General features: G+C 39.7%; 1 protein-coding gene and 1 long non-coding RNA gene across 2 annotated transcripts; one reads left to right on the top strand and one right to left on the bottom strand.

Annotated features, from left to right (window-relative positions):
• Positions 1-28,278: 28,278 nt before the first annotated feature.
• Positions 28,279-34,399, top strand: LOC122998691. Its single transcript, XR_006407482.1, has 3 exons — positions 28,279-29,152; positions 32,773-32,888; positions 34,344-34,399. It is a non-coding gene; the product is annotated as an uncharacterized LOC122998691 (long non-coding RNA).
• Positions 34,400-43,854: 9,455 nt separating this feature from the next.
• Positions 43,855-52,615, bottom strand: dio2 (iodothyronine deiodinase 2). Its single transcript, XM_044376048.1, has 2 exons — positions 52,081-52,615; positions 43,855-49,481 (listed from the first exon to the last, which is right to left on the bottom strand). Exons 1-2 carry the CDS (start codon positions 52,294-52,296, stop codon positions 48,885-48,887), a joined length of 813 nt encoding a protein of 270 aa, XP_044231983.1. The 5' UTR covers positions 52,297-52,615; the 3' UTR covers positions 43,855-48,884.
• Between the last annotated feature and the right edge of the window lie 19,474 nt (positions 52,616-72,089).

The raw sequence follows: 72,089 nt of genomic DNA, 5'->3' as shown, positions 1-72,089 counted from the left end.
CCAGGTTTTGCCTGCTTTCTGTTGAATGTTCAAAGTTGCATGTGTTACAAATATATACTCAACCATCCTTCAGGCACTGGAATAGTTACAGACTATTTAGTCTCATCACATTTGAAGAGGTAGTGTATACTTTATCTGTAGTCTTAATGTTTTTTCTGTAGAACCTAATGGTTTCTACCATTTGTAGTTTGCTACCCCATAAGCATTCCTCCCTCTCATTGATACTACCACCACAGGACTTGAAAACAGATGCAGTCATAAAGCCATTTATTAGTCCTTGCTTTAATGTGAAGGTTGCACCTGCTAGCCTGCTAGCCTAATGTGATCCCTCCCCTGCTTTGTGTGAGAGGGCTCCTGGCGTTTTAACACCTTCTGGGAGTCCCAGGTGCATACTTCAGCACTAGGCCTAATTTTTCCTATCCATGTGTGTTTTTTTTTCATTTCATTCAAAACAGCAGAGAACAACAAGAAAATTGTAGTGAAAGAAGAGTGAAAGAAGTAATGGACATACAGTACATGCAAGTTCCATGCTAGAAAATGTTCAATCACTTTTAGGACATGACTAAATGCTTCTCAGTTTTCTTTTTTGTGACTTTACTGCCACTTAATACAATGGAATAGTGTGTTGCTCAGTAAAGCTTTTATGTTTTCAGTACCATTCTAAAGACCTAGTATCATCTCATAAACACTCTAAAGCCCAGTCCCTGTTGCTGTGCTCGATGTAGTCCATAACATGAATGTTTTTACTATTTTTTTACTTTTACTATACTACTTTTTACTTTACTATTACTTCTTTTTACTAACCCTAACCCTAGCCCTAACCCATTAAACAATAAACTAATTATTTTTTCTCTTTTCTTTTTTTTTGCTTAGAGACAGAATTATGTCGGAGTTAAAAATGTAAAGTTTGTCTTGAGGGTGGCATGAGAGTAAAGCTCATGAGTGTCCAAACTGGAAAACGGCACCTTCTAGGACAGCGGTTCCCAAACTTTGTCTATGGCACCCCTTCAAAGGAAAATTTTTGTCACCCAGAGCCACCCAACTCCCAATGTAAAATGCATATATGTAAACAAATGCTCAGTTTTAACTATTTTATTTTATACTAGGACCTATTATATCAACAGTTAAATTATTATATCATAAGTTAAATAATATAGGCCCATTCTCAATCACTCAGAATAAAAGCCAACAGGTGCTGTGAACCTTTACATTTATATAATATTTAACTTGAAATAAACAATTAATGCAATTAAATCAAATGTGTTAAATATATTTCTTTCCTTTTTTTAGTTAAAATGAGCTTATATTTAAGATGTACAAGGACAAGCAAACAAAAAGAAAAAAATGTTGCAGGTATTTAATGGGACATGTGAGCTAGAGATATGCAGACAGTCCAGTATTGGTATTTGCATCTGTATTTGCTGAGGCAGCAAAATTATTTGTATTTGTATTTGTATTCGAGTAAAAGTGGAAAGGGGGTTAAAAATCCTGTAAAGTGTCACAATATGTGTTCATGAATAAATTACCTTACAAAGGAGGTTCCCACACCGGGTCTCAAACTGGAGTCTCTCAGATCATAGACGACTGCACCGACTACTGAGCTAAAACTTAACTCATCACCTCATTGCAGATACACCTCTACCTATTTATACACCCATAACACAGACACAGCACACTGTGTAATGTGTAGGGAAGAACTTCAAAGGCAATTCTTGCTTTGAACTTTTAATTTATTGCCTATTTTTTACAACCTAACTTTGTGGAAAGGAGAGAGGGAACAACAGGTTATGGAGAGCCCCTTGGGAGCACTTTGCATGTGTCAGTAGCTCAGCTTTATCTCTGGGAAACACCCTCAACTCCGGGAGTAATGTCCAAATTAGGAAATGTGCATCATGTAGCAGGTGGATGTGTCTCCCTCTCAGACCAGCTCATAGACGTAACAGCGGAGCAGAGGACAGAGACTGAGATAGCGATGTAACCGACCTGTGTGGTGGTATTTGACGTTTTTTTTTTCTTCCCGAAAAACATAATTTTTAAAATATTTGTATGAAACAAATATTCATAAAAAAACCACTATATAGAAAGAGATCAGCAGCCGCAGTTAACTGATGTTTGAATGGCTAACTCTTAAAAGTGACTTAGTCTCAGTTGGTGTCCCTATATATCATTTTACATATATCATTTTATATATCATCTTACATAAAAACTTGTCCAGCAAACTGTCTTCAAGTTAAGTTATACTGTATATTGCTCATCACTGCTAGCACAGGGCATTTGTAAAATCTGGGACCAATATATGCAATATGATTATTTGAATGACCACTACTACAGGCATTGCACTTGAAAAATGTAGGAGACATCAGCTTCTTGTGTCTTAACTCTGGGTATGTTTTATGTTGTATGCTAAACAGGTTGTGGTCTTATGTAGTCTTATGTTTGGCAGATGACAGGCACAGTGATGCAGAGGTTGACTAGACTGTTCCACTGTCAGTGTCACCAAAGCATAAAGATGTTGACACTCAGTGGGAGGTTCAGGCGCTGATGTATCACAGCTACACATGAGGAGAAAAGAAGAAACTTGAATGCGACAGGGAAACAGTGTGGTGGTGAAGAACTCATTGCCAATGCCATTGTGCAGAATGATGCTAGCTCTGTGTTGTACACAGGCCTTTCTCTCAATGTCTTCTTTAATTATGTTAAATATCTGCAGTAGTTCTACAAAGCAAACTCTAAGATGCACATAATGGATTGAATATTGATGACCATGATGAAGCTGAAGTTGAATCTACTCCAGTTTGATCTTGCAGAATGCTTTGCTGTGTACCGGGGGTAGTGAGCAGGATCCTCTCCTACTGGATAGACACAATGGGGGAGCACATGAGGATCTACATTCCATTGCTGCCATGGGAGACAATCCAGAGCAGGATGCCTCAGTGCTTCAGGGAGACGTTCCCCAAGACCACTGGCATTATCGACTGCACTGAGAACACGCTGCATTATTATTATTCCAGCAATACGTATTAATTAGGTATTTAGTTGCGATTGCCCTATTACTATTGTGGGCTTGTTATGTTCATTTCTCCTGCTGATGGAGGCAGATGTAGCAACAAGTTCATGACTCAAGAGTCTGGCTTCCTCAAGTACCTGCGTCCTAGTGATGAAGTGATGGCAGACAGAGGCTTTACTATCAGAGATTTGCTGTTTGAGAGAAGGGTTAATCTGGTTTTACCAGCGCTCACTCAGAAAGAAGGGCAGTTGTCTGACAAGGATGTTACTGGCACAAGGAGGATTACAAATGTGTGCATACATGTGGAAAGAGTTATCAGGAGGTTCAACGTGGGTTCAAAATAATCTCCCAGACTGTACCTATCAACCTGGTACACAAAATGGACAAAATCCTCCGAATCTGTGCAGTGCTTGTGAACATGCAGGGTGAGAACATCCATTAGGATGCTGATGGAGGATGGCAGTTCACATTTTCAGAAGATCCTGGATATTTGTAAATATTTACTAATTTGCCCTTCCGAGTGGACCTGCTTACACAGCCCACAGTGCCTTTTGTACTATCATTTGTACATATTTTGATTTTTAATTGTTTTGTGTTTTTCATTTCAATTGCTAATATTTGTTGTATTTACTAATACATTTGGGGAGTGGATTTGCTCATAAACTGAACCACATTTAAAATTATTTAAAATTAAAATTATTATATTATATTATATTATATTATATTATATTATATTATATTATATTATATTATATTATATTATATTATATTATATTATATTTATAATTATTATTGTACGTACATAAACTGGCGAGAAGATTTATTAAACTCATGGAATTTGTTTACCTGGAAGGTGATTACAATTATTTGCTATTAAAATGGCAAAACATCACTAAATTAAAACAAAATTTAATTTATATGGCATTTATTTAAACCATGGAAGTTATATGTAGAAGTTCACTACAATTACTATTAAATGTAAAACACCACTTAATGTATACAACTGAAGCACAAGCAATAAAAATAAAAAAATAAAAAACACCAAGGAACTAGCATTATGTGGGATCAATCAATCAATTATCAATCAATTTTTATTTATATAGCGCCAAATCACAACAAAAGTCATCTCAAGGCACTTTTCTCATAGAGCAGGTCAAGACCGTATCAATATCCCCATGAGCAAGCACTTGGAGACAGCGGTAAGGAAAAACTCCCCTTTAACGGGTAGAAACCTCAAGCAGAACCCGGCTCTTGGTGGGCGGCCATCTGCTTTAACCGGTTGGGTTGAGAGAGAGAAAGAGAGAGGGAAAGGGGGCAACAATCACAACAAGCACGAGCATCAATAGACAGGGAAGGATGCCAACAGGACTGTGAAGGACCGCGAAGGCTCGGCCCAGAACCCCAGGTTTCCTGTGAGATGAGAAAGCACAAAAAAACTCCAGAGAAGAAGCAAAGTTAGTGACATTGATGTTACATGAATGCATACAGATGGAGAGGAGGAGGAGGAGAGAGGAGCTCAGTGCATCATGGGAAGTCCCCCAGCAGTCTAGGCCTATAGCAGCATAACTAAGGGCTGATCCAAGGCGAGCCTGGTCGGCCCTAACTATAAGTTTTATCAAAAGGGAAGTTTTAAGCCTACTCTTAAACATAGAGAGGGTGTCTGCACCCCAGACCAAATCTGGAAGATGGTTCCACAGGAGAGGAGCCTGATAGCTGAAGGCTCTGCCTCTCATTCTACTTTTAAAGACTGTAGGAACCACCAGTAAGCCTGCATTCTGGGAGCGCAGTGTTCTAGTGGGATAATACGGTACTATGAGCTCTTCAAGATATGATGGTGCCTGACCATTAAGGGCTTTGTAAGTTAGGAGAAGGATTTTTTTTAAATTCAATTCTAGATTTTACTGGAAGCCAATGCAGCGAAGCTAAGATGGGAGAAATATGATCTTTTTTTCTGGTTTTTAGTACACGTGCAGCTGCATTCTGGACCAGCTGGAGAGTCTTTAGAGACTTGATAGGGCAGCCTGATAATAAGGAATTGCAATAATCCAGCCTGGAAGTAACAAATGCGTGGACTATTTTTTCTGCATCTTTTTGGCACAGGATGTGCCTGAGTTTTGCAATATTACGTAAGTGAAAAAAGACAGTCCTTGAGATTTTTTTATGTGGGAGTTAAAGGACATATTCTGATCAAAAATAACTCCCAGATTCCTTACAGTGGTGCTGGAGGCCAGGGTAATGCCATTTGGAGTCGCTATATCATTAGATAATGTGTTTCTAAGGTGTATAGGGCCAAGCACAATGACTCCAGTTTTGTCTGAGTTCAGTAGCAGAAAATTTCTTGTCTTTATGTCCTTAAGGCATGCTTGGAGTTTAGTTAACTGACTGGTATCACCTGGCTTCATAGATATATATATTTGGGTATCATCTGCATTGCAATGAAAACTAATGGAGTGTTTCTGAATAATTTTACCTAAAGGAAGCATATACCAGGTGAATAGTATCAGTCCAAGTACAGAACCTTGTGGAACTCCGTGTCTAACTTTTGCCTTCATGGAGGATTCATCGTTAACATATACAAACTGAAATCAATCTGATAAATAGGACTTAAACCAGCTTAATGCAGCTCTTTTAATGCCAATTAAATTTTCTGGTCTCTGTAATAGGATTTGATGATCAATTGTGTCGAATGCAGTGCTAAGATCTAACAAGACAAGCACACAGAGAAGTCCCTTGTCTGATGCAGCTAGGAGGTCATTTGTGACTTTCACCAGCGCTGTCTCTGTGCTATGATGCGCTCTAAATCCTGACTGACAGTCCTCAAAGAAACTATTGTTATGTAGAAAGTAACTGACTAACAACTGCTTTCTCGAGGATCTTAGAAAGAAATGGAAGATTAGATATAGGTCTATAGTTGGCTAAGACGCCTGGATCAAGAGTAGGCTTCTTAAGAAGAGGTTTAATTACAGCTACTTTAAAGGACTGTGGTACATAGCCTGTTACTAAAGACAGATTGATCATATCTAGTAAGGAAGTGCTAATTAAGGGAGACTTCCTATAGCAGCCTAGTTGGGATGGGGTCTAAGAGACAGGTTGCTGGTTTGGATGAAGAAATCATTGAAGTTAATTCAGAAAGGTCAATGGGAGAAAAGCAGTCTAAATATATATCAGCGTTAACAGCTGCTTCTAAGGTGCCTGTGCTTGAGGATAAATTGGTGCCTGTTGAGGGCAAAGGTGATGAATTTTGTCTCTAATAGTTAGAATTTTATCATTAAAGAAGGTCATGAAGTCATTATTACCGAGAGCCACTGGGATACATGGATCAGTAGAGTTATGACTCCTTGTCAGCCTGGCCAAAGTGCTGAGAAGAAACCTAGGGCTGTTTTTATTCTCCTCTATTAATGATGAATAATAGGCAGCTCTGGCATGACAGAGAGCTTTCCTATATGTTTTAAGACTATCCTGCCAGACTAAGCAAGATTCTTCTAGTTTGGTGGAATACCAGTTCCTTTCCGATTTTTGCAATATTTGCTTTAATTTGTGGGTTTGGGAGTTAAACAAACACACCTAAGCTGATCTTAAAGCACTGAACTTACCTTTAGAAGAGCTGAATGCATCTTGGAAGTGAATCTCCTCATAACTATCACCTTCCACTCATTTCGGCACTTTCGGCACAGTTTCAGTTTCAGTGCCATTATCACACTTGGCATGGCCTCCAAAATGTTGTGGTGCCTTAGAAGCAGTTTTAGAAGTGTCCACTTTTCCTCTGTTGCCTGGTCCATCTCAGTTTGAATGAACTGTTTCTCCACAACAAACTCAAATTCCACAACAGTCATATTTATTAAGTCCAGGAATGGTTTCATTACTTTTGTGTCCAGAAAAGTGCCATGCTCTGGATCGAGAGCAGCAAGCACCTTTGTAAACACTGTTATGCTTACTGAAACACATATTCATCTCCTGTAGCACATTCTATCACACTGAAGTATACTCTCCTCCGCTCTGTTTTGTTTTTGTCTTTGGAGTCTGTTGTTGGTTCAACAATATAACCGTCAAGCATCCTGATTTCTGTTTATCTCCTTTTTGGTGCAGGGATTACTGTGGCATTGGTGGCAGTATCCCATAACTGTCATAGCTCTTCTTCACAGTGCAGCTTGTGTACACATTCTGTTGCACTTGACACAAGTCTGCTCCCTGAAGTTGCTTATTAGGGGGATCTAGTAGCAAGAGAATATGGTGCACAAGATGTGAAATAAACATAAATCTTGGTTCACACAATTCTTTCAGTAGCCCAGCTGCCTCCATCATTATTTCAGGGCAAGAGAAATGATGTTGTTAAAGGATGTAATGACAACTGACAAAGTGGCCAAATGACCAGTCCATCTATGACTGAGCAAATGAAAAATCCTATAATTTGTTCTGTTGACAGTGCATGAACAACAACAAAGTGCAGCTGGTGATTAAGGCAATGTAGGTATGGTATTTCTCTTTTAAGTTTATCTTGCAAGATCTTCTGAACACCACCATGCTTGCCAGACATGACGGAGGTTCTGTCATAAGCTTGACTCAGTATCTTGGATGTGCTGAGTCCTGCTTTTGTGAGTTCAGTGATTATGGTGTTGGTCAACGTTTTGGCATCCCCTGCATCCACACAAGCCATGGAGAGCAGATGCTGACTTCTTTGGTTTCTTCAGAGACAAAAAGGAACAACTACAGATAGATTCTCCATGCCAAGACTATATATATATACTGGTACTCTATACCAAGACTCTCCTATTTTGTTGACTATTGCATCATTGACATCACTATTCATAATGCCGATCAACTCGTTCTGCACATCATGGCATGTGTACATCGCATTATGTGGGATAGTTCGCACTTTTTTGGCCAACTCACTGTCCTTTTTGATGGTGTAATCAAATAAAGACAAAAAGTCCACTTCCTTCATCTGCAAGCTCCTGAAATGCATCACATTTTCCTCTAAGAGTCAACTGATTAGATACTAGAAATTCAATTACATCAATAACAGACAAAATATAGTATTTATTATTTTTCAGCTGGTCTGAATTCACAAGCAATATTTCTTTCCCTGTTTCACATCTTGATTCCTGTTCCTTCCACAGAGACTGACAGATGAGATGGTCCTTGGAGGTGGTGTGCTTGGGGAAGCCTCTGTTGGACTCCATGGCATGATTCCAGTTACAGTAGCCCTTAAGGTGCTGCCACCCAAAATTTTTGGCACAGATATCAGAATGTGGTGTCAGCTTTGACTGAAAATATTCTAGCCAGTTTCTGCCATGAAACCACAAGTTCATGAATGAATGCTTTTTCCCCTGAAACACACAGCTTGGGTATTTTTCTAATTTAACCTGTCCAGGGCTGTCTGTGCCATGGCCATCTGGTGGTTCAGTTGGGACTGGAGTTCTCACCGAAGTGCTTTTTTTTTTTACATTCTGTGAAGTGGGGTCAAAGTGGTCTAGGTTTCTTTGTTTGATGCAAATCTTCAACTCAATTATACCACAGAAATAAAATTAAACAAAAAATTAATGTACAACCAAAACTGAAGTAAATTAGAAATTAGGAAGTGTTCCCCCATTTCTGTGATTTTTTGGGTGGGCCTTAAATGGTGGCTCAATGACATAGATGGAATATTAGTATGACCCCTCCCAACACTGGAGGAGGGAATACACATTTGGGTAGAGACTTAATAATCAAGTGATGTCCGGGAACAACCCCTTGATCAACAATATGCCAACTGTGTGTCTTTCCTGCCTTTTGACCCCTGCTGATTTGACCTTTTTGATCCTGTCTGAATGCAGCACGCCCTCCTGTTTCTGCCCTGGATTTCATCTGTCTGGGAGCCCCACCACCCCCTTACTAAGTTGACCCTTGATCTTATCTGTCACACTGTAAGGTCTGAATGCAAATGCTTCCTTCCTTCCTTCCGTCCTTTTGATCTGATCACAATTCCTTTACCCACAACTGTATTTACATAAGGTCTGATTGCCACCCCTTAGCCCACTGTATAACTGTCCCTCTGTCCTCTGCTCTGGGTCAGTCTACTGTCTCAGACATGCTCTGTGTCAATAAACTCATCATATTCTGGAATAGCTAATAAAACCACTATCACCACAGCCAACTCTGAACAAGGACTTGGGTGATTTTCAACAAATGGTGCCATGACCCGGATGGCAACATACTTCCACAGGAGACTCCTTTTCCAGACCAAAGACACACCAGTGACCTCATAATCCAAAATTACACTAGAGGTAAGGGTCCTTTTGAAAACCCAATTATTGGTATTGTGTGTTGTGGGAGGTCTGTGAAGCTGGAGTCCCAAAGAAGTTGATGCCATCCTCATTTTTAAGTAAGTTTGCTGTGTGGTTGTGAATGGGGGGGTTAATGAAAAGGTTACTCTGTGAGATGTTTAGGAATTCTTGTATTTCATATCCTAGGAATTTGACTTTGTTGTGAGGTTGCTTGCTTCTTCCCAGCCTTAGAATCCGACTCACTCTTCAAAAGGTTTAACATCTCAGGTAACATAGGAAAAGAGAAAATGGCCAATGAGAAATAGATGCTAGGTATGATCGGTCCACAGTGTATGGAACACTGAAAAAAAAGTCCGGTTGGGAACTAGTGAGAAATAGGCCTATGCAGGATTGGTAGGAAGAAGTAGAGAGATTCGTTCTCCCAGGGATGACTCACTCTCCCAATGCTTAGGGATATATTTCATTTTTGTAAGGATCTGATTTGCTCTCCTTACACAAACAGAAAGGACTTGTATCCTCTGAGTAGAATGTTAATTGGAAGGATCAGAAAGTGAATCGTGGACAAAAGCAAGTGTAAATGAAAGTTTTTGGAAGGGATTTTACAGAAAAACAATGGGAAGTTATTTTAGCAGAGGGTTGGAGAAAAAGTTGACTGGTCCTGTAAAATACATGTATGATAGTTGGTACCACAAGCCTAAAATTTGTTGCAACACAAAAAAAGGAAAATGTGGTAAACAAAAAAAAATTTGTACAGGAAAACAAATGTTGAGGTAACAACATTTACAACAAATACGAGAAAAATGTGGTAAAGAAACTAGAAAGAAATGAGCCACAAATGTAAAATCCTACACAACTGAAAGTCTGCTTAATTCCACAAATATGAAAGAAAAAAAAACACAACGCAGACTTAAACTAGTGCAACAACTAGAAAGAAATAACACAACGCAGAGTGAAACTAGAGCAACAACTAAAACAAAATAACATGACACAAAATCTAACACAAAACAACACTTCGCAGAAAAATTGGATAAGTGTTCCCGAAGCACCAAAACAAACAAGAATGATTAAATCGAAAGATTTAATCCCATATTACTGGGTTTTGTTGATGTTTGTCACTTCATCTGTGTCTTTGTCTGTAATTGTTGTGGAACATGCTTTATTTTTTTGTAACCCCCTAGGTTATTTTGTTCATAAACCCTAGGATGTTTCCCATGTGTCTATGAGTATGGTTTCATAACATGTAATGTAGTACTTCAGTGTTTAAGTATTTACATCGGAGGTAGGATGCTTTACTGATGACAGTGAATGCAGCATAAAAAGTTTGGTTGAATGTACAATGTTGACACATGTTTGACACGCATGAGGTATTAAGACCTAGCCTGCTTGTTTTTTGCACAGCCCATATCACCGTTTGTTGTAATCACTCTCAGTTTATTCAATCAAGGGGCAATGTCAAGTTCTGTAGCTAGTGATTGGCTGGGGACAGGACAACAACAACAGAGGGTGAGGCAAGTGTGTGTGCAAGTGCTTTGTTTTGTCTCGTTTTTGTATGCCGTCCATGGATGTATGATAAAAGCTAGATAGGGCACTGCTGCTCAGCCTTGCAGCCAATTTTTCCCAGTGGCCACTCGCGGTATTGCAGCGACAAATCCCTCTGCGGCCCACAAAGGATTTTCCCCATAGACCACCATTGTAAAAGAGACGTCTGTAAAACTGTTGACAGGACCCCTCAAACTGCAAACAACGTCAATTATGACTCTTTCTATTATGAACTTTTGATCTATGGAGGTTTTATGTTTGTAAAACTTTCCTCGAGGCGAGAAAAGCAATTTAAAAATCTGTGACGTCATCACAATGTAAAGTCTATGGGCCAAGCGGAAGCTCGCAAGTGGGGCCAACGGGGGAAACACTACTGCGCATATTAAGTGGGCCACACAACGCAGAAATAAACCCGGAAGCTAGAGACTTTTTTTGGCATATGCGCCAAGCGAGCAATTCCTATAGGACTGAATGGGCACCATTTTTGGTCCGGTATCCAGCTCTTATAATACATCCATGATGCTGTCCCGGTGAGAAGATGGAGAGGAGCTCCCGAAGTTCATCGTGCACTTTGGACTATTACTGCTGTCAATTTGTTTTGTTTTATCAAAGTTCAGTGTGAGCTCTTTGGCTAAGCTAACAGGTAAACTACAGCCGAGTTAATGCATATGGACTTTGGATTTAATTAGCTTTGGCACTAACCTCCAGCTAGCCGCTTAATGGACATCGTCAGCGCGACGACGGACGAGAGGAAACCAGACAGCGCACTGGGTGACCAGGCCAGTGCTCAGTTGCACCTCTGGTAATGCGGGAAGAGAGACTTTCATCATCCACGGTCGAGGACTGGGTGCAAGGAGCAACCATTTCAGTTCATCACGGACTGTGGTAAATGGGACTTCTGGATGGTGAGTAACCCATTGTCATAGATGGTAATGTTTGGTGGCCGTCATCTGAAATGTGGCCCAATGCACACTAGCCACAATCAGGCCTGCTCTCGGGGTTAAATTAGATGACTTTGCTGGCCGTATTTTGTTTTGAATAGAGGTGGGCCCACCGGTATTTTGTTTGCACTTCTATATTGTTGAATCCTTTGGAGTGAGATATGTGAGAGTACAAGTGTTTAATGTGTCCTTAACATTCAACTGCTGCATTTTATTAGCATTCAAGTGAAGCTGAGTAGGCTATTTCACTCCAGAAGGGAAACCAAAGTGAAACCCTCCACCGGTGCATTATATGCTAGTTCATGTGAGATTTGCCTATTTATAATATTTTATTTTATCGTTATTTAGGCCTAATGCTGGGTTAATAAATCTTTTACTTTTGAAGTTTGAAATGACAATGTGTTTTGTTTACTATGTGTAGCATTCAGTGGAGTTTAAAGGTGCACCATAAGTGAGACCATGCACACAGTTTGAGTCTTTCTTATTCACAAAGTAGACTGTCACCCACTCAGTACACATCAGAAGTGCACAGTACAGGTAGTATTACTATTGAGTGTGAGTAAACAAATCTAGGCACTGTTCATAAGGCCTATAGAGCAGAACCGTGTTAGATTTTCTTTCCCCTTTCCAAATCTTAGAGTGACTGTTGTAAGAATGATATGGTGATCTGATACTAAACAAAACTGTTTATAGATCAAATTATAATGGTTTTCTAAGTATCTCACTACATAGGCAGAGCAGAAAAAATGGCAGAGAATCCCTGTGGGATCCCTGTGGGACTTCACACTTAGAACAAAGCCACCCTCCTGGAACAGAGATGTTGAGAATTCCTTCCTTTGGGGTGAGAAATCACTCCTTTGCAGCAACCCAATCCAAATCAACCCTGTCTATGGCACCTCTAGTAGAAAAGTGTCTGTATCTGAATGTACCTGTATCTGAATGTACTTTTACTGAAAGCATGCCAAGTTTCAGAACTTCCCACTCTTTTTTCTGTCAGACATCACACCCTTGAATCTAATGAGGCAAGATTTGTTATGTAAACTAAAGTGTACTATCTATTACCCACCAGAACATGGTTCAGTATTTGAGACACATTATCTGGTTCTACAAGGGTCCTTATTCCCTTCAGAGTAAAAGCCATATTAGAAGTGCCCAAACCCACAGATGAAGACATTTTTAGGAATGACAGGTTACTGTAGACAATGGACTGTGGATTATGCATCACTTGCAGCACCAGTCCAAGACATATCCAAAACCTTCAGCCTGTACTCAGCCCCTTACCTGGTCGCAACAAGCCAGTGAGTCATTTAATGAGTTGAAGCCGACAAAGCAGTTAAATTAGCATTCCTGTCCATGTAAAATGCTGTCCTCCCACACCTGCTAACAATCTTGCTTCTGCTAGTGATGTAGCCCTCATACAAGAGAGCACTGATGTGGAGAAGCATAAATAGTGACTTCCTCATGGATGTAAATATGTAAATGACCGTGGGTCCACAATGACGGCTGTGTTGTGGCACCCACACATCTGTGCCCATGGCTAACTCGCATGTCACCTGGCCCATTACATATGAGTAAAAGGAGGATGTGTCAGATAAATTAATGTTTTAGTGCCCATCTTGGGAAAAACAAATGAAAAAAAGGGCGACACATCCTTCCCCACATGGACTCTTAAAAGCTTAAGTGTGAACATTTGCAAATGTGAATTTTTTGTATATGTGTTGAGGTAAACGGATTCTAAAATTGGCCAGAAGTCTGAACTTGCCATAGCCATCTCGACCTTCCTCTGTGCCAAATATCCCAACATTGTAATCCTATGCAACAAATGAGAAAACTTTCTTTTGTGACCTAACTTCAACTGTTCACCCAACCCATTCTTAGGTAGAGACCTTTCCAATTTACTCCAAAGGACAAACCATGCTGCATTATCCAATCAGGAGACTGAATCTGCATCAGCGAGCTCCACCAACAAACGCCCCGAAACCCTGCTGGTCCAGACTGCAACTTGACAGGCTCACCACCAACCCAACAGTCAAGAGTGAAGGTTGTCCCACTTGGGCCCAGGCATCCCTCTAATTTTAGCTGCACCCCTGGGAAGGACCTGAAGGGCAGTGTAGGCACCGGAAGCCCAGAAGAAGATGCACGACACCCTCCAGAGCACCCACAGCTGTCAGAGGAGCAGAGGAGCAGAACAGAGTTATCTACACAATAGGCATCACAAATAGGACCTGTATACTGGATTTGTGGCATGAAGGCTTATGAATATTTACCAAAAGGATGGTCTGGAAGATGTGGTCTGGGTCATGTGATACCAGTCATCAGAGTCCTTATCGTGCCACCTGAGGTTCACATTGTTAAAAGGAACTTATGCACACACACACAAACACCATGGACATGATTTTTTGGTGCTCTCATTCTCAGTTATGGAGCCATGGCAACTTTGGATCAAATAAGAGACCTTTCTCATGTCGTTGAGGATCTTGCAGACTCTACTGGAAAAGGCATGTCCATGCTCTCACAAGAGATGACTGCTGTATGAATGATGACTTCACAAAATTGCGCTGCACTGGATTACTTATTGGCCTCTCAAGGAGGAACTTGTATTGTCACTGGGACTGAATGTAGAACGTATTGTGCTTGACAACGGTGCCACCATACAAAAGATAACTGGCCATTTGAATGATGTCACAATGACATTGCATAGCCCTGTCACTACTGGTTTGTTGAATTGGTTTGGGGAAAAGCTGGGGGCATTGGATTATTTTTGAAGTTGTCTTGCTTTAGTTTTTCTTTTTTTTTAATTTGTCTTACTTTGGTTTTGAATCTTGACTGTCATTAGTCCTTTTTTCACCAGCTTTAAGTATGAAAATTTGCAAATTACTTAACACTAGAAAACCACTAAAATCATGTAGTCCACTGCAACTCAGCCTGTAACACCAATGGAGGAGGAAAATTCAGATTTTTTAATTGAAATCAATTACAAATGAGTACGCTATGGATATAACCTGTAACAAAAAAAGTGTGACCCCTTCCAACACTTGAGGAAGGAACACACATTTGGATACAGACTTGATAATCAAGTGACGTCTAGGAACAACCCCTGGATCAACAATATGCCAACTGTGTTTTTCTGCCTTTTGACCCCTGCTGATTTGACCTTTTTGATCTTGTCTTAATGCAGTACCCACTCCTGTTTCTGCCCTTGATCTTCCTCTGTCTGGTAGCCCCCCATCCCTTTACTAAGTTGACCATTGATCTTGTCTGTGTCACAGTGTAGAGTCTGAGTGCAAACGCTTCTTTCCTTCCTTCCTTTTGATCTGATCACAATTCCTTTACCCACAACTGTATTTTCATACAGTCTGATCACCATCCCTTAGCCCACTGTATAATTGTCCCTCTGCCCTCTGCTCTGGGTCAGTCTACCGTCTCAGACCTGCTCTGTGTCAGTAAACTCATCGTATTCTGGAATACTAATAAAACCACCACCACTACAGCAAACTCTGAACAAAGACATGGATGATTTTCTTCAACACACTATATTAGAACTAGAGCACCTGAGCATCAATTGAGGTGTGTAGTTTGTTGTTCCATGTTGTTCACCACAGACCGTACATTGGCAAGGAAAAGGCTGGGTAGGGATAGCCGATGAGGAGTTACCCTTAGCACAGCCCTTAGCCCTCCCCTCTTCTCCCGTTTTTTCATGCTCTCTCTCGGCCTTTGGAGCGAGGTTGATAGCTGGTTGATTGTCAGGGTATTAACTGTTACTAGTGAATGGGGCCATTTTTGGTCAACAGTAGTGCTCAAGGAGTTATTTCAAACCCAGCTAAAGCATCCATTGATGGGTAGAGTCAGTGGTAAAGCTATGGTCCACCCAGAGGATCCATGTCCTGCTGCTACTGTATCAATGCTGCAGCAGCCATGCCTGTGTGGCTACCCACACTCTTTCCAGTCTCACCCTCATTGCCTTGGGCTGTGTTGCCTTTGCTGTCACTATAGATGTACTCCTGTGGCTTCTACATCTAGCCCCTGACCAGCGCTTTTCAGCAAAGAAGTTTGTCGGTCTTGACCTGCTCTATGTTAAAAGTGCCTTGAGTTGACTTCTGTTGTGATATGGCGCTATATAAATAAAAATTGATTGATTGATTGATTGATTGTAAAGTTGAAACCAAACTTCATTGAAAAAAATGACAATTTAACGTGATTGGTGATGGATTGCTTGTTAACTAGTCATTTAAGTTATATTTTTATTGAAGTCCACATTTACCTACAAAATAGGTGCTGAATTTAACAATGACTCCTAGCGTTACTTTATTTTTGAAACATCATCCATATTGCTTGTCTCAGCACAAGCTTGCTTGTCTTGTCTACACCTAAGAGCAAGGCATATTTTAAATTGTATTTTTTTAAGGGAGTTTGGCATGAGTGTTGTTCCATTCAGAAGTTCAGAGGCTGTTCAGTTGGGGTGTGGTTTCAGCGCCTTCACCAGACACATTCCCAGTGTTTCAGAACAGAGAATATTGTTTATTTTTCCACAATTTTGAACCTAATTTTATATACTTGGTTGGTTAATACATTTTTCTGTGGTGTGAAAAACTCAGAACACATATTTATTTAAGCAATATTACACTTGAGGGTGTTTTCATATTGTGGGGCAGTTCACTCTAAAAATAAAAAACTTTTTGCTTGTGTTACCTCCGTTTCCATGGAAATACATAGGGTATGACGAATACCTGGAAAACAATCACTCACGTCAGTAGACTCCTATGTAATGAAACCTAGTTTACTACTCCATCAAGTATGTCGACCCTTAGTAACAACCTAGCAACAGAGACGTTTTCTAGTCCCTGTTGAGTCAGCAAGCCAACTTGAGCTAATGCTTTCGAGAGATTGCGGCATTTCCCAAACTGAATAAATACCACATATATAAACACAAAACTGCTTTGCTTGCTCAATCTTGTTGTAACTAAGATATCCACTGAAAAAAATCATTTTTCCATGGACAGGTTTAGCTACTATGTCCACAAACTTCATTTTTAAGCTAGTAGCGCTGTGTCACTGACTAACCGGCACAGCTGGTGGAGGATGCCAGAGTGGGAGCTGAGATATACTCTCAACTGAAGGAAAAATGGCAAAGTATTGCTATGTATGGGGGTATTCTCCACAATAAAGAGTGGAGAAGGGTTTGGGTTTTTCAGTGTGTGTCTCACAGTCTCAGAGTTCAATCCACTCGGTAATGGGTCCGTTTTGTTTTCCCCACAACCCCTCATCAGTTCAGTTCAATTCAGTTTCACAAACATAAAAGAAAGACAACTCAAAACTCTGCTCCAGCTTTTCACAGCAGATCCCCCCACAAAACAAAACAAACCAAAGATGCTGGCAAAGCAACACAGTGCATAAAATAAAGCCAGCAGAAATGTAAGATAGGTTGGACCACTGTGTTTAACTATATATCTTCAAACATTGCAGTTACGGCTGAAAATTACAACAGAAAAAAACAAGTTTGCCAAGTTCACACATCTCCGCAATTCAAATCAACCACCAGTAGTCTACCGAGAAATGACTGTTGTTCTTAGAGTGACATCACGGTCTGTAGTTCTAATGAATGGCGGAGTAATATTTTTAGTGATTATGCTTTTGGCTAGGTGTGGTGTCATGCTAATTTGAGCACATTCAAATGTCTAGTTGACCAATCAGATTGAATATTGCTTTACACAGACTTTAACATTGCTTGTCAACCTTGAGTGTCTTTGACATCAGTTCCAGTCAGTCTTTAGTTTTTAAATGCCTCGTGATGCAGACTATTGGAATATGCTACAATTTACCAGTGTTCCCCAAATGTCTCACATGCAGGACACTATTAGACAGTAGCCATGGATGTATTATAAGAGCTGGATACCAGACTAAAAATGGTGCCCATTCTGTCCTATAAGAATTGATTGGCTGGCGCATATGCCAAAAAAAGTTTCTAGCTTCCGGGTTTGCTTCTGTGTTGTGTAGCCCACTGACTATGTGCAGTAGTGTTTACCCCGCTGGCCCCATCTCATGTTTCTGCTTGGCCAATAGACTTTATGGATTTTTTAATTGCTTTTCTCGGCTTGGGGAAAGTTTCAGAAATATAAAACCTCTATGGATCAATAATTCATAACAGAAAGAATCATAATTGACCTTGTTTTCAGTGTGAGGTGTCCTGTCAACATTTTTACAGGGTCTCTTTTACAATGGTGGTCTATGGGGAAAATACTTTTTAGGCCACAGGGGGATTTTTCGCTGCAATACCGCGAGTGACCACTGGGAAACTTTGACTCTTATAATACATCCATGACAGTAGGCAGGCAGTTGTGCACAGAAAAGTTTCTAGTCCCCCTTCAGTTACTGCCACGCATGCAACTCAGACAGGTGTGTGGCCAAAAAATTAGTTAGTTTGGAAAGTGTAAAATAAAATGTTTTAATGTAAGATTTACATAAGCTGAAGCCAAGTGGAGCTAGTGTGTTGCCAGAGAGAGAGAGAAAACTGTTAAGCCACAGAGTAGCTGTGGAAAAAGAATATTCAAGATACCGGCAGGCTTTTTACTCCAAATTAATGGATTATCTTCGTGAGTTAGCCACCCGAGTTTAGCTGGTTGGCATTAAGGTTTTGTTCCAGAATATATTTTACCTTGAAAGGTATAGTGAAGCAAAAAAAAATAGTCAGGATATAATGTTTGTTTAGAATATAGCTAATGGTACTAAGCTTTTTAGCTGCGAACCACTGTAGGCCTAACTGCAGCCTAGAGGCTAGGCTAACTGCAACATGCACAGTTGCTGTTGTAGCCCTGGGAAAGCACGTAAGGCAATTAATGCATATGCTCAAAAGCTAATGTGTATTTACTATAAAATGTAAAAGGCCAGATAGGTGTATTCATTTGAAATGTATATGTCCAAAAAAAAAAATCTGAAAGAGACAATTTAGTTCAGAAATGTGTATTTTAGTCACAATAAGGGTTGTTTAATTCTGTGTGGGTGCAGATTATTGTAGTTCTAATGTGTTGGACAATGAAACAAGGAAATTCTGACCGTTTTAACTGCTCTGCAAACTTCTGCACAGGCTGTTTTTTATTTATTTATTATTTTTTTATTAATTTATTTTTGAGGGACGATTCTGTATGTGAGTGCAGCTGCTTTGTCGGGACACTGATGTGGATGTTGCACCCTTCCAAGGGGGCAGTAGGAACCAAATCAAAGGGAACCTAACTAAGGAGAATTCTTTTTTGGGCCCAAGATAGACTAAAAACTGACTAGAACTGAAACTCAAAGTTGACAAACAACATTAAAGGAAGATTTGAAGCAAAGGACCTCAAGACCAAATAAGACCAATAATCTTGAGGGAACTTAGGGGAAAACAAAGACTATCAAGAACCGTTTACTGATAATACATACATTTTGGTCCAACAGAGGATACATTTAATTTGTGTATGAAGCACTGAGAGTTGAACACTTCCTAATTTCTAATTTACTTCAGTTTTGGTTGTACATTCATTTGTGTTTTATCTTATTTCTGTGATATAATTGAGTTGAAGATTTGCATCAAACAAACAAATTTTGTTTTTCCTAAGGATATGCTTTGAATATATAAAAAAAAATCTATCAGGAAAAATGAAATAGGATGGAATGCCTTTATATATACATTTTCCATTATTTTTCCTTAAATTAGTGGTGTGTTTTGTGTGGGCTAGAGTTCTCTCTTCTGTCTTTGTAGAGTCTGCTACCACCAACCTCCTTACCGAACCTAGTGAAGCTACTGAACCTAGAAAACTGAGTGAGCCTGTAATCGGACTGAATTGTAAGATCCTGGGTGTAAGATACTTTAAAGAACCCCAGATTTAGATACTGTAGATACTATACCCAGGATTCCCTACCACAAGGGGTACTCACAAGTTACTTCACATCCCTGATTTGATGATCATTAGACATAAAGCAAGCATATATTAAAACACACACACAGGTTATTATAGTTTTGGCGTCAGTCTAGTTTTCAATAGTTTTGTCTTTATCACATATTGGTGGAGACCATATCAAACACTGTAGCAAGATGGTTACATCCATTATCAAGTCAGCCATAGGAGACACTTTGTGCATTCACAGACAGGGTCTCATTCACAATACATTGAGAGAGCCTGGTGTACTTATAAAGAGAACATGAACCACTTCAGGGGGGAACCAAATGCCCACAGCTCTTAGGATGAACCTCAGATTCATCAAGTGGGACCACTGGTTGGCCAAAAAACACTGTGATGGAGTGGTTGAATGCCTTTTTAAAGACATCAGTGTTATTTAAGCTGTAGTTTTAACACAAATGCTGCATTTTCATTTCAAAAACTTTGTAAAAGTTACTTTTTCCCTGTTTTTAACTAATTTGTGTATTGTCTCAAAATATAACAAATGACATTTAACTTATTATGGGGTGTGAAGTCATTATCAGGCCTCAATAAGCAAGCAAGGAATGAGACTTTGAAAATGGGCAACTAGCAACTTGATTCTTGATGATGAAGTTATATTTGTCAGTAATTAGCAATTTATGGTTGCTTATAATAAAAAAAAAACATCTACAAAATTTGTTACAAAGTTGGACTGTTCTGCTGAAATTAAACAGAAATTGGTGAGAATATAAATGATTAAAAAATGTACTTCAGTTTACTGGCCTGCAGAAGTTAGGCAGAGTAGTTGGAAAGCTGCAACAACTCATTTCAATTTAGTGGTCTGCTCCACAGAAGTTAGACAGAAACTAGTTGGAAGTTAAGCTGGCATGATCAGCAGAAGTTGATTGGAAACTATTTGGAAACTATAATTACTTGCTAACTTTCACATGCTTACCATGAAATTTGAGGTAAATGTTTGGGGGTAATTTCAAAGAAATTTGGATGTTGGAAATTACTTGTGTTGGTCAAGGGAAAATCTTGACCTGAGGCTCACTGCGTCACCAAGATCACTAGAAACCATTCTCTAGGGCTGATCAGTATCCATTCCATTTCCAATTTTATCAAAATCAAAAATCCATCCATCCAAATTTTGCAACTTATTCAGGACTGGGCCGTGGTAATAGCAGGCCCATAGACTGTAAAAGAAAAAAAATGGACATAACCATGTCACCCATTGGTTTGTGGACTCCTGTTTTGAACTCTTGAGTCTGGCATTTTGACTGTTGCCATCTTGGATTTTTGGAGCCAGAAGTGACCCTATTTAGATGAGAGGGTGGAGCTAACTCGAACACTAGCTGCTAGTTTGGTTAGCATGGTGCATTTACAGTCTCTGGTTAACTGTGATAATGCTAATGCTAATTTCCGCCAGCAAAAGACAGACTTAAAACCATTAAAACAAAATGTATTTATTGGAAAAACTGAACAGCTGAGTCTTTAGAGGGTCTTTTAGTACAACAAATGCTTTTTTCAACTTTTTTAAGCGACCAAAATGTTAAAATTAACTTTCGTGAACTGAAAACACACTGAAATAGCGATGGTTATGGCTACACTTATACTCTGTGAATCTGGGGTTATGCCATGGTCACATTACCTAATCAACACTGTCGCCATGGTAGTGACTTGTCATTTAACGTAGCTACATTGTAAAGCTTACCCTGCTTTATCATCTTTTTTACTCTAAACAGGACCATAATTTACAAAATGAATATTATGCTTTATTGAGTAAGACTTGAAACTAGCAATCGAGACTAAACTCATTAGGAAACTGTTTACTGAGGTAATAAATCAAGTGAAAAGTGGCATCATTTTGTCATAGACTTCCATACAGTTGGACCTCTTTTTGGAGGCAGTGGAGTCGTCCCCTACTGGCTTTTAGAGAGAATGCAGGTTTAAGTCACTTCTGCATTGACTTCACTATTTTAGACCTGGTGCTATCTGCTTGAGCAGACCAAGCAAAATACCCCAGACACCCCTCTGCCTCGCCACTTCCTCCAGCTCTCCCCGGGGGATCCCAAGGTCAGATTTGTCCCAGGACAGATCTCTCCAGCTTGTTCTGGGTTTGCCCTGGGGTCTCCTCAAGTTGAACATACCTGAAAACCTCCACAGAGAGGCCTCCTAAAGGTATCCTGCGCAGATCTCATTCTTTTGGGGAAATACTCAAAACTCAACAAGAAAAAAAAACTGGAGTGTCCCAGTGCAGGTCAGATTTCCAGCCTCTTGCTGTGTCCATTGCCTCAGATGGCTGTGGGGGTCAGCAGGAGAGCGTTTAACAATGCAGACAGAACATGACGCCCACCAGGCAGCCTGGTCATATGAGAGCTTCTACACGGCATTTTAACTGCATATCACAACATCAACGCTCATTTAACCACAAACGTTTTATTGGTATTATAATGATGTGCATGGCTGTTGTAAATTAATAGGCAGCAGAGCTGAAAGAGTATGTGGAGAGGGTAAGGGGTGTTAGATAAGAGTTTAATAATAACTGTTATAGTGGAAACTACAAGCTTACGGCTGTGGTTTAAGGACAGCATTTAACCCTCTTACACCTGTTTTCTGCAAAGTAAACAATGCTGTTCCCAGTTTATGAGTCTGACTCATAGCTTACTTGAAAAGCCTTCACCGTGTACTTTAATCCATAACTTCAGCAGAGCCCATCTGGGGTGATTCAATGCTAATTATCATCACTGACTATCATCATATATGGTACACTTTTCTGTGGTCAGGTATGCAGACAGACAAACTAGAGTTTGTAGCTTAAAGCCGCATGACAATAAGTGAATATTCCTTATATTATTTTAACTGTAGACATAGGCCTACAGTGAGCCTCATTTTGCATTTCTATCCTACACTGCATTTATAATATGTGTGTATATATGTATATGTCTCCTTTGTTGTACAACAATTACTGAGGAGGTCAGTGGTCAGTGTAAAAACATGACATGACTGAAGTTTACTGGTTTTATGTTCTGTTGGAAAACAATTAAGGAAAAGGTGACTATCAGGTGGTGAAAAAATTAAACATTCATGACATACAAAAGCTAATTTTTCAATGTCACCATAACACCCTTCACCCTCAGACTTTTACTATGATCCCTACCCTGAATTTGTCTGATTTACAATACTTATTTACCAATACATTCATACATTTATGAACCTTGACTTCCTTGTGTTCCTTAATGTGTCTACATTATAGCCACACTTGAGCTGTGGTGTCAGAGTTAAAGACATAGACAATAGACAAATAGAAAAACTGCCAGAATGTCTTTAATGGAAAAAAGGAAGTCCTTATCAATCATGACACCAGCATGTACAACTGACATTTATGGACAAAAGTTCATGTGTGAAAGAGGCTCTACTGTTCACTACATTTACAGAGTAAACGGACATCATTGTACTGAGTGTTCTGGTGGCCTAACAGTAAGTCTAAATGACAAATATATAAGCACATATACAACTCAAGATTTTTTGTGAAAATTTTCTAAAGGGAATTTTTAATCAAATAAAAAATCTATTCTGTCTGTGATGGAAAATACTGTATTTAATCATTGGAGGGCAGAGGTGCATTACAAAAGTGGGCATTATGCCAGTCACACACACACACACACACACACACACACACACACACACACACACACACACACCAATAGGTTAAATCTCACTGGTACTTGTAATCTCATGTTTTGGAATCTGTTAGTTATTGTCTCCTAAATGTTCTCCAGATTATTGTTTGTGGTGATTGAACATCACCTAGTGTGCAAAATCAGGTAATGCAGCCATCACTAACAGAGCCATGCTGGTAATGCTGGAGTGCCCATTTTTGAATGACTTGTACACTAACAGTGATTTGATAAGCAAAAACTAAGTTGAGGGGACAACATTTATTTTCATTTTTTCCACATGTTGCTGCATTACAGTGTTAGACAAAAACTCTGAACACATCTCTTTATAAAATTGCACAATGTGCTCATAAAAAAGGACTGTGAGTTTACAACATGTAAAGCTTCACAACAGTATATCACCCAGGGGCAAACACTAAGCAGCAGTGGTGGAACGTAAGTATATTTACTGAACTACTGTACTTTTACAATTCAAGGTACTTGCACTTTACTTCAGTATTTCATTTGATGATAATCTACTTTCACTTCAGCTTTGGCAAGTGAGTATATGTCAGTCAGAGGGCTAGGTAAGAGTTGGGCTGGTTAATATGTGAGGAGAATTCACTAAAATACACTTAATTTCTTTGCATGTATCATTAATTAACTGTCATGAAGCAGTGTTTGAAACAACCTTGGTCATGGGTTTGATTTTAATACATACATCTTAATATCCCTTTAATAGTGTCACAAAAGAAGTCATTCCAGGAATATATTTAATTATCTGCAAAAATCACATTTTATGAATTTGAGACCCTGACCTTCTAACATCCTCTGCACATCCCTGAGAGAGAATACATGATCATACATTCTAGGTGGATGTGATGGAGGCTGTGATAATCCTGGCCAATCACATTCGCTGCTTTTATCCCCTTTAAACACTTGACATTCCCCGTCATGACACACTGACAGTTTGAATGTGTTTACCTCAGAGGAAACTTATTATTGTCTGGGACATGCAGAGTTTCAGATATGAATATGGCAGCTCAAATACTGTATGCTGCCAAGAGCAAATTATATCTTTAGGGCCCGAGCACCAAGCGATGTGAAGGCCCTATTGGATCAGAGGGAATTATTAGGGCCTGAGTACGGACCAGCGCAAAGCCCTCTTGTATCTAAAGGAATTATTATAATCAAAGCTGTAAGCAGCGTTGGATGGGCCCTCACACCTCCACGCACGTCAGGCCGCAACGCAATTGAAGGGCTTCTGTCACGGGCATGTAGCAGTCTTCAGACCCGGGCTGCTTTCAGACAGTGCAAGAAGGAGATAAACATCACTTCCTTTGTCCACTATTTTGCCTGCTGCTGGGGCTGCTTCACTGAAATATCATAGGGGGTGCTACTCAGTCAGTCACTGATGGAATATTGTCATGTAGATGTGTTCAGGCCAGGAGAAGTTTGGTGCAGACTGGAGCATTTACAATGAAGTTATAGCAACTTCCTCTGTCATGGCGAAACATCCAATCTCAACGGTGTGAGAATTTTCTGAAGTGTGAGACATGTCGGTCTTGTTTACACCTGTGTCATCAAAATTATGCAAGTTTTGGCCCATTCACTTGAATTTCAATTTGTAAATTGAAAATTCTTGATGAGTTTGTGTGTAAAACAAATTAATTTCATAATTTTCATCAAGTCTATTTTTAGAAAAGTAAAGACTTTTGACCCACATGACTGGGTCAAAGTTTGATTGAAATGTGCACTGTCAGGTGTGTAGAGACAATAAGTAGCTAACTGCAGCTGGAAACAGAAAATTACTTATATATTTGAATGGAGAGTGTCAGGGTATTGCTAGGTGCTTGGGCCCTAAGAACGGAAAAACTGCAGTACAGAGCTACAAATTTTAGTTTTGATGGTATTTTTCTACAGCACTTTATCACTAAATTGTCACCCTCACTCCATTTTTTCCCTTCCCCTCATAGGTCATTCTCACTACTGAATTATGAATATAAGACCTATAATTATTGTAAAATAAATGATAATAACACCAATCTTCATACAAAGTTTGTATATAATGTACTGTATGTATATAGACTTTTCTGCTGTATCCTACAAAAATGAGCTGCATTCAACCCTCACACCAGTGGTGGCTGGTGACTCAAAAAATTGGGGAGGACAGGAGGAAAACCAACATGGAATCTAACAACAAACCACATCAAACTATATCATTGTCCCCCACCTCATGAAATCGGAGGGGTGGGGGGCAATTTTATATGCCAATAAAACAATTTGCTTTTAAAAACAAAAACCCCTGAGTGATGTAAAGGCTGCTTCTTTAATGACATTTAGCATATACATATTGTTTCTAAACAACGAAGAGCTCATTTTAGCCATGGAGTGGTTCAGATGTGTGATTTTACCAACAGAGCGAAATTCAAATTTATAGTATTGTTCTATTGTGACAACAGATTTATGTTCTCATCAAAATCAGACAAGATATCACATGATTTACATGTGTTTCCTATGTATTTTCTTAGTATACAGAAATATATAAAGTACCACAAAGCTTATAATGTGATACAGGTTCAGATCAGTGCTGAATACTAGAAAGACTGAACACTAAAAACATTCACAGATCTAAAAGTGTAGGTTCACATCGGAACGTATTTATGCATGTATCAAATACATGACTTACACACTCTTATCTATGTGCATGACATACAAAATATAGTCTACAAAGTTGACATGTTAACACTAGGGGCCCTATCTTATGCCCGGCGCAGAGCGGCGCTAAGTGCAGTGCAAGTCTCTTTGCTATTTTAAGATCGATGCAGTTGTCATTTTCCTGTCCAGCGCCCACGTTGATAAAATAGCAATGGCACTTGTGCCCATCCATGCACCCATGGGCGTGCTGGTCTAAAAGTAAGGTGTGGTCAGGCACATTGTTGGCGCATTGCTATCTTGAGGCAGCAGGGAGCGATTGAGCTATTGACCAACAAAAACCTGGTCTAAAGTCAATGGCGCAGTGTTTCACTGTTATTTTAAGGGCACATTATCAAGACAGTAATGTGCGCCTACACAGCACAACAACAACATACACTCTGCTTGTTACACACACACAGAACTTTCCTGCTTCATCAATACATGAGGACATGAAGAACACGAGGAAATAAATGAGGTGAAAACAATGATTAAACTAAAGAAGGAAATAAATCTGCACAGCTTCTAGCTGCTGCCAGCAATTAAATTAATTCTTTAATTTTTGAACAATATTTAACAAATATTCTTTAACATTTTTGAGAGTACAGTGATCAGGTTTCCATACTTTCAGCAATTAAAACCCTGCTGATTTGACCTGTCACTCCATGACTGAACAAAACAATTTTAAAGAAACCAAAGCTGTGATTAAAAATAAACCTTTTCAAAAACCAAACGAAGATAAATTTGCAACAAATTAATGAACAGGATCTTAAACTGGTGGTCTGTGGCTGACCACGGGAGGGTCCAGGAGCAGCAGAGGCCAATGTGCGCATTATGGATCATGCGCTTTCCCTTTTCGCACGAGCAGATCCGTTGCCTCTGCTCCTTCTTACTACTTGGTAAATGCGCCATCATAATAGCAATCCATCAAGGTGCAAGCACACTTGGCTCTTAAAGGGAATGGGAGATGACACCGTGATTGGTTAATTGCATGTTACGCCAAAACACACCCATAATTAATTAGGACAACCCCTTTGAACCATGTGCCTGGCGCTTTGACCATTTTTCCGCCGTTTAAATAGCAAAAGTGGATTTTGACACATCCTAAATGCAATTGTGCCATGTGCTTCAGACTGCGCGCTTTAGATCATTAAAATAGGGCCCTATATCTGTCAGCCCTTTAAGAGTGAATTTTTTCTTCACTTGCTCAACTCCAGCCATGACTCCACCCCCTGCATGCCAGATTCCCTACAGACCACAAAAAACATGTGGGTCAGTTTTCTTGACTCTTGGGTCAGTTTTTGTGACCTATGGGTTACTGGAAGGGCAGAAAACAGCACCATCTACTGTGACCGGTCAGTGCCCAATCACTGATCTGCCACAGGTCAAAATATATTCCTATGTCCCTCTCCATTTCTCTGGGCAGGACTTCCCATCCTATCCAGAATTTGAAGGGGGCTTTGCGTTGTGCACATCATGCTATACCAAACAATATTATTAAATATCAATTTTTTTAACAATAACAGGAGCAAACAGGATGATGAAAATATTCACTCCCTCCCTGAAAAAACATTTTCTCCATTCCAGAAGTAGTAGCTGAAGTCTGTGCCATTTTTGTCTTTGGTGCCAATGTGCATTTACAATGACAATTTTTTTTCATCATGTTTATCATGTTCCCTGTATCCATTATCTAACCAAAGAAGAAATACCATGAAAAGATAGTGATTTAGACATAAACACAGAGGATGCCAGCCATTCATGCAGTTTTTGCATGACCAAGCACACTCAGCTGATTTAGCTCCCAGCCAGTATTTCTCATAGCAAAAATCTTTGTTACGAAGGTCCAAAACAAACTGACAATCATAGACATATTTCCCTTACACTTCACATAATGACACAGATGTAGATGTAGACACGGACAAAGATACTGCATAGTTGGAAGTAGGAGAGGCCGCTGCAAACATTAGTCGTGCCACCATCACACCAGTTCATGGAGAAAGAGAGAGAGAATACCACCAACGAGGGCTCCTTCATTTCTCTTCTTATCTTCACAAAATCACTCCTCTGTTAGCTTCCTCAGTGCAGTTTCTCCTCTGGAAGGTTGGTAACAGTGGCAGGTAGCAGCTAGCAGTTGACACCTAGCTAGTTGTTCTGATTTTAAAAATATATCCAAAGACGATATTTCCTCATCTGTTCTTGCTGATTAATGCTGTTACCTCTTCTTTAGAGTCGTTTCTGAAGATTATTTGAAGGTTTGCAAAATGTCCCACTTTTTAGGTCCAAGTTTGAGATGTATTCAGGAGCCCATCTCTGGTGCAGCCATTCTCTCTCATTCCAGAATGGAATACTATACTACTATTACACTCATAGACTGCTTATAAAGCTGGATGTTTTGAGGTGTGACGTCATCCATTGGTTTGCACTGGAACTTGTTTGAAGCCCAGAGTTGCAGCCTATGGTTGGTGCCATCTTTTCCGTTTGGAACCAGGACCTTCCAAATAAGGAGTGTGGGGTGTGGCATTTCTTGCTCTGGAAATATGCCCTGCTACCTCGGAGTGGCTGGCTTACTGGGAACACTAAGCAGTGCAAACTTGGGCTAATGTTAGCTACTTTTACATTTTGTTAACACAGCAGGTATCATTATCAAGTAACATTAAACTTACAAAAATATTGCGACAATAGTCAATGTTGGACCTCAAATGCCATGTGCATGAGACAAAGGCAGGCCTGCACATAATCACAAAGACAGGCACCAAGTCAAACAAAAGGACTCCAAATGGACTTCACTTCCCATCATGCTCTGCTCAACTCACACCTAGGTGTAAAATCTGGCAGAGCCAAACTCTCGGCTTCCCTTGGATGAGACCCACGGAGGATTTGTTCTTTTGACCGTGATGTCACCGAGAGTATAAACACTCCATTGCTGTCTGAAGTATGCTTCCAGCTGCTCACCGGCTAACTTAAAGAAGTAACTCCCTTACATACGTGATGGTAACTAGGCCATACAATCTCAACCTCACTGGACGAGTGGAGATTTCTGTGTTCAACCAAGCACGTTGCTGGATCCGAAGAAGACCGCTGTGCAACCCAGCCCAACCCTTCCACCTTTCCTGCAGAAGAAGTTGAAGGATAACTTCTATGCCTCGCTCGCCTTTAAGTGAGTCGACTCCACTGTTTTGGGTGTGTTTACCACGCTAAACTGATTTGTGTCTGTCCAACTGCTTGGACTGCTGTGTGTTAGTTTGCCATCATGTGTCAGACCGTGGCCCATGAATATGTTTGCACGCCACGTTTCTGTGAAAATAAAAGCAAGTGCCACTTCTCACGATCGCTGAGATCTTTTGCTCTTTGGTGCTTTGACCTCCTTTCTCCTCTTACTAACCACGCATATACACACTCCTACACACACCTCTGGTGAACAGATGACTCAGTTACAGCACTCAACTCTGTCCCCAAGTTATCCTATTGTTAGAGACATGTGTTAAGCCAGCAGACGCCATTAACCATTGTCTCTGTTCAAATCTCGTGGTCACATCCACCATCTTGACTGGAACCCTCCTGTGATGTAACCCCATGTGGTTCACATCTGCCATCTTGTTCCTCCTCCTTCCTGTCTCAACCCCCCCCCCCCCCCCCCGGCACGCATGCAGGCGCACGCACACACACACACACACACACACACACACACTCACACTCACACACACACATACACATCTTTTAGTGCTGTATATTTCCTTACTGTTTATAACCACCGTTGTTTGTTGTTGACGTCCAAGCTACTATAAGTCTTCAATCTTATTAGCAAAGGAATGATTTCCAAAATGACCACCAGCACACTTATTAGAGGGCTTGAAATTAGCTATTGAGACCATACTTATTTTAAATAATTATTGACAGTATTTCTAGAGAGAAGTTGACAGAGAATGGGAATCTGTTGGAGCCAAGGATTTTTTTTGAGTCAACATCTAGCATCTAAAGGTATTTCCACATCGGCCTCAGCGTGAAGCCATGTTAGTTACCTCCTCAAAAGAGACGATACATGTACAGAGACACTCCAACAGAGGGCAACATTAGACCACAAAATTTCTTATCAAAATAGTAATGACACATTCATCAACTATTACTTTAACATCTACTACATTTGAAAATATTTTTGCACTCTTAAGTAAAGTGGTGCATCATAGGGAGTAGTTAGCTAGTAGGCCGTCATTACTTCATTATTATCTTATCATTGAGTTGCTAAGTAGGAGGGGCCACTGATTCCGGAAGAGTTCCATTCTATATTCACATTTGAATTTTTTCTTTAACTGATATCTTAAATGTTAATTAACATAGAAACACAGGACCCTCCCGTATAATGAAATGTTTCTGTAGGTTCATTTCATGACCACTATCAGTTTTCTCAACACCATAATATTTAACTTCTGCCACTGTTAGCGGCATATGTGAATGAACTTGCTTGGTGAGCTTGGTGATAGGCTGTTTCTTGCCAAAATGCACAGCAGGGGTCATAGTTATAATGTAAACCTTGAAATCTTTATATACACAGTCTTGTACCTTCAGCTCCCGTACATACTTACACTTCCTGTACATGCTGAACTGTTGCCCCTATGCCAAAGAATACCAAAGAGACCACTTCGGGACTCACATTTGTTCATGTACCAACACAATAATCAGTTTCATAAGTTATTAGCTTTATAGTGGAGCCTAATAATTTCGGAGAATAATAAAGCATATAGCACTAGTTAAATGTGCTTGCATGTTTGCTCTTAAAAAAAGATTCAAAAGGACCAAAATAGTTAAACTTAGATTTTGTCTCTCTCTGTGATATTATTTTGTACATTTTTATAACTAACAAAAGCTGCCTTATACACAACATGTTTGTAACCCATTAGTAGTTTGCATATGGCTAACATTACCTTTTGACAAGTGTAACCATAGCATGGACACTAGTTAGCATTACAGCATCTAACATACATCATGGAGGCTGTGTTTTCTTTTTTGTTTTGTTTCGGGAGTTTTTTGTTCAATTTATGACACAAAAATTAACTATGAATTAATGTTTGTTGAAAATATTGTGTTTTTCTCCGTATTCTAGAGAGACTGTGTGTTTACATCTTTTCAATTCTCCAAAATGTTATTTGTCAGTGGGTGCCCAAATGTTTGCATACAACTGTTCTTCCAATAGTACAGCTTCTGCTGTTGAGTTAGGGTGCCACAAACCCGCTGCTGGAGATTTTTGCCTCTTCGTCCCTTTTTATTATGGGTTATTTTATACTTTGTACTTGAGGAAACCAGGGAGTGAGATCAGTGGATAGTAAAATATGGTTCTGGTGTAGTTAATGGTTGTGAGTGCAATCTTTCCTCTCTGTCTTTCTCTCCTGAATTTATTGTTATTATTATTATTTATTTATTTATTTTATTATTTTATTTTTTTTATTGCACAGTAGTTGAAAGAGAACCAATAATAGTATTGATAAAGTACCAGATCCTAAAGGAGTATTGATTAAAGTAGTAGCATCAATACAATTCCAATGGTACCCATCCTTGTCTTAAAACCTATCTGGAGGGGACTATTAAGTTTATCATACAAAGTAACTTCTTCTTTTTATTGAAGGACTTTACAATGTTAGCTAACTGTACCCTTGATAGAACTAATTACAAGTAAGAACGCAGAGATGAAAAGGCAGTTCTCTGAAAGTGCATAGGTACCAATTTTGCTATGAACCTGGTATACAAATAAACATGCACAGTTTGTTATTTAAATGTTGTTAGTTTAAAATTGGACCATTGGTCTATAAACAAAAGCAAAGTAATTATATAATCGCATAAGTTTATACATCACAGGTCTTCCAAACACATCAACTAAACAAGAATGTACAGTACTGTAAAATATTGTACAATTTGCATTTAAAAGTATTACATTATCATATACAGAATATTAACCCTGGTTGATAATTAGATGGTCAGTGCCTATCTAAAAAGAAAGTATGTGTGTGATATGTAAGAGCAAATAATGTGAAACAAATCAACAATATTGAGAAGGGGATCTTAGCAACCATAAAATATTGCAACCAACTTGAAAGTCGACTCAACTGCTTTGAAATACATACAAAACACTTGAATAATACAGAAAATATTCTCAAAAAGAAAGGCTAGACTGGAGGGGACTATGAAGTGTTTCATTTGCCACATATTTGGTGTGAGAGGCACAATGATGAATGATAATCACACAAAAAAAGTAAAGAAACAGACCAAAAGGAAATTTGGTCTATTTTTCTATATTTAAACACCAGTCAGAACAAGTGACCACATCTGCATATGGGCAACTTCAATACCAAGTTCAGAAAAATGTAAGGAAAAGGAAAAGTTTGAGTGTGTTTGTGTGTGTGTGTGTACATATACATATACATATACATATACATATACATACACACACACACACACACACACACACACACACACACATGGATAGATATACATTATATACATATACATATATGCAGCAAATCCTTGGCCTTAATAGTGGATTTGTACAGCAAGATACCATTCTCTGTGAGGACTTTCAGTTTGTATTTGGGTGGATTGCACCTCCAATTTTTGATGTCACTGTGGCAACACCTTTCTATTTTATGGCTGTAGCTTTTGGATCTTGGATTTAGGTGGGTCTGACTCATGTAGGGATTGGCCATGTGAAACTCACTGCAAGTTTTGTTCCTTTTTTTTGATGATGTTTTGTCCATATCTTCTCTTGTCTAAAATGAACTACTAACCAAGGAATGCCTGTTCTGACCAGCCTGGAATGCTGGGCTTTCCAGAGGTACCAGACCAGTCAACATTCAAGAATAAAGGAGAGTGAGCTCGACAGGTCCATGCCTAACTGGACTGTGGAAGTAAGCCTATTCCTGCAGTCCAACAGCCAACACCAGTTTTATGGTCATGTACAGCTGGCAGCCCTGGAGTTCCCCTGCACTATTTAAAACCATTAGCACGCAGTTCACTTGGGAGTTGTAACAATGTAGAAACCTCCTTTGACAGACCTTTTCCGTGACCATAAAATGTGCCCGCTGGCCATTTTGTGCAAAAAGGAAAATGCCGTTTTCAGCAGACTACCTGGATACATGGGAGTATAAATGGAAAGCCAATATCCTCTTTAGAGCACAGTACAACTTTAAAGACTAACTGAAATGAATAAAAGGAGGGATGCAAGAACAAAATGTCCACCACAGAAGGAACAATTTTAAATAGTGGGGGTCTCAAGAGGAATGAATGTTGTGTTATGTTGTGTTACCACTTATAGTTCCATGCCTCCATTCCACCAGAATGGCCAAAAAGGTAAAGAATAAAAAGAGTGACAGTGTCACACCTCTTCCTAACGTACAGCAAGAGAGCGAACTGTAGCGCATGCAATGCAAAAAATTGTCCAGCTATACCACAAGCAATGTCTCAACGCTAAGTGTGAGTGTGTGTAGAGGACTGGACGGAGCAGAAGGACAGAGTCGCTGCTCACTGACAGAACACCTGTGAGCTCTGGAGAGAGCTGGGGGCAGAGCCGGAGCCTCTGGAGGAATAACACCTAGAATCACACCGGATTCTGCTCTGATCTGGAGCCGTTTACTGGTGGGAGGAGAGCTCAGAGTTTGTTTTTTAAACTTTTGGGATTAAAAAGTGTTTTTTTCTTAACTCTTACTTTCTCTTCATCCATGTTGACTGCTACACTGGAGGGGTTAAGTGCTCGAAACTTCTCTAAAATAGAGCCAGGGCGAGTGGTTTTTCAAACAAGCGACACGTTGCTCAGCCTGTTCGCTGACACACAGAGCAGGTTAAGACATCTTCATTGGGAAACATTGAAAGAGTCTTGCATTCAGTTAGGAATCAGTGTCAGGGCTGTGCATTTGTCCAGACCATATACAAATGGTCTATTGCCCAGACACAGGTGTTGTTGCATGTCAACTCTCTCTATCAGTAGCTGAACACCACAAGGTACCAAGGACAGTCATTCATTAAGAACACGTCATTAAATGTGAAGCAGCAGTGCATTACCATACTGTATCAGGGTTACTGGTGCTTGATTAATGGTCTAATCTTGTCACATTCTCTTTCTCTTATGTTTAGTTATTAAATGGTTACTGGAACATACACTGATTCTATTTTGCCATTTTTGCCATTTTAATGGAAGCCTGTTAAGAGCTCAGTAATAAAATATTTTGTGATTGATTTTAATTACGAGTAAATATAGCTTAATAAAAAAATAAAAAAATTTCAATCAATGTGTTAAACACAATGACACACATGCACCACTTTACTGGTTTACATTCATCATTATTTTGCCTGTGTTTGCCTGTCAGCAGAGAGGAGGCCACTGCAAGAGATAACCTTGGAAGGACATGTTGACCAGACGTGAAATCAAATAAATCTAATTCACACGGAATAAATGTCCTGTTGATTTCTTGTCTGCCTAGTAGCTCACTGTATTTATTTGGATGTTTGCTGTCCGTCTGCCCTTTCAGACAGGTCAATACTACTTTCACTCTCTGCCAGTAACCCTTAAAAGTGTATGTTGTAACACTGGTGCTGTTCCTGACATCAATGTGAGCTATAATGGTGAATGATTACCAGTAGAAGAGGAGGTAGAGGAGTAATTAGGGCCTGAGCATCTGGTGGTGCAAAGGCCTATTGTATCTCTTTTTCTCCCCAAAGAACCGCATTTTTGAGGGGCTAAACATCACTCAACTCATTAAGCTTTGCACGTGCATCAGAAGTGGTGAAAATTTAACTTTTCAATATCTCGCTAGCGCCCCATGGAAAATTTCAAATTCAAAGCCCTTTTGATAGGCACATGTACTATCGCCAGACGCACAAAAAAGCCTCTTGGAGACAAGAGTACAACAGGAAGTTGGCCATTTTGAATTTACTTTGCAATTTTTGCCATTTTTAAGCATTGTATTTTAAGGAACTCCTCTGAGAGATTTAACCCGACCGACTTCAAATTTGGTCAGTGTCATCTAAACACCTTTGCAATGAAAAGTTATCAAAATCTTTTTGCAACATCCAATATTCATGAAAATGCATATGCGTGTCAGGCCACCTCCAATAAATGTATTGTTACATTGGCTATATTGGCCCACTTCTGTAGCATCTCCTGGTGGCAACAGGAAGCAAACCTTAAGTTACAAAGTCCTTTTGACTTACATGAAATTTAAAGTGTGTGGTCTACATTTCATATGCAGCAACATAAAATACATTTAGTGCAATCTTTCTAACACCACATAGTGGACACAGGAAGTGATTGTTGTCTCTTGTATGCAATGTCCAGTACCCATGAATATGTATATATATGTCAGTTGGCATCTGGTTAATGTCTTGCTGCATCATGTTGCTCCACAATAACAGCACTTTGAGTGCACCGCATCCCAATAAACACTAAGGTGCAAGGGCCCGATCATCACTGCTTGCAGCATTATTCTTAAAACATTGGCTCCTTCAATTTATATTGAGCTACCTCATCCAATTAAGCACTCCAAAGTTTGTGTGTGTGAGTGTGTGTATGTGTGTGTATGTGTGTGTCTGGTCCAGGTATTCCTCACATTGTGGGGACTTGCTTCCCTTATGGGAACAAAAAGTCCCCTTAAAGTAAAGCATTCATTTTAGGGTGAAGACTTGGTTCAAAGTTGAGGTAAGTTTAGGGTTATGTTAGCGTTAGGGTTAGGCATGTGGTGGTTATGGTTAAGGTTAGGATAAGTCTCCAGGAAATGAATGTAAGTCAATGTAACGTCCTCTGATGGAAACATGTCTGTGTGTGTGTGTGTGTGTGTGTGTGTGTTTGTGTGTAGAGGGTGACTCCATAAACCAGGCGCACACAAAATCTTAATCAGTTTGAAATAAATTACAGTTTTGTAATGGGTAACAAAGCAGATTGTCTTTGTCTCCATTGCAACGGTCGCTGAGGATCATGGGTAATTTAGCCTTCCTCTATCCAAAACTAACAAAAAAGAATTATTTCTCAGAATTGAAGTAGAAATAATTAAAACTGAAGGCCATAACATTAACCTACTGTATTGTTGAGATATTAAGTGGATTTTTGTGTTTTTGTTGAGGATCATTAAAAGAAAACCTTACCATGGCAATTGACAGTGAGGAAAATACTTCTGCGCTGTGGGTCCTCTGGTCCACCCACTGGACTGATGCTCACAGCATCTTATAGTGCCACAGTCGGGTTAATTTTGGAGTGAATGTATGGCCGGAGCAGTTGCTCTGGGTGTCTAATATTGCCACAGATTTTCATTTGAGTTAGTTGAAAGCCTGGTGCATCTCATACAGATGCTAAAGGGTACCTTGTACATCGGTATCAGATGCCAAGGGGCATGACAAAGCATTGGTATTTGAACCTACCTGGGAATGAGAACGGGTTGCTACAACAGCATAGTTTATCCTGATGCAGGTACAATTGGATTGATGTGATGGAGTTCCAACAGAATTGATACTGGCATGTTTAAACTGTGTTAAGTTAGAAAGAACCACAGAGAAAAAGACTGGAAGTCCCAGTTGCCTTCAAAATAAAGGCCAAGGTTACTGCACTTAAAGTACAATTTCCCTCACTGTGTTTGCTCCCTGTGGTATCACACCATCACAGCTTTGAAATTATTTTGGACTTCTTGCAGACCAAATCTAAAATGTCTTAATGTGTTTAAAAAATATATAATAATCTGTTACATACATCTGTTGTAGCTAACTAGCGCTAGCTTGCGTAGCTGCTGTCTAGCTTTAGTTAATATTTTATGCCATCTATAAAACTAATTTGATAATCGAGTAAAAAATATTTAAATAAATAATGTTAATCTAAATAACTGGTTACAATCAACATTATACATCACCAGAAAACACATTAAATTACAAACCTCCTGCTCATAGCCATTGCCATCTCTTGCCATTTTTTTTCATTGCTGAGGTCCCAATTTGAAAGATATATAATGATCCAAGGACTTCTTTTTCTTCCCTTTTTCCCCCCCAGGCCTCAGGGTTCATGAGTCATTGGTCAAAAATCAAAATGTACACAGAATCATATATTACTGGCCACATGGTGGCACCGTAGGTGCATATAGGGCTAAGCAAAAAGTTGACCCGGGTTCAACTTTTGTTGCAACGCAACCCGACATCATCCGACAAGGCACTGCATTGGCCAATCACATAAAAGCAAGCACACATTCCTGGTGGATCACTTGGTAATGTGAATGCCATATTTGACTGTCTTTAAATGCTTCTGATAAGCTTGGCATCTGACAAGCCTTTAAATGCATTAATCTGTAACTCCAACTCGACTTCCTGGATCATATTTCATTGTCTCACCGGTATCCCACCACCATAGCCCTTGTACTATTTTCACGCACTGCTGTTTTTGGTCTGAACACGGCCTTACTGTTCAGAGAAGCAAGACGGCTGCCTGGAGGACGCTTGAGCATGGAGAGACATTCTACACTGAAGTCTTTTATCAAACCGATACATCCCTTTATTGGAAATCTGCAGTGACTGGATGCCGTAGCTTATCAGACTTAGCTGATACTACATCATCACAGTTATACACTGCGACAAATAACATAAACCAACTCAGGTGTAATATCACTCCTAGGTTTAGATTTTTCAGATTGTTTTCTGATTCCCAATGTAGGAATTTGTGCACTCAAATATCTTTATAATTTTATGGGGAGAATTATGAAATATTATTGTGCACAACTCCAACATGAAATTATTCATCCAGTGACATAACTCATATTAGAGTATGCATATTAATAGGGAAATAGTCCTCCTTGTTGGACACACAAGAGAGGTCTATTAGAATTATGATTTTGCAAAGGTATAGGTCTTTTAAGGTTAAGTGACTGAGATGCAAGCACCAGAAAACACAAACAAGTTCACTTTAGTTACATACACATTTATTACTAATACTACAGCTACAAGTACTTAACACTACAACATTTTACAGACCAGATACAAGAGGGAAAGGGAAACTGGTTCACAGGGCTATGGCTAGTGAATGATTGAAATGCATGATGTAGAGTTATCTATTAGGTAGGTGGTATGAAAAACCTGAAAAAACAGATGAAATGACTGTTACCTGAGAAGCAGCAAGTCAAATCAACGGTACCACAGCTAAGTTCAGAATTGCCAATTGAAATTACAAATCATGAAAGCACCAGGGTTTAACTAAGTTGATGGAGGTTTTGTATGAATACTTGCTTGCTCCCTGGGGTGGCTTCTTGTAGAGAACGGAGTCCATTGTGCTGGGGTGAGGAGCTGGAGTCTGGCTCTGGTAGTGATGAGTGAGTCGGCCGGTCCAGACTTGAAAAGATTCCTTTGGAGGAGAGCTCCTGGCTTATGCTCTCATGCTCTCCTAGGCTTGATCCTCAACTCCTGACTCCAGATTCAGAAGATGCTCTGAGTCACGTCTTCAGACTAGCAAACTGCAAGCTTTCCACCGGCATGGCAGAAAGCAAGAAGAACCAGCAAACGGCATCAAGCCAGTCCAAAAGAGCCACTTAAAAACAGCTTAAAAACAGCAGTTTAAAACAACGAAACAGCAGACAGCCCAAAAACAGCACAGAGTCTCAGATAAGACACTGTTTTAAAGTTTCAGTCTGCCCACCCAGAACGTGCCTCCTGGCCAATTCCAGGGTTGCAGAGTTCTGGGGGAGTAAAGTCAGTCCCCCCCATCCATGGACAGGAGGGTATAGTTCCTGAATAGAGTTACTCCATTAATCAAAGTATTTACAATTTAACAATTGCATGATTCCTAATTTTGCAATTTGGATTACAGCTTTAGCGTTCTTACAGTGAAACAAGCAGAACGGTACTAAACATGATAGTGTTGTCATAGATGATGGGATTATGTTAGTAGTACATGTCTTGGCTTAAAGGCAGTGGAATAAAAGTCTAACCAAAGTACATAACAACACACATATGATACACACATATCAACATACAACAATAATTGTCCTTAGATAAAATCTAAAACTAATTCATGGATTTTACAGTCCTCTGGTCTTTGGTCTGACTGCAAACGGCAGGAGTCCATGCCATTTGAGGGGGTGTGTGTGTGTTTGTGTGTGTGTGTGTGTGTGTGTGTCTGTGTCACTGGAGCATGGCATATTGTGCAGAATGTCTTTTGCCTTATGCTGGTTTGCCCAGTGATCAGTTCTTGGGTTGGTCACTCAAGTCCTGAAAATCAAAATCCACTGTGGGATTAAAGTTGGTGCCAGCTCATGGCACATGGCATGCCAACAATTTGGCTGATAAAGGGAACTACAGGGATAAAAGGCCAGACCATGTGGTGTCTTGAACCACATGTGCTGCCTGAGCCAAAGTTCGCCAAAATAGGTTTTACCGTCTTAACTGTGTGGTTCTCTATTCAAGGCCAATTGGTGTATGCTAAAGGTTCCAGGTTAAAATGAGGTTAGTTGCATGCAAGGCCTAGTTACTGGATGTAACATGTGTTAAGCATGCTAACATTAACCTAGCGGTGTGGCTATGCAGTAACCTGACTATAAGCAACAAGAACATCACAACAACAGTTCAATGTATAACCTTAACCAAATCAATACACATACAGTACATTGTTTGAGTTAAACATTCTTGCTTAGCCGTACTATGCTTCACTGTGTTGCTAGGCTATGCCCAGTTGTTACCAGTCCATGAAGGAAGAGATGCTTTGTGGTGTCCTGCTTTGTAGCCGGTGAATCCATGGGTGAGTCAGGCTGAGAGGGCTTTGGCTCTGAAGCTGAAAGATGCAGGCGTTGCTGGGGAAAGAGCACTCCAGTTGTGCAGAGGGCCCAGGTCACTCCTTTGTGTAGAGTTAGCGGCAAGCTAACTCCATTTCCATTTCCTGCTCCAGCAGCTGCTGGAGGTGTGAAAGATCAAGCAGCTGCTCCTGCAGCTGAAGGAGAAAGAGAGCAAGAAGCTGCTCCTGCTGCAGCTCGTGGAGAAAAGAGAAAGATAAGAGGGGAATCTCTTGTTTTGATAACCTGGATCCATGGGTGGAGCTTCACACTTTGGGTGCGAACCCCCAGGGCTCAGGTTTCTTGGAGTCTTGAAACATGTGGTAAACTCTGGTCCACATATTTTCCCAACAATCAGTTCACACTCCAGTGTGAATTGATCTGCCTATCTTGCTTGTTCCTGTAGCTTAATGTATCAAAGATGGTTTGGGTCAGTGGTCTGGTTGTTGACCATGCAGGGGATGGGAGGTTCCTTATCTTATCCTTTCTGTTTGCAGGAGCTTGTTTAGATGGTTTGGTCAGTGAGGAGTCTGGGACTCTCACTTTATTGGCCAAGATTCCTGGGGGCTGAAGAAAGAGCTGGTCTATTGTTTGAGGCTTATGCTGTTTGCATTCGAAACATGCAGGCACTTTATCCTACACCAATCTAGTTAAAATTGTGTTATTTTTGTTCACTGCAGGTCTGATTGATAAAGGAAGCATAAAACAAAATCATTCATCAGAAAAATTTTATTTTTCTTTTCCCATTTTCACATGCATCATGATAATAGAGGGAGAGGAGCTGAGTCTGTTGTGTTCCAGCAGTGAAAACATTTTATTTAAATAGCTATTGGTTTTTATGAAGCTAAAAAAATCGCAACACAATACCATCCAACCAGTGTGACAGTCAGAAAGTATATTTTGACATGAGCCAATATAGTCGCCAAAATATTCTTAGAAATTACAAGACATTCTCATCACAGATACTGTAATTAAATAATCAGTTTACAAAAAGAATATCAATAAATGTACACTCAAATAATTAATATATTAAAAAAATGTTGCTTCCAGTAGAAATGTGTCTGAACAGTAACTTTACAGTAACAGTAACTTTTGTTGGATCTGTTCTCAATACAGTGTGTAGATGTTTGTTAAACAGCTTATTTTAAGAGAAAGATGCAGATATTTCACAGTGTCTTTTGTCATGTTGTGCTGGCAGTGAACTGTGTGCCCTTATTATTATTTGAATAGATTTCACACTATCCGTGCAAATACAAACTACAGGGCATCAAAAGATGCCAAAGAGCTGTTAACACCTGTACACTGACAGGTGAGCCAACTTTGCCGCTGTCATCAGAAATTGACGTCACCGCAGATGATGGTTCAGAGTAAAGGATGTCTTATTTCTCTAAAAATGTGTTTCCACTACTCCTCTTCCCTCACATCTTTTCCTCCCTCGCATCTTACGTGGGAAGGATTAAGACACACACGTGAGGGAAACAAGGAGACATTTAAGACTAAGGAGAAGCATCCACTCTGACACTGACACTACCCTATAAAGTAAGTTACTCAGGAGACAGAGAAAGCACTGGATGGCAGGAAAATATTATTATTTCTTTTTATTACTAAGAAATAAACTGTGAAAACAGTAAAATAAAGTTCACCTATCTCTTTTATATATGTATTGGGTTTCTTTATTCTTTATGGAGAGAGTAGTTTAATGTACAAAAAAAAAATCCCCCTCTCACCCTTCTCCCATGGGGGATGGTGGTGGTGGTGTGTCTTTCTCAAGCTTGGGTCCTCTACCAGAGGCCTGGGAGTTTGAGGGTTCTGCGCAGTATCTTAGCTGTTTCTAGGACTGCACTCTTCTGGACAGAGACCTAAGCTGTTGTACCTGGAATCTGCTGGAGCCACTCTCCTAGTTAGTAGGTCACAGCCCCCAGTGCTCCAATTACCACTGGCACCACTGTTGCCTTTACTCCCCACATCTTTTCTAGCTTCTCTTTCAGCCCTTGGTATTTTTCGAGCTTCTCATGTTCCTTCTTCCTGATGTTGTTGTCGCTTGGGATTGCTACATCTATCACCACTGCCTTCTTCTGTTGTTTGTCTATATATATATAATATAAAATAAGGCAATATATTTTCTGTCACAATATTAAATATTGAAAAGTGGCAATTCAAATACAAATAAGATAATCCTGCTGCACCACCTAAAGTGCTTTGACCTTGCAAATCTAATGTCACCATGTATTTTTCAGTCTATTCAGTATTTGTGCAGTGGAGGCTTCAAGTTTCCACATCACACTTGTCTAAGTTGCATACTGGACCATGATTGGTTCCCAAACTACTTGTGATGTCACAAATCCTGCTCTTTCGTCTTTCGGCAGATTAATTTGAAAACAGCTTTCTAGTGTCAAACTGCACATACAATATCATTCTGCACAGTGACATTTTTAACTAGAGGGGGACTTAAACAATAACAAAACCAATAGGGCTTCATCCAACACTATTGATGCTTGGACCCCTAAATTTGTAAAAAAAAAAAAAAAAAAAAAAAAAAAAGAAAAAAAAAACAGGCAACAATGACAAGGCGGGTTGGGGTGGCTGTGGCTCAGGAGGTAGAGTGGGTCGTCCACTAATCAGAAGATCAGTGGTTCAATTCCCGGCTCCTCCAGTCCACATGTCGATGTGTCCTTGGGCAATATACTTAACCTCAAATTGCTCTTGATAGCTGTGCCATCAGTGTGTGAATGATTAGATTTCCTCTGATGGGCAGGTTGGGACCTTGCATGGTAGCCCCTGTTCCTATTCAGTGTATGAATGTGTGTGAATGGGTGAATGTGATTTGTAGTGTGAAAGTGCTTGGAGTGGTCGGAAGACTAGAAAGGCACTATACATGTACAGTCCATCCATTTACAAGAATGTTATACATAAAGCCCACGTTAAAGACTATCCTCCTATTCTAATTGGGAGAAGAAAAATTATCTGACGAATAATGAGACAAAAGAAAAAGTTGTAAGGGTTTGTTTGTCAATCAGGCCTCATTGCCTGTGGTCATGTGGTTTTGAAGCCTGATTAGGAGTGACATCCAAGTCAGTCCTGGTCGGATGGTCTTGTGTTGCGAATCAATCTCTGAATCATGCAAGATATCTGTGTGTGTTTGTGAGTGAAGTGAGGTCATTGCAAGGCAAAGAAAGGATACAAGAAAAGGAGGCTCCCGTTATGATTCTGTACAGATCCTGTTTACCATTAGTCCTCACTCCTTTGGAAGGCTCTCTAACACACACACACACACACACACACACACACACACACACACACACACACACACACACACACACACACACACACACACACACACACCGGCTCCTCTTTTCTTGTCTTTGGTGCTTGAACTTGTGTAGCTAATTAGTCTCTTCCTTTCCAGCACCGTATCCTGTCACACTTTCCAGCATCACTAAGCGTCTGGCTGGACCTTGTGTGCTTTTCAAGTGTAAGTAGACACGTGAATAAGGTCCTACTGTTCACTGCTTGCCATTTTTTCTGTTTTTTGTAAACAGTTTGAGGTTGATTGCCAAGGGTGTGCCACAGAACTTTCTTTTTCACACTATTTTAAAGAGAAATTGTACTGTCTTGCATTTGCTTCCACAAAACACAAGAAATGGGTGAAGGTGTCTGGAAAGAGAAAAATGGAAGAAAGTAAAAATATCCTTAATGTATTCTTTACTACTCTCTGTCCTCCTTCAGCCATGCTCTTAAAATGTGAATGAACAAAAGTTCAGCCTGGATGAATAGAGGGTCAGCCAGAACAGAGTTTCAGAATCTTCTGTGTTACATGAACCCTAAAGCCTCCATTTCTTTACAAAACCTAAGCTACGAGAGAGTCAAGTCTTTAGGCATGCCACCACTAGACCCAAAATCAATTTTTCCAGATGACTTTAGAAACTTAAGATTGTTTGTATAAATGGTAGGTCAGACATTTCCTGATTTGTAATGAAAATATGTTTAAGATACTTGAACAAAAGACTTATTTTTTTCTCTTTTCCTCTGTTGGCAAGGCTTTTCTCTCTGACATCCAAGATTCATTTGGGACATAAAGATAACATATTAATCAGTTTCAGCAGCAAACATTCTCCTTTATTTTTCATTTTGTTATTTCTCTCCTTGACATATTAGAAAATAGAACATTGCACCTTTAAGCACTAATTAAAAAGCGCAGTAGATGAAATGGAAAACAGAGTTGTCTGTATCAGTTACTGAGACATAATCAGTGGTAGACTGACAATAAAAACAGATGCAATGGTTCTGTCTCATGTTGACTAGGTGTGGTTTACTATCCAACCAGAGACCGAGTCAGGGACTCTTTCATCACAGGTTTTCATTTGCACACCTTTGTCATTGTGACCAGAACAAAGCATCTGTGTCCTATAGAGCTTCACTTCAGCATGACTGACATCCTCTGTACCCATCTTGACCACACGTACCACACACACTTTCTGACCCTCAACACTTTCTGCCCTTAACATGTTAATATTTAAATATTAAAGGATATTTAACAGTTTTGTGTGATTAAACCTAAAATTTCAATCTGAGGAGATATCTACACTTAAAATGTTGCTTTAGCTTTAAGATATAAATACACCTATTTTGAATCTTATGCATAAAACATGACAAGTAGAGGTATTCACAGGTCCATTCAGTTCCTAGTAACCCAGAACCAGCCTAAATCCAGCTCCAGTTGAAATTATGCTCAATGTAATGGGCTCTGGATAGAGTTCTAATTGGAGAATTTCTAAGATCGAGAGTGCAAGAAAAATTCTTTGTAAATGTGAGGAAAATGTTTTTCAAGGGACACCATCTAAGGCTTTTTCAAATATAAAATAAATCTTTGAGCCTTTAAAGAGGAAATTATTTTTGGAATTAGTTACAGTATAACTTTGTATAACACTGATTCTTAGAACATATAATGCTGCTTATCAGTTGTTGAAGCACCATGCTGCCAGTGTTGGTGCTCTCTCTATTCAGGTCTGTCGACTCCATTTTGGATCAGGTCTAATTATTCTCAAGTCCCTTTTGGACCAGGTCCGTTTTTTGGGAAAATTTGTTTAAGCATATTGAGCTTGAGTCGGTGTGGTATGATGGTGTTTTGGATCAGGTCCAAAATTACTGACCATTATGGTCCAAATTATGGATCATTTGTTGTACAAATGAATGCACTGAAGATGCTTTGCCGAAAATGTAATCCTAAAACAGTAACACCTCCCCTGACACTGTGTGATTCCAAATACATTCTATGCAATTCTTCATCTATTTGAAATTCATATATTATTTATTTACTAAATGTTGCATATCTTGCAAATGATCAAGAAACATTGTATAAAAGTAATAAAACTGTGATGCTGACTTTATTTTTTTAACTAAGTATTGTAAATGCAATAGAGAAATATATTAGGTTAAGATCATGGTCGTGCTTTACCCCTTCTCCTATAAATTAATTTTATATACCCAATACCACTAATTTGCAACAGCAAATATATGTATTTTTAAGGAAACATAATGCCAATCTGATTACGTTTCCATCAACATAATGAGAAAATGTTAATGAACTTATATGCAAAGTTGCAAAATATTTGCACTGAATGCAAAACATTTGCTGTCAACTTTATTCATTGGTTTTCCTATAATATTTGTTCCTGGCAACTAAAAGGTGGCAACACTTGATTAAGGTCAGGGACAGATGGTGGCCTTGGACAAAATTGAAAAAGTCAAACTAAAACCACCATGGTCCTCCAACCTTAGCTTAAACCTAACCACATGCTGGATTCAGGATGTGAACCCCGTTCTCTGGTGTCAGTGTGGTGCTTTGTATGTCCTCCCTCCCATCATCCTTCCTGACCACGTCCCTACAATGTGGTACAAAAATGTAGCACATTCTGAGTGGAATCAATGTTTCCAGGCATAATCTAAATACATAATCTAGGCAGCAAAGGTGTTTCCTTCTGAATGTATCTTCCAAATCAATTTAGTGACACAATGTCTAGGAGATAGGAGTTGTGGTGCTGCAATCATTACATGCAAAGTAAATGGATGCCCACATATTTCTCCTCACTGTTGGGGACATAATATGCTTTAATGATTTTTAAAGCACCTCATGTATATAGAAAATGTCATGACAGTTTATAATATGAAATGCAAATATTTCATGTTATAAACTGCATAAATGTATGCATGCAGTAGTTTACAGTACCTATAAAAAATGTTTGGGGATTTTTTGTTTTATTGTTTTACAATTCTGAATCAGAGTAGATTCAATTTGGGGTTTTTGCATGGATGTGTAAAAAGAACCGGATACAGTGTCAGAGGCAGGGCCCCATTCATTCCTATGAAGGTTGCTCAGTGGTGCATGAAGCCAAAAAAGTCATTTCCTGCTGTAAGAAAAATTAACCGGATGTAAACATACTGCACACGCTCTATGGGCTTACGTGCCCATGAAGCACACTCACTAGAGATTTCCACCAGCTGAGAACTTCCAGTTTAGCTATAATGGCTGACTTGAGTGCGGATAAAATGATTCTATTATGCGGCTCTTCAAGACTTTCGAAATGTGATTGGACCAAATGGATATTGGAAGTTATTCACAATGTTAGTCTATGGGAAAAAGTCTTTTTGGGCCCACTAGCATCACATGACATTGTAATTACAAGGTTTGGCCACTATGTCATATTGGCTTCAAGTTCTGGCGCTGTTCCTGGGGGCTTGGTTTTTTGACACTGATCAGCAGAAAACGATGATTCATACAAATATTAAAAAACAAATTACATGTTTGCATGAGCGTTTACTCTTTTTAATATGACATACCTAAATCATAACTTTTAGATGACATAATTAAATGGAAATTACCTGTGTGTAGTCAAGGGGTTTCAACTGTTTATAGTAGAAATACAATCGTATGTGGAAGGTCCAACTTTTGATGAGTTAGTATCGTGGCAAAACATAAGATGAGTGAGCATGCTAGGAGACTAGTGAGTTATGTCAACTTCAAAGGAGTTGACATAACTCCAGAGACTGTGCATACAACAACAGTTGCCTAGTTGCTTCACCTGTCGTGGCTTTATGGGAGAGTGACAAAGAGAAAACCACTCTGAAGGAACACCCCAAAAAATATACGACATATGGGATAAATTTTGCCAGAGGGTTCTATGGTCTGATTAGATCAAAATTGAGCTTTTGGACCATCAGAGCAAATGCAATGTCTGGCAGTAGCCTAACACTGCACATCATTGTAAACATAGCAGCCCCACCGTGAGCATGGTGGTGGCAGCATCCCGCTGTGGAGATGCTTCTCCGCAGCATGCTTGTGAAGGGGAGAGGGTGAAATGAATGCCGCAAAATATGGATAAATCCTACAGGAAAACATGATGCAGTATACACGACACCTGCCACATGGGAGTCAATTTGTTTTCAAGACAAGTCCAAGCATAAATCCAAAGCTGCAACGGAATAGCTTAAAACTGTACTCACAAAACATCCTGAGGCTAAAAGTAGCTCCTAACTGTCAAGTTAGAGGACATTTCTAAAAATAAAGGGCGTGTCAAGTCCTAACTTTTAGTTTTTGGTTCAAGACTGATTCCTCAAAACATATAAGTGCTAAAAGTAGTTCCTCAGTCTGAGAGAAGTAAGAGGTAGTCCAGAGGACTTCTATGTCATTAACACCTGCTCACAAAGAACGATCATTTACTGCAATGAATAAATGTTTAAAGCTGATTTCATGTCTATTGCTGGATTACCTGGTAAAATGGGCACTATATGTACAGCAGAGTTATCCCATCAAAGGATGAAGATTTGTTCAGTCAACTGGAATAAATATCTGTTTATATAAGATGGTGTCAGATACAATCTACTTGACAAGTCAATACATTACTTTGTTTCATGTATGAAATTTGTGAGTGTGTATAAAACATTTAAAAGACTTGTTCATAAAATCTATCCATCTATCTAATCACGTTCCTTTGTATTGATTAATATTTTCCATAACGTCCACTAACACAGACGGTCACCTGTAAACCAATCAGTGTGGAGACAGTAAGTTCATCAATGAAACATGATGTCATCCATAGCAAATGGGTCATTCCTTCTCTTATCTCAGGAATTCTCTCAGTTCTTTACTAAAAGTTGCTCTCAGTAGCTTTGTGAATTGATCTTAAGAGGAAACTCCTAGCTAGAAACTTTTAGTGCCATTTAGGAAGACTGCTAGTGGTAAGACAAGATTCTCTGTGAATACAGCCCCTGATCTTAATCCAATCATGAATTTGTGGCTAGACTTGAAAAAGGCTGTTCACTCACAATCCCTATGCAACCAGACCAGGTGCATCTACCAAATACTGACTTGGAAGAGATGAATAGTTATGCAAACAAATGTGTTATATTTTATATTTGCAATTAATATGGATCACATTGGAGAGATCTGTTTTCACTTTAGCATTCAAGGGTGTTTTTCTGTTGATCAGTGTCAAAAAAGTCACATGAAATCTGTTTTGCTTCAATATTGTAAAAACAATGAAACAAAAACTTCCAAGGGGGATATACTTATTATATGGAAAGGGAAAAATGTAGGTAGAGCTGTCAGATGGAGAACAATGGTCATTATATAGTGTATGAATGAACATGTATACAAAGAGAAAGGAGGGTAGATAAAGATCATACATAAAATTAAATTTTTGACATAGTCCATAAAAACATTAGACCACAGTGAAAAACTATCAAATATTAAAACCTCTATGAAATAAATAATTAAAATAATCCCTATTCAAGTTATTTGGTTTTTAATTTCAGTGGGAATCATGTAGTGAAGCACATACACTGTCAACTTTGTATGTTTTCTCCAACCAGCAGATCCAATCAGTGGCTCATCGGCACAGGTCCTTACACATGTTCATGTCAGCTGTAATGGATTGGTGTGAGAAAAGTTGGCCTGATTTCAAAACTAAAAGAAGTCACTCCACAACTCTGGAGCTTAATTCATCACAGCTTTTTGGCAGATATCACCATATAACACCTCTTTTGATTTTGCCTTTTATGCTTATACAAAACTGAATGTTCTCTTCTTTCCCAGATGAGAAAAGGCCCATGTCCTGCTTTTGATTACTTATATCGTTTACCATAACTTTGTTCCAGCCACTGCCGCACATCCTTCAAATTGTAAAAAAAAGGCCCCTTACCACCCAGGTAGGTGATCTTTTTCTGTTGTACTATACACACCCGTTCATTGGACACACCATAAGCCACATTAGCATTGTTGTCCATGCAGTCAGCCACCAGCTGACACTGTGGTGGAAGGGAAAAGTGATCAATGAGCTTGCGTGCCACTCCCAGCCTCTCCTCCAGGCTCTGGTGCTTCCTGACATTGAAAGAGCAAGCGCCCATAGGAGGGGCCACCCAGCCATCAGATGGGTGAGCCTCATCAATGTACACTAACAGAAAATCAGCTACATCACTGAAGTCTTCCACCAGCTGCCGGAAAGCTGGCAGGTGGCTGATGAAGGGGGGTCAGGTGGCGGAGCCGAAATTGACCACCAGAGGACGATCTGATGACTCAAAATCCAGGAGGTGGCATTCATCACCATTTTGGACTCTGGCACCAGATGGCACATTAGTCATATTGCTGACATTGCTGCTCCATTGAGGGCCATCAGGCACTTTCACCACTTTGGAGTTGGGTGCTTCACAGCCAAGTTTCACCTAAGGAGGTAAAAAGAGGCATTAATATCTACTACTTGCACAATGCACACATCAAGGAGATGTAAAGTGGGCTTTGTCTTTACCTTTTAACAGACTATTTTCATATTTTACTTCTTGCAAAACTGTACATATTGTGCCTTTCCTATGGCTTCAAAGATTGTGAGGGTATATCTGAAAGGGATTCAGTCATTGCAATTGTATGTTCAGCATTACCTTATGACTGTTTATAGTATCAGTTTGTAATGATTATTGTTTCAATCAGTGATTCAGTTTACCTTCTACCTTTCCAATACACATACACATTGTGTGTGTGTGTGCCTAAACTCATCTCTAATTGCCTGTCTGACTGCACCTAATGATGATTTTCATTATCAATGAATCTGTTGATTATTTTATCTATTACATCAATAAGTTGTTTGGTCTATAAAATGTCAGAAAATGGTGAAAAATATCAATAACCCAAAGCCTTAGATGGTATCCTCAAATGTCTTGTCCACAACTCAAATTTTCAGTTTATTTTCATAGAAACCAGATAATATTCACATTTGAAAAGCTGGAATTAAGGAATTTGGACGATTATTCTTAAATGATAAATCCAAAAGATGAATCAATTATCAAAATACTTGGAAATAAATGTAATAGCTGGTAACTAATTGATTAATTGTTTTAGCTCTAATCACCTACTTATACTTTGTTAACACATCCTGTCCTGTTTTTCTCAGTTTTCTCAACCCCAACACACACAAACTTGTGCTTTATTATTCTAGCTAATCAAGCTAAGGTTGGCACTGGGAGGACTTAGACTGGGACTTAGATGAGGTTGCAAAATGACAAACACAGCCCTTAACAGAAGCCTAATCAGGAAAATTTGTGAAAACATCTGTACAGGTGTGGGTGTGTAAGGGCCTTAACAATTATCAAGGGTTAAATTATCCCCACTGCTTTGCCTGTAGTTTCTGTTAAAAGGCTGCAAACTTTAGAAGTGTAAATCTCTTCCTGTTTTCCCAAATCTACTGGGAAGTTAAAAAAAAACTTATAAAAATTTAAATTAATTTACTGATAGCTTGACATTGATTAAACTAAACAAAAATAGTCACGAATGTCAATACACCTGTGAATTTTGTTTCAAAGCAACGTAAGCGACGTAATACAAATGTGAATAAATTTTGTTGAATTAATTTTACTTTATGGCTTCAAACCTGTCTGGACTCTTCTGCTCCCTGTAATCACCTGCTGTGTTTTAATGCAGCCTGAGTTGTTCTCATTGACATATTCTTCTAGTTGTTTTGCCAGATAACTGAATGACTTAGACATATAGTCACAGTCATAAATACTATGTTGAACAGCAGTCATTACCAAGCTTCTGAGTTACCCATGGAATTATTATTTTGTGATCACAAACGTAAGACAAAATATACAAAAAAATGATGATAGCACCTGTGCTGTGAGATGGCTGTTTTGACATGTTTGAAGAAACAAAAAGTAGCCTACAATTCATGTAGCCTATAGCCACATCTGGTACCTGTCATGTCTCATCTCATCTCATTACCACATCTAAATTAACAGCAAATGTGTATTTATATGTAGCTTTTATCACCAAAAGTATTAATTTAAACAAAGTTCACCTAAAGTTGCCCTAATACTACATAGGTAAGTTTAATTTTTGCGATAGTTTAGAATCCATGGGTATGGATGGTCGGACCTACCATTGTCAAGGTGTTGCTGAATTGTCCCTACCAATATTTGTATCAATATCAAACAATCTTGTCATTTAATTCACCTCCACATAATGTTACTGATAAGATTTATGCAGAGTTGCCTGGTTTGTGTTTTTTCTGTGAAAAGACTGCTATGATAAAGAGTGAAGGATGGCTTTGGGGGATACCCAACTTGATCTCGCAACCCCCAGCTTCAAGTGTGCTACACACATTGTCCGCTAGCTGCACAGCAGTGGTAGAGTTGATAATGAATGGTGATGAATCTGGAGCGGTTAGTGCTTATAGTTAAAACGTTTCAACTGACAAACGTTCTTAACTGGACAAAGATTAACATTAGCTAGTTGATATTATATTTAAATTTCAGGTGTTAATTGTTTTTAAAGGTGTTTTACCTCATTTGTGATTGTTGTTCAGACATGATGTCCTTTATTAAATAACTTTATTACTTTAAGTGAAAATGCCTCCCAACAGTGGAAATAAGACATGAGGTCCTTTTTAAAGAAGAACCAAAGTGTCAATAACTGCTGATCTAATAAGAATGTTCTGTAATCAATCCAATATTTTGTTAGTTGCAGGAAACTTGATTTGTAGCCAAAAATCAACAAACTGCAAAAACAAAGACAAAGTATCTCGGGTGAGGTCTGAAGATGTCTACAGAAGATAGTTGATTTGTAACTGAGTAGCACATTACATACAGGTTATTATACATTGATTTTCTTGTGAAAATCTATCGTGTCAATTTTAAATATTAATTTTAGTCTCAATTCTTTATTAATAAAATCCAATGTAAATATCTGTTTAGAAAAAATATGCATCAAGGGATGCATTCATTCATGGCACTGTGAGCCCAAAAACTGAATTCGGCTTCATCGCAACTTTACCTGCTTATAGGCGTCTAGAAGGAAGCTATTCCAGATGGAGCGGAGCCCAGCTGAAGTTAACATACGGTGCCACTCTCCAGAGCAGGCAGACCTGGAGCAGCTGAGAGACGACACAATGTGCTTCACGAGTACCATGGAGTCGTACAGGGCAAGGAACAGACAGTTTGAAAAGAATCCAGGTATTATCTGAAGTGTCACGAGCAGATCCATCCCCATTTTCTGTTCCTACGTCTATACGACCGTAGGCTTACCTACAGCTGGCGAGTTATTTCGGACTGCCCTGCATACGCGCAACGCCGTATGGTCTCAGTCACTCCCTTCATAGTTTCTGCACTGCCCCATGGAGTGCTCCCGACTTTCTGCAGAACATAGGGGAGGTGTATAAGGTGTAACTTGCAGAACGGTCTTGTCTGTCCTTTTCAGCGGTGTGAGGAGACCACTGGAGCTTGATCACTCGTCTTATGAGCACGAGCATTGCACTTCTTGTTAAACCTCACGGCTTATCTTTGTAGCAAGATTCTGACGTCAGACCTAGTGCATCCCCTTTGTCCCCGCCTTCCTTTGCTCTGTGCACCAGTGGCGTAGCCAGGAATAAATTCTCTGGTGGGGGGGGGGGGGGGGGGGGTCTTATGTTACATAGATCCATACACATGTAATAAATTAAATGTTTGTGTGTATAATTTATAATTTGGTTTATATCAATCTTCACAAGAAGCACATTTACTCAAGTAAGTAGTGAGGCATGTTTAGTTTGCTTGAGTAATGTATATGCCACTTGAAAACTCACTCCATTATGTTTCATAAGAAAGTACTGCACTTTTTAGTCCACTACTATTCATTTATCTGACTGTTGCTGTTAGTTTCTTTTTAGGTTAAGGTTTTAAACATTTTAACCTATGATGAGTTTATGAAATGATACATTTTTAAGGTGTGGGGGTGGGCGTATCAGTATGTGTGTGCATTTGTGTGTGTGTGTGAGAGAGAGAGACAGAGAGATAGTTAGCAACAAGATACACATATAGCAGTGGTGGGCAAATAGTGGCCCGTGGGCCAAATGTGGCCCTCCAACAAAAATATTTGGCCCTCTAACAAAAGCTTTAAGTTTTCCCTTTTATATATTGCATCAAAGCTATTACATGGCTCTTCATAAATCTACAGTACATAATAATGTAAACAAAAGGCACATGTAAATCCCAATAAATATGAGCTTGTAACCTGTGAAAATCTGGCAAATGGTTGAACCTAATTGCTGACCCCTGATTTATAGAAATTTTGAATAAAGAAACATAATGCCTCTTACACCACCCAAAGGATGTTAAAGCCTCCACTTTGAAGGAGGTGGAAATGGTAGCTAGGCAAGCAAGGTCAGCATTGGCCCCTGGGCTTAATGGTGTGCCCTGTTGCTGTTCTTGTGGAGGCTTACTAGGGTAGCATGGAGGTAGGTCTTGGTGAAGGGCAGGAGGGATCTTTATTCTGAAGGAGAAAGATTCTGTTGATGTAGACCTTGCCTTTTTAATGTAGAAGGTAAGATTTTCTTAAGTGTCATGGCACAGAGGTTATCTAGTTACCCAGAAAGAATTAACTTAATCAACATCTTAGTGCAGAAAGCTGGGGTTCAAGGCTTTTCTGGATGCTTGAAGCACACAAGCATGATAAAATTAAATTAGGCAGGTACAGCATGGACATGGGGGATTTGAACTGGGCATAGCACAGCCTACATGGAGCAAAGCAACAGCAGTTGGCAGGAGGAAACTTGTAGAACTGGACGGAAGGGTGAGGAATCGAAGCAGGCAGGATTACATTCATGCTAAGAACATCTTATGATGTAAATAGTAAATGGACTGTACTTGTATAGCGCCTTTCCTTCTTCTGACCACTCAAAGTGCTTTTATACTACAAATCACATTCACCCATTCACACGCATTCATACACTGAATGGGAACAGGGGCTACCATGCAAGGTCCCAATCTGCTCATCAGAGGAAATCTAATCATTCACACACATTCACACACTGATGGCACAGCCATCAGGAGCAATTTGGGGTTAAGTATCTTGCCCAAGGACACATCGACATGCGGACTGGAGGAGCCAGGAATTGAACCGCTAATCTTCCGATTAGTGGACGACTCGCTCTACCTCCTGAGTGACAGTTGCCACCATGTGCTACCATCTCCCCATAATCTCAGTGAGTGAATGGGCGAGGACCCAACATGTCCTTTATATTGAGGTTTAGCTTCACTTCAGTGCATTCTCTGTTGTAAAACAAGCATCTCTCAGGGCAATACACCTGGAGACATATTCAAGTATCTATCTAGCAGCAGCCACTGAGAGTAAGCACTTAGATGTAAACTCACTGGATGCAAAAAAGAAAGAAAACTGGATTTTGTTTGTTTGTGAGGCTGAACAGGTCAAGTTTGAACAAATATGAGGTAGGGCAGCTAAAGGCAGGGAGGGACTGGAAAATGAGAGTAGTTTTAGAAAAACAGCTCATAGTTCCTCAGAAAATAACTGCCACTAATCTCAGACCAGATCTTGTGTTGTGGTTAGAAACAGAGCATGTTGTGTATTTTGTGGAGCTACCATGGGAGGATACAATAGAAATGGCCTATGAGAGGAAACAGCTTAGATATACAGACTTGGCAGCAGAGGAGCACGGTTGGAAACCTAATGTCCACCCAGTGGAGGTTGGCTGTAGAGGTTTGAGGAGTAACTGGCCGCAGCCTGTAGAATGGGGCATGGGTTCAACGTTGAAAGTTTAATTCCACCCACCATGGTTTGATTGGTTTGACTGTCACATTTGGGCAGGATTAAACATCGATTGTGATTGGATGTTAGCTGTGAGCAGGCTTCAGTCCGTTAGATGAACACACAATAGACTACAGTATGTAATCTGGCAGATACTTAAGTGTCACAGAGAATAAAAACAGTTCAAGAAGCTATCAGTTCAAGAATTGCAGTTTAATTCCAATGGGAAAATGACAAAGGGTAATTTGTTTTTTAAGTAATCCATGTATTTTTAAGTTTATCAGGAGCTTAGTTAACCCATCAATATTGCTGGTGCTGTGCCAGATTCTGCAACCATATCTCAACCCAAGCCTGTCTCTGTGTGCCTGTCATTCAGGATGCACATGAGAGCATGCTGCATGCCTGTGTCAGGCAGTATTCAGACCAAATCAGACATTGCAGCGCACCACTGCAGAGTTCAGCGAAGGTGTGAGGGGGGTGTGGGCAAGTTTGTGCTCTAGAATGTAACAACTATGAAACAATCAGAAAATAACATTGTATTGATCTTATTCACCAGTGTTCTTGCTACCACTGCTCCTTCTCTTCATTCACTCTGTAGCTCAATTGACCACAGCTGCTCTCTCTCCCTTTCTCACTCTGGTTCTCTTTTTCTTTCATCTTTTTTAAAATGACTCGGGAAGCCAACAGAAAGGGGGCTATCAAAAGAAGAGAAATGTCTTCCCCTCGTCCTAGTAACTTTTTTTGTACTCAGGCAATCACAGCTGATCTGAGCTGAGCCTTTACTCTCACTGCCAGAAGGGGGAGAAAAAAGTCCCACACTCCAACTTTAAGAATCCACATTTAATTATCCTATTCTTTTGTACTATTGCAGTAGTGGTGTTCATTTTTATTAGATTTATATGTGTAACTCCTCCTCTGTTTACTTTAGATTTAAATTATTTAAGTGGTTTTGATTGGGGTTTTGGTGTTCTAATGGAAGTGCAAAGAAGTGTGTAGGACTGCAACTCTGCCTCTTGGTCTCAACTTTGGGTTGTCATGCTTTTGGTCTACTAATAAACTCAGCCATATTTTTAGACATGAGGGCTACTCCATCTATAGTGGGATGTATGCCCCCTCTCCTAATCAGACCAGGTCTTCCCCAGAAAGTTCATCAATTATCTACAAAGCCCACGTCATTTGTTGGATACCACCTTGACAACCAGTGGTTGAGTGATGATATGCGGCTATTCATCACTGGTAAGATGCGGCAGGGGCCCAGAGAAAAATTGTTGTCCAACATTGTTTTTGCATATGTACACACTGACTCAACATTAATTTTAGTGACTTCCGATTGGCATAATCAGCAGTCATTACCGTCAACATGAATATTGATTTTACCATATTTACACTTATCGTTACCCAGCAGTTTTAAATGGGATTCTATGTCACCCACTCTGGCCCCAGGAATACATTTGACTATGGCTGCTGATGTCACTAACTTCACATTTCTCACTATGTAGCTGCCAATAATCAGGGTTGGTTTCTCAGCAGGTGTGTCGCTGAGTGGGGAGAACCTGTTTGAAACGTGAACTGGTTGGTGGTGAACTGTGGGCTTCTGCTAAGGGCTATGCTTCCTTTGGACAGTCACCCAAGCCATCCTGACTTCCTGGCTGCTCAAGAACTACCCAGGGAGTAGGAGCTAAACAAGGTCAGCCTGCACTGGCTACTGGGGGTTGGTTACAGCAGCTTACGATTGGTTTTCCATGGTGCGGAGCCGCGCTTCCAATTCACTGAGCCTTGCCTCCAACACTGCAAATTTCTTCAAAAGAAGAAGCGCAGTTAGTGACATGCATTGATGTCACATAACTAACTATAAGCTTTATCAAAAAGGAAAGTTTTAAGCCCACTCTTAAGCATAGAGAGGGTGTCTGCACCCCAGACCGAATCTGGAAGATGGTTCCACAGGAGAGGAGCCTGATAGCTGAAGGCTCTGCCTCCCATTATACTTTCAAAGACTGTAGGAACCACCAGTAGGCCTGTATTCTGGGAGCGCAGTGTTCTAGTGGGATAATACGGTACTATGAGCTCTTCAAGATATGATGGTGCCTGACCATTAAGGGCTTTGTAAGTTAGGAGAGGGATTTTAAATTCTATTCTAGATTTTACAGGAAGCCAATGTAGCGAAGCTAAAATGGGAGAGATGTGATCTCTTTTTCTAGTTTTAGTCAGTACACATGCAGCTGCATTCTGGACCAGCTGGAGAGTCTTTAGAGACTTGTTAGGGCAGCCTGATAATAAGGAATTGCAATAATCCAGCCTAGAAGTAACAAATGCGTGGACTAGTTTTTCTGCATCTTTTTGGGACAGGATGTGCCTGATTTTTGCGATATTGCATAAGTGAAAAAAGGCAGTCCTTGAGATTTGATTTATGTGGGAGTTAAAGGACATATCCTGATCAAAGATAACTCCCAGATTCCTCCGGTGGTGCTGGAGGCCAGGGTAATGCCATCCAGAGAAGCTATATCATTAGATAATGTGTTTCTGAGGTGTTTAGGGTGGAAAAATTATTAAATGTTCAATTTCAATCCCATAAGTCAAAACAAGGTCTAGGGTGTGTTTAAGACAGTGAGTGGGATTATTTACACACTGAGAGAAGCCAATTGAGTCTAATAATGGGATAAATGCAGTACTGAGACTGTCATTATCGACGTCCACATGAATATTAAAATCACCTACTATAATTACTTTATCTGTACTAAGGACTAAATTCGACAAAAACTCTGAGAATTCAGATAGGAATTCAGAGTACGGGCCAGGAGGACGGTACACTACAACACATAGAACTGGCTGCAAAGTTTTCCAGGTTGGCTGAGAAAGACTAAGAACAAGGCTTTCGAATGAGTTATAATTAAATTTAGGTCTAGGGTTGATGATTAGGCTTGAGTTGAAAATGGCTGCAACTCCTCCTCCTCAGCCAGTGTCTCAAGGAATATGAGTATTAATATGACTGGGGGGAGTGGATTCATTTAGGCTGACATATTCTTCATGACACAGCCAGGTTTCAGTAAAACAAAATAAATCAATATGATGATCTGAGATTAAATCGTTTACTAATACAGCTTTAGATGACAGAGATATAATTTTCAAGAGTCCACATTTAATTATCTTATTTTGTTGTACCATTACAGCAGTGGTTTTAATTTTTACTAGATTTTTATGAATGACTCTTCTTTTGTTTACTTTGGATTTAATTGATTTAAGTGGTCGGGGGACAGATACAGTCTCTATGTGGTTTTGGGTGGGTAACTGTTCTAACGGAAGCGCAGAGAAGCGTGTAGGACTACAGCTCTGCTTCCTGGTCTCAACTCTGGGTTGTACATTCACTTTTATCGTTGCTATCCTGTTATGCATATCTAAGGGCAGCTGGGCTTGAAGAAGACTTGATACTAGCAATTGAGACCATAAACTCATTAGGAAAGTGTTTACTGAGGTAATAAATCAAGTGAGAAGTATGGTCATTTTCTCATAGACTTCCATGCAATTGGACTTCTTTTTGCAGCCAGTGAAGTCACCCCTGCTGGCCATTAGAAAGAATGCAGGCTATAGGCACTTCCGCATGGATTTCACTTTTCAGACCAGGAGCTACCCACTTGTGGATGCCCCAGTACCTCCACTCTACAGTAAACAGAAAATATATTTTCTGGTATTGCATTCCCACTTTATCAAATCAGGAGAGAGAACTCTACAAATAGGAGGTCCTCTCTGCGCATTCGCGAGCAGGCAGCAGAATTTTGGTGTTTACTGACAATGGCTGAACAGGTGAAGCTACCGACTCCAGCGCTCCCAGGAACAGCTTACACCACCAGATGTGCCAAGTGAATAAAGACGGCTGAAGAAAAGAAAGAAGAGAAGAAAGCTGCCAGGAAAAAAAGAAGACAGGAGTCATGCAAGACCTGCATTCATAGTGGTGTGGCCTTTGATTGGTGGAAAAACCTAATGGCTTCAAAGAGTTTGAAAAGTGATGCGCAGCTAGCCATACTGCTTCTGGACGTGTAAGCTGTATTTTATTTTGCAGTAGCTATATGGATATTTGTTAGCCAGGTAGGTTGGTTGGTGGTTTTTACCCTGGTAGCTAAGGTTAGTTTATAACTGCCTGGACACTCGTCATTTGTGGTAGATTGCTGTTTGGTTTGCTGTGTAATGATAGGCTTGTTGTTAGCTCAGTGGCATTATATGTAGTTATATGTGCTTCATTATAGGTTGTGAAGGATTCCGGAGGAGTGGCTGCACTGGGAGTGAGCTCCTGATTACATCTCAAACTTGGACCCAAAAAAGTGGAATATTTTGCAAATTAACCCTGACAAATCTTCAGAAAGGACTTTATAGAAGAAGGAATAGCATTGATCAGCAAGAACAGAAAAGAAAACATAATTTTTGGATTTATTTTCCAAATCAAAACAACTAGCTAGCTGTCAACTGCTAACTGCTGGCTGCTGTTACCAATATTCCAAAGGAGAAGAGCACTAAAGAAGCTAACAGAAGAGTATTTTTTTTTAAAAAAAAACAAGAAGAAAACTTAAAGGATCCTCTCTGGTAATGTAATCCATGCATGCTGGAGCCTCTCTGTGCACCCTGGACTCAAGAAGTTATGGCATATGACTGGGGGTCACTCATCGGGATGGGGAGATGGTCAGCTCATCCCCCTGCCAACTCTGCTACCAGTCCAGTCCAGGTTTTCAAACATAAACATCAGATTAAACATCAAGTAAGACCATATGTACATCCATCTCAACATCGAAGGAAACAGTCTTGGCCACATGGATCTTCTGGGGTCCCTAACCACCCGGATGGCGGCTTTTTCTCCCTACTGAGGTCAAGAGGAGGTTCCAGGTGCACCGGGCCGGTGCTGAGAGGCTCAAGAGGAGCTTGAGGTTTCCTCTTCATGCTGATCCTGCTCTCCGGAGATGATCAGCTAAATCCTGGACCAGTGCCCCTGGAGTGCTGCAGAACTTCGACGCTGATTTGTGCCCGAGTGTGTCTGGGACTCCTCTGGTGCCAGTGACGAATGAGCAGCAACTTTCTGAGCCGGGCTTCTCCCTTAACAGACTAAACTTTGTTAACACAAAGCATGATGGCTCAATGAATAACTTTTCGCTACTGGGCTGTGGAAACTTTGATAGGTCCAGTGTCTCTCTCACAAAACCTGCTGTGGACACCACTGTGTGTTGAAACCCTGCAGTGAGGAGGCAGAGGTTATTCAAAACCTTCCAAACTGTCAATCATGCAAAAGTAAATGGTAAATGGACTGTGCTTGTGTAGCACCTTTCTAGTCTTCCAACCACTCAAAGCGCTTTTTACACTAAAAATCACATTCACCCATTCATACACTGAATGGGTACAGGGGCTACCATGCAGGTAGGTCCCAACCTGCTCATCAGAGGAAGCTAACCATTCACACACATTCATACACTGATGTCACAGCCGTCAGGAGCAATTTGGGGTTAAGTGCCTTGCCCAAGGACACATCGGCATGTGGATTGGAGGAGCCGGGAACCGAACCACTGATCTTCCGATTAGTGGACGACCCGCTCTACCTCCTGAGCCACAGCCGCCCCGGGTCTTATGGGACCCGAGGCTGAAACTGAGGGGGCTATTCGGTGGACATTTTAACATCAGAAACATTACTGCAAAGAGCAATCAGCTAACTCTGACTCAAATCTGGACCTTCTCTGTCTGACTGAAACATGGTTGAAACAAACAACTCTTGCAAGTGTGTTCACGGTGCCCGGATACCAATGTATCAGAAGAGACAGACCTGATGGAAGAGGAGGAAGGGTGCTTTTTTATGTGAGAGACAACATCAAATGTGAACGTGTCGTTTATAATGTGGGTAACACGTTAAAAACATATAAAAATAAAAAATAATGTTATCCCAACAAATGTCTTTTAACATCATAGGTGTCTATAGGCCCCCTTCTGCAGATGACACTTTCTATGATCAACTCATGGAAGTCTTGAAAGAGTGCAATCTCAACAAAGAATTATTACTTATGGGTGATTGGAAAAAACTGGGTGGGTGGGTGAAGAGGAAAAAACTAAAAATGATCCCACAGAAATTCCAACTTGAACAACTAGTAAAAGGCTCAACTTGCAAAATGCTCCAGTACACAAATTGATCTGATATTTACTAACAAACCAGAAAGAATAACTAAACATTATAATTTAATCACTGGCTCATCAGATCATAACCTAACCCTATGTGCAAGAAACCTGACTTAAGTAGATTTAAGACCACGGCAACTAAGACAATGATCCTTCAATGCATACCTAAAGCTAAGCAAGAATAATTTACAAATGAAATTAACAGCTTTAACTGGGACAATAATTTCCTCTGATGATCTGGACTATGGCTGTGATACTTTTACTCACAGAATCAACTCTGTGAGGGAAAGATTTAATGTGAGGATACAGATAAAATCTGAAAATAAGAACAATTTACTGTGGTTTAATGAAAATTTGTGGAAACTAATGAAATCTAGAGATGCTGCACTAAGGAAGGCAATTAAAACTAGGAGAGACACCGACATACTGATTGATAGCTATCCAAGAGCTAAGAGAAGCTAAATCTCGTTTTTATCTCAATATTTTGAATGAGGCAAAAGGCAACAGTAAGTTGATCTGGAAAAACATTGATAATCTCACAAGGAGGGGCCTTGTTATGCAATCTAAATTTGCTTTCAGCAATCACACGCAATTTCTACAGAAATTGCATTTTCTATTTCGTCTTTTTCTTCTTATTCTTCCGTACGTTTTTTAAAAGCTTTCAACTCCTCTATACTTTGAACGACAGAAACCATTCAAACATCAAAATGTTCAGCTCTTTCAGGACATCTATGCTATTACTTTTCAGCTTTCTATCATAATCCATTGATTTTATATGATTTTTTTTAATATTAAAATTTATAATTTAAAGTCTATGGGAGGCATGTTTGAAAGCTAATATTCAAAAACTAAAAGGGCTAGACTCTTCATATTTGAAGTACAGAAGTCCCATCTGAAAATGCTTAACATATTAAAAGATGGTATCAATAACGCCAGCATGTGGTCAGTTATTAAATGTTTTGCGTTTTGGCTAATAACTCATGAACGGTAAGTCCTATCAAAAAAAAAATTGGTCAGGATATTCCTTGGATGATGCTGATCAGATATCACTTATGGTTTGTCTGTTATTGGTTAGCAAACTTTTGAAGGCGTGGCCTAATGCACTGAATGGTCAATAACTCCTCAATGAAGAGTCGGATTGTGACCAAATTTGGGAATTTTGTATACAAGGTGACCTGTCAGAAGTGTGTAACATTTCATAAAATTTTGCCCAGAGGGGGCGCTAAAGCAACCTTATAACATGATATTTCAGCAATTCTGTTGTCTTTAATGAAATGAAACTTGGTACACAGGTTTTCCATGAGAATCTGCACGACATACTGAATCATGGCACCAATAGCCCTTGCGGTCATAAATAAAACACGGCCATACTACTTATTATCTACCAAATCTCTTAAATGTAACATGCCATGGTAATTACATTGTATTTGTACAGATGGGGATCCTGAAAAAGTATTTAGTATTTTCAGCAATGCTTTGCGATTCCTTTCAGTTTCAGCATTCACACGCATTTCCCGCAGGAAATGCATTTCTAGTCTAGTTGCACATTATTACCTAAAATGTGGATTGATATGCTTGTTAAATACAACTTTTCCTATGCAATATAGCATGTGTGAGTAGTCCAGTGGTTTGAGCTCATGTCACTTCTCAACTTATTCCAGATCCAAAGACTGTGAGTTTGAGCCCTGCTTAGGGCAGAACTTAGTAGAATTGAAGGTGGAAAAATGCCTATACCTGCAGGTGATCTGCTTATTGACACTGTAACTGATAAATTTCACGCAATTGAAAGACTAGATACCAAAATCTTGCTCAGTGTTGTTGTGTGACTACTAACATGAGATTGTAGCTTCAGCTCTACCTATGGCTGAATTTACTCTTTGTAGGTTTTTCAATAGAATTAAATGATTGACACTGCAATTCAAAACTGTCTATCTTACAAACAGAAACAATATAACATACTGGTATGCACAAACTGTCAACAAAACTGTCTGAATATAGTGTTCACATGTCTGACCTTGTTGCATATGTTTATCAGGAGCTATCATTTAATGTGATTCCAGAGCCCTTAGAAGGTCAGACTTGCAACCCTTCTTTGTAAGGAAAGGTATGAAAATCTCATCTTGCTTGTACTTTTACATGTTAAAATAGAAGGCAGTAAGAGCATTTGCTCACTTTATAGCATGTAAAGTTTTCTGGTCATGTTTTCACAGCACCAGAAGAATTCAGATTTGCAACTTTGCTTTAGTAAGTTAAAATTGTATTTTTTTTAAACTATTCCTGCTCCATTTAATATCATACAGATGTCAAAATTGCAAGTCTTATTTTTTGTACAGTTAAAGGTCTAAAGATGAAAATTGGATAATGGGACTGCAAACTGTTAACTGTGATAGTGCAGTGTTTAATAATGCTACTTTATTAACAGTAGGTAGTGAGTTCAATGCCCTTAATGAACAACTTTTATCTTGGTAGACAAAGATGACCCCGGCAACAGCATTGTTGTAATTGGAGTTTGAATTCATGTTATTTCCTACTTTGTTCACAGTCAAATTCAAAATTCTAATTCAAAACAATTTTATCTATCCCACTAGGGGGATTGGTTATTAGCACTTAGTTTCAAAAACACAGAAACATACAACAACATACATATAAAGAAATACACCAAGGAGCTAAAATGCTGAATGAAATCTATAAATAATGCTGATAAATGAACTTTATAAACACAATAAAAGATCAGATCTATATATATATATATATATATATATATATATATATATACTGTATAAACATGCCTGGTTTCTACATACTGCAGTTTAGATTGGTCCAAAGCTAAGTATAGAAATGAATTAAATGGGTGATGGTTAAGCAAAGAATATGAAACATACATCAGGGAAAATAAAAAGAAGACATGTAACAAGAGTTAAATTGTCATAAAATACAAAGCAAATATAGGCGTTTGGATCCTATGAGGTAAATGGTAAATGGTAAATGGACTGTACTTGTATGGCGCCTTTCTAGTCTTCCGACCACTCAAAGCGCTTTTTACACAACGAATCACATTCACCCATTCACACACATTCATATGCTGAATGGGTATAGGGGCTACCATGCAAGGTCCCAACCTGCCCATCAGAGGAAGCTAACGATTCACACACATTCATACACTGATGGCACAGCCATCAGTCAGGATCAATAAATGGTAACACAGTGCCTTATTTAAGATGTGAAGGGCTGTTGTCATATGACGTTTTACACTCTCAGTGGCTGTAGAACTGCAGTTTCCGTTTATCTGTTCAGTATTTCATGTATTGACAGCATCACAGCGATGTTATGGAGGAGCCCTAAAAAGAAAAACAGTGAGAAACTTTAAATATGACATTCTTATAGACATTCTTACAGTTGTAATTTGAAATAGCTTGCACAAACAGTAATGTCGAAGTGTCTCTGTTAGTTGGTTATTAAAACACAGATTTAATTACCTTTACAACTAATTTAGGGAGGAACTCTTCTGCACCGAGGAGGCAGTGTCACCCCGAAAATGACGACTGTTCTGTGACAGTTTGTTTCCCGCAGCAGTGTGGCTGATCACTTGTGAAAGGGTCAATAGTAATTAGGCTCTATTGTGTGCAGCAGTTGATGTACAAACAGTGATGTGGAAGCAGCAAGATGGAGCTGGTAATTACAAAAGAAAAGAGTATATTGTTGCAATAAAGATGATGAGAGATGATTCAACAAATCAGCTTTATAATGTATATAATACATAACAATCAAATACCTTGAACACCACTGAACGGCAGAAATCAATTTTCTTTACAGTGGCACTTCACAGAAACTTTTGGAAGGCTGCAAACAGCCATGAAGTTCACTCAGTTAGCTGTTGTAGGTTTCTGAGCAGCCCTCTAGTGTCAAATGGGGAGACTACAGTAGGAAATACCTGATGTAAGAAATGAAGTACAATTAGGCAATGTGACAGACAATAAAATAATCAATAATGAACATTAATAGGTATTGCCAACATAACACAATTTAAATTAAAAATAAAATAACTTAATACCTCATGTTCTTTTGTGAGAAAACGTCGGCACTGACAGAAGGAAAACATGTCTCATGTGGCCTGGGAGGTGTAACATCTGGTCCATGGCAGCATGATGTCTCGGTTGTAAACAGATCCAGTGTCTGATGACCAGACAGCCTTGAAAAAAGATTGGAACTGGGAGGAGTTAGAACATGCTTATATGTGCTCCAGGAAGTCATGGTTCTGACAGTGAAACTGGTGTTACAGTATTTGGTCTATGACTGTTATGAAGTGCTCCAGTACCGCACAGTGTTATATTAGAGGAGGCAAAGACTGGCAGGGATTGACACAGAGGACATAGGAGAACTGCATGTCATATCCACAGACAACTAACCTAACAAAAAGTCTTTTCGTTTTTTTTTCCGGCTTCTCTAATTATCGTTTACTTTCATAATTTGGTAAACTCTATCATTATGATATACTCTGTTTCATTTGATCATTGTACATTTAAATCATTCGATCTCTTGAAACAACAAATTAATCGTTTAGAGTCTAATAATGTGTGTTTGTATTGATTGTGGCTGATCAGGCTAATTAATAGTTAATTGCACTCAGTTTCTAACAGCAGCATGCAGTAAATGGTTGCCTTTTGTGTCTGTGTTTTTAAACTGTTTTCCTAATTAAACATGATGTTCTGGATGGTATAGCTGTCACTGTGAAGGAATTTCCTCTGCGGTGATTCAGGATGGTTTAACAGCACAGTATGCAGAGTATGCAATATTAGAGGCTTTTAGACATGAGAGAAGCTGCTTGCTAACAGCTACCTGTGTTTACAACAGAGAGCAGGACTTTGTGCTGCAACTCTGTTGCTGCTGCAGATGGTCTCGGATCAGACATTTTTAGTTTATGACTGTAGTGTCCGTTGTCCAACTAAGTATTGATAACATGTCTGGTATTTTACAAATTAGAGTTTTTTTTTTATTTGATGAACATGGGCGTTGATATGCAAAAATTAACTAAATGGGTTTTATTTCTCTAAAAATAAAAGCAAAACAATAGTGGGGGCTCTGGGCAAGTAATGTAATCTGTGTGTGCCCAAACACAGTGTAACACCAGTAACACTTTTACACACGGCAACACATTTCGCTCAGCACCAACCCCAACATATAACCGATACAAAGTATTCATACAGGCATGTTTTTAGCTACCGAGCATCAGCACCGACCCCCCTGTCAGCACACCGGGAGCCTGGCTCTGTCATAAGGGCTGGTTGCCAGCTTAGCTCAGCACACAGGATCCTCCAGAGCCACCAAACATTCAATAAAAAAAAAGGAAAAACATGAACATAACGTGGTTGGCTTATCTATAACATGGTATTGCAATATTGCAGTTATTGCAACAGCCCTACTTGATGGTGTTATTAATGTTTCCTGATGAAACTTTGAAGCTCAGCAGTCTTGTTGCCCTTTAGCTTCCCTTTTATAAGTCACATTAACATTTATTCACCCAGAAAAAGCTAATATTTCTCTATATAATATGAGCTCCTCTTTCTGTCAGCTGCTGTGTGTCTGCAGTGCATTCACTGGTTTTTCACACACAAGTGCAGTGCCCATTCAAAACGTGCCTGTTTGGAACAGGCTGATTGCTTGGCCTCCCGCGTCACATCAACACATGGAAAAATTAATACAGTTGATGTGAGGTGTGAATGAGTATACAACAAACAGCAACAATTTGAAAGAAACTAACATTCTATTATATATAGATGATATAAATAACAGGCTAACTTCTTTAATAGTAAATTTCTTTTCTCATTTCAAGTAAAATAAGGGCTGCATTTAAAAATAAAATAACGTGCACCCTAAAATAAAGTGGATCGATCATATTGGGCTCTGAGATCAATCTTGTATTCTGTTCCTTCAGTTCAGATTTGAGTCATTTGCTAAAAAGATTTGTGCTTTGTCTATAGTGGTGCTTCATAATCGCCACAGTCTCAGAACACATGAGACAAACTGCTTTAAAACTGCCCATGGAAGTATTTGCTCTGTTTTAAATGCACAACTACAGTCATTGTGTATTGAGCTCCGAGCACTTCCAAAATGCGGATGACCTACACTCAACAATGTACCTAAATGCCTGCTATGTAGTCACTCGCTGCTGATCTGCTAAACATGCTGCTAACGCTACGCCTTCTGTCTAAACACAGGGTATGAGCATCCATTCTTGATTAAAACCTCTGATTTCGCTGTCTACTTTTCTCTTTTTAGAGCACTTTTCTCTGACTCATGTCATGCCTCGTCTCTGCTCTCTCCCTGACATATTACAGTCTGTCAGCAGAGCCCTGAAGCTCTGTCTTACACCTGCACAGAGCAGAGCTGGTTTAATCAAAGTTTATTAACATTAAATGTATTGTGTGTCCAAATTGCACCAAATTTGACACGGCACTCCCTTTGTTTCCCAGCCATGCACCCGCCAAGTGTGGAGTCGATTAGATGAACAGTTCAAGAGATACATGAAGGACATACAGAAAGACAGACATTCAGTGATTCCTTCCTTTAGTAGATAGATGATTTCAGGCCAGTTGAGGGAGTTAAACCTGTAACTTTCTGCCTTTGTCCAGGATGCTGCAGTTTCTACTGTATTTTGTGCAGTTTGCGGGGTTTCCAAACAAATACTCCAACATCCAGCAGCTGAAAGTTAATGGTTAAAGGTGGTTTCTGTGGGCTACTGTATAAACTATTGTTGGGACTACATGTGGACCACAGTTTACTACATGTTTCAAGACTCCAAGAAACCTGAGTTTGCACCCAAAGTGTGAAGCTCCACCCATGGATCCAGGTTATCAAAACTAAAGATTCCCCTCTTATCTTTCTCTTTTCTCCACAAGCTGCAGCAGAAGCAGCTCCTTGCTCTCTTTCTCCTTCAGCTGCAGGAGCAGCTGCTCGCTCTTTCACACCTCCAGCAGCTGCTGGAGCAGTTCTCTACTCTCTTGTGTGGCCTGCTCACAGCAGACACACACAGTCTTCTTTACGTCAGAAGACGCTAGAGCCTGCCTAAGACTCAGAACTAAGTTTCCTTGTGCCAGCAGCTAACACACAAGTCTGCTGGCCAGTTTAACAATTACAGGAGCCGCAAAATGGAGTTAGCTTGTCGCTAACTCTACACAAAGGAGTGACCTGGGCCCTCTGCACGACTGGAGTGCTGTCTCCCCAGCAACGCCTGCATCTTTCAGCTTCAGAGCTAAAGCCTTGTCAACCTGACTCACCCGTGGATTCACCGGCTACAAAGCAGGACACCACAAAGCATCTCTTCCTTCATGGACTGGTAACAACTGGCATAGCCTAGCGACACAGTGAAGCATAGTACGGCTAAGCAAGAATGTTTAACTCAAACAATGTACTGTATTTGTATTGATTTGGTTAAGGTTATATATTGAACTGTTGTTGTGATGTCCTTGTTGCTTATAGTCAGGTTACTGCATAGCCACACCGCTAGGTTAATGTTAGCATGCTTAACACATGTTACATCCAGTAACTAGGCCTTGCATGCAACTAACCTCATTTTAACCTGGAACCTTTAGCATACACCAATTGGCCTTGAATAGAGAACCACACAGTTAAGAGGTTAAAACCTAGTTTGGCAAACTTTGGCTCAGGCAGCACATGTGGTTCAAGACACCACATGGTCTGGCCTTTTATCTCTGTAGTTCCCTTTATCAGCCAAATTGTCTGCATGCCATGTGCTCAGTCCTGCTATTGTCTACACACACACACACACACACACACACACTCACACTTGTGTATAGGTACACTTAGCTAGATTAGTATTGTGTGTTGCTTTTACCCTTTGTTAAATAAATACTTTTGGATATACCTGTTGTCTGTTTTAATGTTGCACAAGAATGAGTTTTGCCAACCCCTGCTCTGCAAAGAACTCCAAATCCTTCAACCATAACTAACTACTGATATGGTGATTTTGTTTATAATTATTAAATTAATTATTAATCAAAGCCAAATTCATAGATTAGTACACTTTGAGACTGAATTGACTATCTTTTTCCCTGAGTCCAGGGTGGTGTCCCGTTATTATTAATTCTGATTAATAATTTAATTGATTTTAATAATTAACGATTATCTTTGATAATTGCTGATAGCCAAACTTGTAGCCATGGCCCAACACTATGTAGCTGTTTTAAAATTGTAAAAAGTAGTGCAGTGCCCATTCAAAATGTGCCTGTTCGGAAAGACTGATTGCTCATTATCAGCTCCTTGTCATACCAGCCAGTCCTTCCATACAACAAAACATCAGCATCCAGCTCGAATCAACCCAACTCATGCCCACAAAGTTTGCCTGAAATTTGGGTGTCATGATTGATGACCAACTAACCTTTAAGGTTCATGTGGCCTCAGTCGCTTGATCAAGTCGATTCGCCCTGTACAACATCAGGAAGATCAGACCCTACCTGTCTGAGCATGCAGCACAACTGCTGGTACAGGCTCTCGTTATATCACGAATCGACAACTGCAACTCCTTACTGGCAGGCCTCCCTGCATGTACACTTAAACCTCTGCAGATGATCCAGAACACGGCAGCGTGTCTGGTCTTCAATCAGCCCAAAACAGCACATGTCACCCCGCTATTGATATCCCTCCGCTGGCTCCCAGTTGCTGCCCACATCAAATTCAAAACACTTGCTTACAAAATAGCAACTAAAACGGCTCCTGCCTACCTGAACTCCCTCATTCAGGTCTACACTCCCTCCCGCCCTCTACACTCTGCCAATGAAAGGCGCCTGGTACCACCACCACAACAGGGCCCTAAGTCACTAGCTAGACTCTTCTCTGTAGTTCCCCGGGGGTGGAACGAGTTACCAAACGATGTTCGATCTGCAGAGTCCCTCTCAATCTTTAAGAAAAGACTAAAGACCAAGCTCATTCGCGAACACCTCTGCACTTGATGAGCTGTAGGGAGAAAAAAACAAACAAAAAAAAAAAAACATACTTCTATGCACTCTATCCACTCTAATCATTGCCATGTTGCACTGCCTGTTGGCATCTACGTCCTATCGGGCCCAAACTTAAGCTTTATGGCACTTACTTGTGTTGTTTTCTCCTAACTAGATCCTTGTTTGTGTTGTATCAGTCTCATATGTACGTCGCTTTGGATAAAAGCGTCTGCTAAATGAAATGTAATGTAATGTAATTTATATATATATACATACACACACACATATATATCAGCTGACATACACATCTAGTATAAAGATAATTGGTTTTAATCCAAACAGAAACTTCACCAGTGAGACTAAACTGAGGTTAAAGTGTAGAAGCAACCACCTATATATGTATCAATTGACAATCATATCAATTAAAACAACAAGGATATAATCAGTTAAATGGTTTAAATTTTAAATCCAGACAGAAACTTCACCAGTGGGACTGAATCGTGTAAGCAGTTTACTGGTTGATTCTGCTGCCAAACGAATGTGTCTGCGCTCCTATTGGCCAGTTTTACTGCCTCCGCCTGTTCTTGTCTTTTGAGCAATTTAACTGATTGGGGCATGTGTCTTTGTCCCACTCAGCAAGTCAGAGCCCAGAACCCCCACCCTGCTGTGATGTGAGGGTGTTTATATCAAACACTGCACTCAGACACTGAGGTGAGCAGCTTGCTGTTACTGTGTTCTTACTCATGGTTAGGGGACTATTATTTTGTTTATCAGGACCCAATATGGCTACTCTATGTGACTAAGTGGTAGGCCATGGTTTTATAATCCTTGTTGTGTGTGTTTATTGTGTGTGCTTAGTCATGGTTTAGGGGGGCACAATTTGGTATATCAGGACCAAATATGGCTACTGTATGTGACTAAGCAGTAGGCTGTGGTTTTATAACCCTTGTTGTATGTGTTTCTTGTGTGTGCTTAGTCGTGGTTTAGGGGGCCACAATTTGGCATATCAGGACCCAATATGGCTACTCTATGTGACTGAACAGTAGGCTATGATTTTATAACGTGTGTGTTTATTGTGTTCTTACTCATGGTTTAGAGAACAATTATTTGGTATATCAGGATCCAAGATGGCTACTGTATGTAGCGAAGCAGTAGGCTATGGTTTTATAACCCTTGATGTGTGTGGTTTTCAGTTAACTACAGTATGTCACATCACAACTTGGAATATTGGGCTATGTGAAAAGATGGGCTTAGAGATCCATCACCACTAATGATCTATACATGCTAGCACTCACTTAACTCAGACTACTATGGGATGTGGATTAATTGCAGTTTTTCTAAAATTCACCATTTACGTAGTTAGCAACACCTATGCTAAAAAAATACACAATGTTTGCATCACCTGATATATTTCATTATCTAGAAAAATTAAAAATTAAAAATTTTATTTATATTGCGCCAAATCATAACAAGTTGTGCCAGGGCACTTAAGTTAGAGAGACCCAACAGTTCCCCCGATCACTTGGCGACAGCGGCAAGGAAAAACTCCTTTTAATGGGAAGAAACCTCAAGCAGAACTAGGCTCTAGGTGAGTAGCAATCTGCAAACTGGTTGGGTTGAGAGAGAAGGAGGGAGACAGACACAGAGAAGCATGATAACAATAATAACAATATTAATAATACAGATATGACTAATAATAATAATGATAGCAATAATAGCTGGAGAAGGTGTCAAAGCAAGACACCCGCAGGACACCACCATCCCTGTGACCAAGGCCCACATTTCAGATCTTGGAGTTTCCTGTAAGACGAGAAAGCACAAAAACTCCAAATTAGTAACATGCATTAATGGTCCATAAATGCATACAGATGGAGAGGAAAAATAGAGGAGCTCAGTGTGTTACGGGAAGTCCCTCGGCAGTCTAGGCCTATAGCAGTATAACTAAGGGCTGATACAAGGCAAGTGTGGCCGGCCCTAACTATAAGCTTTATCGAAAAGGACTGATTCTGGAAGATGGTTCCACAGGAGAGGGGCCTGATAGCTGAAGGCTCTGCCTCCCATTCTATTTTTGGACTCTAGGAACCCAGAGTAAGACTGCGTTCTGAGAGCATAGTGATCTAGTGGGATAATAGGGTACTATGAGCTCTTTAAGATATGATGGTGCCTGAC

The sequence above is a fragment of the Thunnus albacares genome, chromosome 15, assembly GCF_914725855.1.
Source record: "Thunnus albacares chromosome 15, fThuAlb1.1, whole genome shotgun sequence".
Lineage (NCBI taxonomy): Eukaryota > Metazoa > Chordata > Actinopteri > Scombriformes > Scombridae > Thunnus > Thunnus albacares.
The sequence above is the reverse complement of the archived record's forward strand: the minus strand, read 5'-3'. Positions and strand labels throughout refer to the sequence as shown.